The 61,998-nt window shown below is 39.9% G+C and overlaps 1 protein-coding gene and 1 long non-coding RNA gene across 2 annotated transcripts; one reads left to right on the top strand and one right to left on the bottom strand.

Moving 5' to 3' along the window:
* Positions 1–39,806: 39,806 nt before the first annotated feature.
* LOC149469224 (uncharacterized) lies at positions 39,807–50,036 on the top strand. Its single transcript, XR_016311619.1, has 2 exons — positions 39,807–40,005; positions 48,414–50,036. It is a non-coding gene; the product is annotated as an uncharacterized LOC149469224 (long non-coding RNA).
* Positions 49,192–60,896, bottom strand: RNF228 (ring finger protein 228). The gene is made up of 2 exons (XM_089669491.1): positions 60,269–60,896; positions 49,192–57,294 (listed from the first exon to the last, which is right to left on the bottom strand). Exon 2 carries the CDS (start codon positions 57,237–57,239, stop codon positions 56,427–56,429), a length of 813 nt encoding a protein of 270 aa, XP_089525617.1. The 5' UTR covers positions 57,240–57,294; positions 60,269–60,896; the 3' UTR covers positions 49,192–56,426.
* Between the last annotated feature and the right edge of the window lie 1,102 nt (positions 60,897–61,998).

Below are 61,998 nucleotides of genomic sequence, written 5' to 3'. Positions count from 1 at the left end.
GCCTGGGAGTGCAATGTGTCCTCTCCCATGATGGAACAATCCTATACAGGAAAGACCCAAAACCCCTGTGTGCTCACTGAATAAATACAGTTACTCGGCATGCCTTCAGAGCCCCTCTCTCTGGGATGGGCCGAGGTTGTATCAATACTCATGCTACCATCTGCATAACTCCACATCTATCATCTAGAAAAGTCTCCAGTTTCCTGGATACAGAGGAAGCTAGGCAGACTAGCAGCAGCTGAGCACACAGAGCTAACTAAATGATCACAGCTCAGTACAGTGAGCTAACTATGCTTTTACCTAACAAATAATTGACTACAAAGTGACAACTAAATTCACCTCTCAAAAGCATATCTAATTCTAACTAAATCTAACCCTAGCACCCACACAATCTACACAAAACTCATAACACAGGTCTAGCCTTCTTCATTTATACATAAATGAAAAGCAGGACTGGAAAGTCACACTGATAGTACTGCAGGTAGCTATGGGAGGACAGCTCTCCAGTGAAAGCAGCAGAACTCCCCTGTCACTATGACAGCTGGTGCACTGTGCATTTAAAAAAAAACAGTGTCTGCACTTTTTACACAGATAAAGGCTGTCACGCTAAAATCTAATAATTACAGTGGGAGAGCTGCTTTCCAATTCTAAACTGCAGGACTGAGTTGTCAGTTTGACAGATTAGTCCTGCACAGTGCAGGAGACAGCAGAGCTCCTGCTTCAACAGCAGCCCCCAGGACAGGTCAGCATTAAAAAGTGAACGGGTAACATAGATCTTTGCCATGTTTGGTGAACAGGTCAGAGAAGACTGAGTTTTCTGAAGAGGTTTATACCAGTGCATCAGCTAATTGTTATAATTGCCTAAATATTGGTATGAGCCTTATCTAATGCCCACACAAGTTCACTTTTAAGCAGAAAGTCACGCCATGTTCTTTGTGACTCCATCCCTTGCCTGTGCTGCCATTTTATCGCATGTAGAGATATGTTGAACAGCTCAGCCATCGAATTCTGGCAGAGCCCTTTGGCACATCTGCACATGTGAAGGGTATGTCCTGTTGGTCATTTCCATGCTACCATCTTTGCTTGTGCACGGGGAAACCCCACGCATGCGCAGATGTACGGGGAAAACCAGCACGTGTGCATGTGTACCTTTCGGGACCCCAAGCCCTGTGGCACATCTGCACACATGCAGAACTTGGAATGGGGGGGGGGGAGGCAGACATCATTCTCAATTGAGCATGAATTGTGCAAGTGCTCCTTTGCAGCACAATTAAAAAAATTGAACAATTATATATATATATATATATATGTGCATAATTTAAAGATAGGAAGGGGGTAGGGAGGCAGGGCAAGAGAAGACTTTAGGGAGAGGGTTCATTTCAGTTATGTCTTCTCCATCAGTATACTTGCCTTCCTTTCACTCCCCCCACAACAACATTCCTGTGTAAGCTATAAATCACAACGTCTAGCTTACTCTGTGTGTGATTAGTCCAGTGCTGTCACATGATGTAGGTCACATGCTCCTCCATACTCTAAAGTACCAGGTATTCCCTTTAGTTTCAGTAGTTGAACGGAGTGGCAGAGGAGCTAAGTAGAAGTAAGTATATACTCTCAATGGGCAAAGCACAGGATTACTTTAAATATATATTACAAAGTGTGCAGTTGAAAGACGTATTTACTTATGTACATTGGTATTATGGTCCTCGCTGCCTCTGAACCAAATCTGTACTATTCCGATACATTTTCCTATACATTTTCAAAGAACCACAAGACAGTCACGAGTCTCCAGTCTCCCCAAACCCCTCTGCTCACATTCCCCAGGACTGAAGAAGCCTTAACAAAAGCCACTTTATCTGCGTTGTCCTATTAGTCAATACACGCAAAGACTCTGTGGAGCTTTATGGCAGTGTTTTTCTGTCAGATTTACTTATGCGAAGAAAAAGCAGGCCTTAAAGGAACAAAATATAATCCTTTTGTGGCAAAGCTCTGCATATTTCATAACCCAACAGTTTTTATTATTGCTAATGAGATACAGTAAATGAGGCTAAGTCTACTCTTAACTTTGTGTTTCCTGGACAAAAAAAAGCTAAATTTGTGAGTTTAAAAGAACCAATCCAAATACAAACTGAACATGTTCCTTGGCGTAAAATTGATATCTGGAAGGAGAAAGGAGTAGTTTGGGAGAGGATTGTAAAATGAGACACAGGGATGATAACCAGTGAACATTTCATAATGGACTGTATCAAATTCTACATCTGGATAGGTCATTTTCTTGCAGTTTTGCTCTTTACTGTAAAGATTACCAGCAGGGATAACTGGGTGTTAATGCACACAATTTATCATCTGTATCAAATATAAAGCAGCTGATTAATCAAACTCATGTCAGTTTCCCAAAGCAATACAGGAGGTAGATTTATCACACGGCAGATAGCTTTGACGGGTAAAGTTACACAAATATTTTCATAGGAAAGTCACTCATAAATGTACATCTTTGTAAAAAGCATACAGGACTGATCCAACAACGTAGAGAGGGCACTAAATGGGAAAATGAATTGGGCAATTGTCAAATTAAAAAGTGTGCTGTAGTCCATGGCAATCAATCTGATGTCAGTTATTGAAGATGATCTGTGATTGGATACTAGAGTTATACCATTGAATTGCTTTTTGTAATGCGTTATTTAAAAGTCTAAGGGCTGGTTCACACTACATGCAGTCCAATGTCTTTTTATCTGCATCCAAAATGCACAAAAAGTAGGTTACATGGTTGTCAATGGCATGGTTCAAATCAGTGCTTGCAGTTCCAGTGCATTCTGGTTCCAGAAAAAAAGTAGAACATGCTGCATTTTTTCTGCACAGAACTGTTCTGGAACATGGTAAAATGTATCGAAAACACACTTGAACACACCGAAACACATTAAAAATGCATGGGACCCCAAAATGACCCAAATGGGAGGGGAAAAAAAGCATCTAGAAAGAGTCACAAAAACATGCATGTAGAAACGCATCCAGACTGCGTTTCTGTAGTGTGAACCAGCCCTAAGGACCCATTTAAGCTGGCCATAGATGGATCAAAACTCATCCAGTTCAGCAGTGACTGGCCAAATTTTGATCCATGTGTGGACGCTCCCACTTGACAGAAGTCAAATAAATGATCATCGGCTATTGTCAAACAGGCTTCTTGGAAAATTTTTCTCGATCAACAGCTACAGCCAATTGTCTGCAAACACTGATCAATGTATTCTGAGAGAGGAGAGTCAGAATAGTGGGATTGATTTACTAAAGCTGAAGAGTGCAAAATATGGTGCAGCTCTGCATGGTAGCCAAGCAGCTTCTAACTTCAGGTTGTTCAATTGAGCTTTGACAAAAAAAAAACTGGAAGTTGACTGGTTTCTATGCAGAGTTGCACCAAATTTTGCACTCTACAGTTTTACTAAATCTACCCCACAATGTCTCAGCAGAGAGAATTCCTCCATCCATTTCGATTATCTGGATGGAGGAATATATTTGGTTTTGTTTATCATTAAGCCTGCTGGCTGAACAAAACAAAAATCCATCTATGGCAAGCCTTTCCCTACTGCTAAAATACATGTGTCCAACTTCCTATCCTTCCTGTTTTTGCCATAGGACAGGAAGTGAAGGGAAACTCTCCCACAGGACACAGATGACAAAACAAAAACCTGATAGGGGTTACAAATCTCTCTTACGTTATCCAAAAGGGAAAAAAATGTTGCCTTTAGTTCTACTTTAACATTCTGTAACTGAGTTTGGAAACCCAATTGGCTGCATATCATTTTCATCATTCAATCGTAAAACAAAGTGCAGCTTCTAAAAATTCTCAATCAATTTTAGTAAAAATGTAAATTTTTATCATTTACTTTAAGTACACTCATTGGGTTTAATTCACTAAAGAAGTAGAAGCTGTTCGCCTAGCAAAGTGAATTTTGATGAATAAGATGAAGCTGTATTCACCATGAATATCCAATCATGTGCTTGAAAATATTATTCCCTTGCACATGATTGGGTAATTAAAGTGAACACAGATTCACCTTTTTTTAAACTAACATTTACTTTTCAAAGTGAACAATTGAGAACTGTCCATGATACTTTTTTTATTTGCACTAACATACAATTTTGAGGACAAGCTTTCGGGGAATGTCCCCTTCTTCAGGTCTAAGCAGTACTCTAATTGTTCCTACAATTGTTCAATTGTTCCTGACGCAAATGCACTAATATGGCTACAATCACCTCAAGCACTTTTCAAAGTGAACATGCAATTTGAAAAGAACTATTCACTTTGTTAGGTGAACAGCCTCCTTACTCTAGTACAGGGGTCTCCAAACCTTCTGAACAAAGGGCCGGTTTACTGTCCTTCAGACTTTGAAGGGGCCAGACTGTGGCCAGTCTGAGTAGAAAATGCCCCAGCATCAATGGAAATAAACAACACCTCATCAATTGGAATTGATGGGAGGAATAGTGATCCACTGTTGGCAGTAGGGGAAAAAATAGTGCCCTATCATTGGGATCAGGTAAAGAATTATTGCCCCATTGTTGGTATCAGGGAAAGGAATAGTGCCCCATCATTGGTGTCAGTGGGAAGAATAGTTCCATACCACTGGCATCAGTGAGAGGAATTGTTCAATAACAATGGTGTCAGTGAGAGGAATAGTTCTATCACTTTGGTTTTAGTGGTAGGAATAGTGCCCCATCATTGGTGTCAGTGGAAAAAATAGTTCCATAACACTAGTGTCAGTGGTAGGAATAGTGCCCCATCATTGGTGTCAGTTGTAGGAATAGTGCCCTATCATTGGTGTCATTGGTAGGAATAGTAGCCTATTGTTGGTATCAGTAATGATAATTATACCCCATTATTGGTGTCATTAGAAGGAATAGTGCCTTGTATCAGTGGGTGGAATAGTGCCCCAAGGGCCTGATAAAGCAAAAGCAAGCAAAGGGACACATCCGACCCCTGGGCCACAGTTTGGAGACCACTGCTCTAGTAAATAAAACTCCCTGATTCAGTGAAAACAAATAATCCTTTAGAAATCACACATACATCAGCAAGTGTCTTGTAGAAGTTCAAAAGAAAACTGCACCACTCCAAGCTCTGTGCATATTTCTAAGGACTTTCATTACACCAGATGCCGGTTTCTAGGAGCCTGTCCTACTGAACATAAGAGCAACACAAGTCGCACTCTATGGATGTCACACCATAAAATTTGTTCAATGAAGCAGGCTTCCAGCACAGTCCCTGCCCTAAGCCATGCTCTCTGATGCATTTCACCTAAACTGGGTTTATTCATAGAGGTATTATGCTAATATGCTGAGTAACAAGTGTCTTGTGTCACTCTTTCAAAGTTCATACAGTATATCATTAGCAGTGTCCTTATCCTGAAAAGATTCAGTTTTATTTTTTATTTCTGACTCTTAGGTCACATTCCAGTACCAATGTAAGTTTTTTTTATTATGGCACGAGTATGCATTCTGGACCTCAGAAATTGATTTAATTATGTCTCTGGGTAGAAAATAACTCCAACAGCCATGGTACCACCCGGAGCCATAGACAGGCAGATGTTTAACCAAAGCTGACAAACATCTGCCAATCATCAACTGGTCAAATACAACTTTCAACTCCATTAATAAACAGAAGTGGCATATGCATAGTTAACACCTCATGTCGTTTTTTCCAAAGAAAATTGTAGGATCTGCAACTATTTTAAAAAAGTTGGAAATTTTCTCTGGCCACAACATGAGCTTCCAACCATCACACCCCAAACATAGCCTGACCTTGTCCAATCATTCCAAGCAGTGCTCAGACCTTGAGATTTGGTTGCAGTGGAGGTACAAGTTAATTCAATTTACTTGAGGCAGGGTCAGATAAATAATGAATCAATGTAAACTAATATCCCTTTAGACACCCACCTCCTTTTTGCCTCTGTAGATCTGATACCACAAAGCTCTAAATAATATGCACTATAAGAAATAGTAAATATTCCAAAGTTTGTCATAAATTTGGCAGTATATAGATGATGACACAATAGAAAGTAACAATACTGCAAATCACTCCTTGTGTACTTGTGGCAGCTTCTGGCATTCCCAGGTTATGGAAACTTCTATGCATTTACTCTTTAAGCCAGTGGCGTGTATGTCTGCGCCCAATTCACCGGCATCCAACTTGATAAAAGCAGGAATGCATATCAAGAATATTAACCATAATCTGACGCTTTCCCAGACAGACATTGTATTCATTAATCTGTATTTTGCCTTAAGCCATCATGATTTCACCACTTACTCTTCCAAAGCTTTAAAATCAGTTTCCTTAGAGAAGACAGCTTCGGTCAAGGGGAATTTACACAACCTTCCTACATCAAACAGTTCCACTGGCTGCATCCAGTTGTAGACAAAGAGTGCAAAGATGTTTTCTTTATATACAGATGCTGCTTCCAGCGTAGAGCGGAACCGCAGTTTTCTACTTTTTAAAGGGGCAGCCTTGCCCTAGACAGAAGCAATCCAAGGACAGTGACTAGAAAAAAATGGTTCAAGTAATATGCAGCTTCCGTTTTAATATTTACATAAGCCTTAGAATATTCATTTGTAGATTATTTCAATATCGAACTATTAATGAAAATGTATTATTTGATTTCTTTTAGAAGGAGTGAGAATGAGAAATCCAAGTTTATGTTAACATAATTTATCATTTGACATATTTAATTTATAGATTTAAATTTAATAGATATTATTAATTTCATTTCATTTATAGATTTAAATTTAATAGATATTATTAAAAAAAATACCAAAAACAACAACAATTTTATATATATATATATATATATATATATATATATATATACACACTATATGACCAAAAGTTTGTGGACACCTGATAATCTCACATACTACGGTATTTGACAACAATTATGTGACACCCCCTCCTAACTATTGAGTGCAGTTGTTTCCAATGAAGGTTATTGTTAATGTTACAGCATACAAAGAAATATTAAACAACTGTGTGCTTCCAACCTTGTGATGACAGCTTTAGGACGTGACTGTGCCCAAAAGTCAGGTCTGAAATTATATGGTATGATGAGATTGGTGTAGAGGAACCTGAGTTGCCTTCACAGAGTCTTGACCTCAACCCTACTGAAAATCTTTGGGATATACTTAAATGCCTATTGAGTGCCAGACATTCTCGTTCAACATCAGTACTAGACCTCACAAGTGTTCTTTTTACTAAATGGACCAAATTCCCAAAGACATGCTTTCCAGTGGAACCTGTTATAGCACCAAAGTGTTGTTCAGTTCTGTATCAATGCTCATGGTTTTGGAATGGCATATTTAACAAACTCCTATATTGTAGGTGTGATGGTCAGGTGTCCACAAGCTTTTCATCATATAGTGTATATACATTAATTTTACAAATTGAAATGACTCTGACAGAGATAGTAAATAGAAATGTTTCTTCCCCATAAAGTTTGGTCATGTTCACCAGTTCATGTTCACCATCATATTTTTGGTATCTCTATCGTTTTGTACTGTTAACCATGTATATATGGTTTCCATATACCTTACTTTAAAATGCAACAAATAAATATATACAGAAGATAACTGATAATAGATCATACAAAAAATTAGCACTGTGATTGGTTTGAGAAGGCAGCATGCACTGACAATAAAAACATACGTAATTACCAGAGGTCGTTCCTCTGTAACTTTAAGAACCCTGTAGAACCACATGATCCAGGTGCTGTCAATCTAATCTTACGTACCAAAGGTCAGTGAGCGGTGCCGGAGGGACCAAAAGTCTCAGAACTATATGTCAGTGTAATTGTGCATACTAGGAAAAATAAAGTCATACCATTGGTTGTCTTCTTACTGTTTAGTAAAGACAATTTTCATTATTGACAGAGTAAGGGAGGATTATTAATCCTTTAATTTTTTTTTTTTTGCCATCTGCACACTATTGGGGAGACATATTTTCATTTCCTGTCCCATAGCCAAACCATAGCCAAAGCAGTAAGTGAGAGGAAATCTCTTTAAAGTAAGGGAACCCCTGGTTGTCACCTGCATCACCAGAACTTGTATGAAAATGGGTGAAAACACAATTTTGGGATTTTATTTAACTTGTCCTTTTTATAACAGTAAACAGGACAAATAAAAAGGGTGAATTTCTTTAACAGGGTTACAGACAGAAATAAAAACCTGACAGGTGTTCTGATCCCTCGCTACTCTTCGCAAAATCACCACCCCCCAACAAAAAATGCTGCTTCAAGTATACTTTAAGTGGAACCCTTTTTGTTATTATTCCAATAGTGATAATATTTTTATAGTTTTATGTTGTATATATGTCCCTATTACAGAGATTGGTCTTGGGCACAATATGTTGGTAGAATATTTCCAACAGGGGCACAAACAGCAATAAAAGTACTTTTTGTAAGAAGGCCTGGAAAGGATTAGAATTTCGGTCCTCCAGTCACCACAGAGGAAGCACTGCTATATTCTCCAGTGGGGACATGGACGGTAGTGGAGGTCTGCCAGAGGTTCACACCTTTCACTGCTCTTTACAAAAAAAAACCAAACAAATCTTTAGACTTTGTCTCCACTTGTAGTTGTCAATTTTCTTTGACCAATTTTGTAATGCTCTGCCCCTGTTTACATTTCCACAAAACATTTGTACATTTGGATTGCATTTTTTTTTCTTTCATTTTTAGTTTGTGCTTTCTAAAGAAAAAGGCAGCATACTGCTGATTAAGAATTGCAGACATTATTTAGAAAAGCCTAAGATGCAGAGAACAAATGGTTGGAATTCTGCATGGCGGGTAAAGCGTTAAGACATCAGGCAGCCGATTATGCATGGTACTCGCAGCAAATCTGCTGGAATCTATGACCAATAAACCAAGATAACTGTTAAACAATGATGCTGCTGTTTACCTTGTTATAAAGATAATTGATTTGGGAATGTAAAAATTTGTGCTTTTTAGGCAAAATTAACTGAACAATGTCTGGAGGGTGTTTTCTGAGTAAATGAAGTCTAGGAAACTAACATTAAGTAACGTATGATGTGTTATAAAAGCTGATAAGGCATTCTAACCTATACTGGGTTACAGGGGTGACATTTTAGCTATATTTCGTTTTTACTCTGATTTGTGCAACTGTGTCTTTAAAGTGGTTCTAAAGGCTGAAGGGTTTTTACCTTAATGTATGGTGGTAAAAAACCTTCTGTGTTCAGTCCCCTCTCAGCCCCCCTAATACTTATCTTAGTATCCTCCCAATTTAGCAATGTGCATGGGAGCTTCGGCTATCCTGGGTCTCACTCTCCTCATTTGCTGAGACACAGCAGCAGTATCATTGGCTCCCACTACGTTCAATCACATCCCGTGAGCCAATGAGGAGTTAGCAGGGTGCAGGGCTGATCCGTGGTTTTATGTGTCTTATGGACACATAGAGCAGGGTTTGGGAGCAGGCATGCACCAGTGCCTCCATACTAAGCAGACCAGGAGCACGGGGGACCTAAAAAGAAGAGGATCGGGGCCGCTCTGTGCAAAACAATTTCATACAGCAGATAAGTATAACATGTTTGTTATTTTTTTTTAAATAAACAAACCTTTATTATCCCTTTAATAATAAAGTGAAACTCCATTTTTGTTAAAAAAAATAGTCTTTAGAAGAAGTTATACTGTATGCGTTGCACTTTAGCAGGCTTTAGAGCAGATTTATATCTGCTACAGAGATGGAAAAGGGAGAATGGGGCCCTAGGCAAGGTAGCAACATTGCCTCCCTCCATTCTATAGTTTGACCTTGGTAATGCTTGTATTAGGCAAACAGAAGTCACCCCATTTACATTGTCTGTACTGGCATGACCCTATTAAGCACCGACTGCCAACAATTGAACTTTTGAAGGAACAGGCAGGCATATTGTGCTATGTGGCTGGTTTACTGCAGAAGCAAAAAAGGTGTATCTGGACCTCCAAGACACCCACCTGATACTAAGCTCCTGCATAGGCTGCCTTATGATGATCCATCTCTGAATTGCTTCTGTACAAAGACGATATTGCAGTAACTTCCTCAATCAAACTGCTAGAGTGTGCCATAATAATAATACGTTCAGTCCTAGTGTTGTCCAAACAGAAAAACAGAATGTCAGCATCCCTTTAGATGCCTCTTCACCAAAGGTGAAAGGCTCACTATAGCAAACCTTAGAGCGGAACTGTACTCACCTTCAGTCCACTGATGCGGCTTCCTGGAGCTCCCCACTGGCCACTGACATCTTAAATATGTTAAAAATACAAATTACCTTATTTCATAATTACAGGATATATAGCAACTTTTTAGCAAATGTTAAAGTATATGTGAACTCTTACCTTGTAAAATGACTTATTTGGTTTAAAATAGAATTGCAAGACAAAACATTTGTATATAGATATAATAAGATATTACAAATCCCTTTTTTATCTTTTTTTCATAAGGGAACACATAATCTCTGTTCTCAGCTGCATAAGGGACTTAGAGAGGTGGTGGTGGAGACTGCAGGAGGTCAGCAGAAGGCACAGAAACAGCAGTACACTGATGTTACAATTATCATAAAAGTGTTGTGCTATTATAACAGTGCAGAATATAATAAAGCCAGTGCATCCGTAGCAAAAGTGTTCACTAAAAATTATAGAATGTGGTTGTGTTATTCACAACAAATGGCAAAGTTCACATCGCAACATGGTGTGTGCAATCTTCACGCTGAAAGACCTCCACTGTGAATCCTAAGTGCAAAGAAAGGGAAGCTCCTCCACCAGATTGACAGAAGATAGCTGCTCACCTTTTCTGATGGACCTTTGGATTACCAAGGTCTAAACATTCTTGTTCCCCTTTAAGAGTCAGGATCAGCCCAAGGTGACTGGCACTCTGTTGATCTTAATCAAGATAAGGCAGCTCCAGTATTCAAAATTCAAATGTTGCCCATAAAGCATATAAAAAGGAAACACGGATAGTGCTTTCAGTATTCATTACAAAATACTTTATATACAACTTCCTTAAGCACTTATAGACCATCCGCCCATAATGTACTTCAGATGGGCGGTCTGCACAGGCAAAGTGTTGCACTCTTACATTGCTGACGGATTCTGGGTTTTGGGTGTGCATGTGGCCCTGCCCGCCTACTGTTGCTGTGATTGTACACAGCGAGGGCCAGTCAGCAAGTCTCAGCCAATAATTCACAGGCAGGATCTGCTGATCAGCTGTGTACAATCACAGCCCAGAACTCTGTGTTGACAATCAATACAGAACTCTGTACAGTGGGAATGATCTCTCTGGTTCTCATCCCTGCAAAGCAGGGGTGAGAAACTAAGAGATCTATTAGTAAAAGTCAGCACAATTTACACATATCACACATAGTTAGGCACACATTTAACCCCTTGATCGCCCTAGATGTTAACCCCTTCTTAGTCAGTGTAATTAGTATAGTCACAGTGTATAGTATTATGATTGACGACTGTATTAATATCACTGGGGATGTCAGTGGCAGTTAGTCAGTTCCCCCCAGCATCAGTTAGTGTCAGATTGCCCGCCGCACTATCACAGTCCCATTATAAGTTGCTGATCACCACCATTAGTAGTTTAAAAAAAAATCCAGTATATATACAATAGTTTGCAGGTGCTATACCTTTCATGCAAACCAATCAATATAAACTTATTGCGATTTTTTTTTACATCAAAGACATGTAGCAGAATACATTTTGGCCAAAATTTATGAAGAAATTTGATTATTTTTTTTATTTTTTATTGGATATGTTTTGTAGCAGAAAGTAAAAAATACTGAGTTTTTTTTTTAAATGTAGAGTTTTTTTTAATTTATGTCGCAAAAAATATAAAACCCAGTGGTGATCAAATACCACCAAAAGAAAGCTCTATTTGAGTGAAAAAAATTATCTAAATTTTGTTTGCGTACAGCATTGCATGGCCGTGTAGTTACCAGTTAAGTTAGCCCAGTGCCAAACAGTAACAAATGGCCTGGTCATGAAGGGGGTAAGATCTTTCAGAGCTCAGGTGGTTAAAATGATAATTTATTATATTATTAATTTGTTAGGGATTCACAGTGAAGGTCTTTTGGAGTGAAGATTACACACACTGTGTTGTGATGTAGACTGTGATGTGAACACCACAATCACATTCTATCATTTTACCGATCACTTTTATTACAGATGCACTGGTTTTATTGTATTCTGCACTGTTGTAATAGCGCAACACTTTGTGGAAAGTTGGTAGCTTTCAGTCCTGTGGCTGTTTGTTTCTAAGCATATTTTTCATATATATTTGTGTTACTATTTCACACATACAGTCATCGTTTTTTTATCACGTTTTACGTTTACCACACACATAGGTGAGTGCAAAAAGTTTTTTGATTTGTTGTTTAAGGAAACTAATCTTCCCAGTAAAGAGCTGTGCAGGGGGCATGTCATCAGTCTGATCGCTGGATTACAGGCAGGCAGCATGTAAAGTAGAGAACTGACCACACTGGGATAGATGCGCTGCCATGACTGGCATGGTCAGCTTGAAATACAAAAGCAGGGGGACTGGCAGGATCACCAGGTATTTCACACACATGAAGCAATGAATAAAGAACAGGATACATCTTCATACAAGTAATGGTAACACAAACACACATCAGAAATATAAAATGTTGGGGTAACATATACTTTAAGCTCTTTCCATTAACTGTATTTTAAAACGTGATGGCAGAACTTTGTTAGAGTTCTTCCTCAAATGTTAAAGTGACAGTAGACTAGACTAGGTTTAAAAAAAAAAGAATTCTATTCAAGTACTGTATGTACTGCTTCCCTAATACAAAAAAGGCCTTCTATTACTCTTAGCCACCTTCAAATCTCCAAATACCCTTGTTTACTGCTGTGATCCAACTTCCTGTTAAGAGTGTGGCTATATTCCCCTGCCATGGACAGCCAAAGATACAAAGACATACTAAGGAGCTGAGCCATAACAGAAGGAGCTGAGGCAGAGAAAGTCCCCAAAACAGCAAGAGCATGGATTAATTATTCTCCTGAATGTGTGCCATATTCAATTCTGGAACTGTAACCAAATATGTCAGATTTATTATTTTGCACTTGGGTATGTTATGTTGCCATATGTTTGGAATCTTATCTGTAAAATCAAGTCTGTTCACCTTGTAACTCAAAGTTCCCTCTAGTAAAGAAGTAGAAAAATGAGAATGCCTCCGAGTGGTGTATATGGAAGTTAGTAGTATGTATGGTGGATGCACCTGCTTTACGACTGCAGGTAGTGGGTCACAGTAGTAAAGCTTTACAATATGCAGGGTAAAATCAGACCTGTTTTTACTTCATGTTCAGCCTATTCCTGGAAAAATCATGGGGAGCAGTTGGTTCAGGGCAGGAGTGGTGGTGGTTTGGCAGCAGAGAGTCAATCAGTGGTGGTAACCAGATAGGTCCCTCCTGGTGCTCCTGCTATGTCACCTCGGCACCTGTGTCTCACAGGCCCTGGTGTGGGATGCAGCCTCTGGGTGACTAAACTTGATACCCCAGAAGTAATATACAGTGGGGAAAATAATTATTTGATCCCCTGCAGATTTTGTATGTTTGCCCACTGACGAAGAAATGAAGGGTCTATAATTTCATAAAAAAAATATTCTAAAATAAAAAATCACAAAAATTCATAAAAACATAATACACATGTTATAAATTGAGTTGCAGTTCAGTGAGTAAAAGTATTTGATCCCCTACTCAACTACCAGTCGTTATGTATATAAAAGAGACCTATCCACAGAATGTCTTTCTTTCCTTCAAACCTCACCATCATTATGGGCAAGACAAAAGAGCTATCAAAGGATGTCAGGGACAAGATTGTAGACCTGCACAAGACTGGAATGGGCTACAAGACCAGTAGCAAGAAGTTTGGTGAGAAGGAAACAACTGTTGGAGTGATTATTTGCAAATGGAAGAAATACAAAATAACCATCAATCACCTTTGGTCTGGAGTTCCATGCAAGATTTCACCTCATGGGGTAAGGATGATCATGAGAAAAGTGAGGGATCAGCCCAGAACTACATGGAAGGAGCTTGTGAACGATCTCAAGGCAGTTGGGACCACAGTCACCAAACCATTGGTAGCACAAAACGCCGCCATGGATTGAAATCCTGCAGCGTCCGCAAGGTCCCCCTCCTCAAGAAGGCACATGTGCAGGCCCGTCTGAAGTTTGCCAATGAACATCTATATGATTCAGAGAAGGATTGGGAGAAAGTGCTGCGGTCAGATGAGACCAACATTGAGCTCTTTGGCAATAACTTGACTCGCCATGTTTTGAGAAGAAAAATGCTGACTAGCACCCTAAGAACACCATCCCTACAGTCAAGCATGGAGGTGGAAACATTATGCTTAGGGGCCATTTCTCTGCTAAAGGTACATGCTGACTTTGCTGCATTAAGGGGCCAATGGACTGGGCAATGTATTTTACATCTTGAATGAGAACCTTCTTCCCTCTGCAAGAACACTGAAGATGGGTTGTGGATGGGTCTTCCAGCATGACAATGACCCAATGCTAAGGCAACAAAGGAGTGGCTCAAGAAGAAGCACATTAAGGTCATGAAGTGACCTAGCCAGTCTCCAGACCTTAATCCTATAGAAAATGTATGGAGGGAGCAGAAACTTCTAGTTGCCAAGCGACAGCCAAGAAACCTTAAGGATTTAGAGAAGATCTGTAAAGAAGAGTGGACCAAAATCCCTCCTGAGATGTGTGGAAACCTGGTAACCAACTAGAAACGTCTTACCTCTGTGCTTGCCAACAAGGATTTCTCCACCAAGTACTAAGTCATGTTTTGCTTGGAGATCAAATACTTATTTTACTCACTAAGCTTAAACTCAATTCATAACATTTGTATCATGTGTTTTTAGTGGATTTTGGTCTCTATCATTTAAAATACACATATGATAAAAATTACAGTTCCTTCATTTCTTTGTAAGTGGGCAAACTTACAAAATCTGCAGGGGATCAAATAAATATTTTCCCCACTGTAGGTCTCAAGGAAAAAGATACATGTGTAAATCCTGCACATGCTTAAAGGGGAACTTCACTCTCTCAATCAACATTGACTATTTTTAATCCTTATGCTGCTAGCATTAGTAAATAGATAGGAAAGTATATCATATTTACTTGTTTTACACTGTTTTTTAGATTTCCTTAGTTAATTCCTAGTTTCCATGCCTAGGCAAATGATGTCATATATCCCAGGAGACTTGAGGAGGGGAGGAGGGGTTTTCTTAGCTAAGCACACCCTCCTGCCTGCATGCCTGAGTTAAGGGCAAATGGATTCCAGGAAGTAATTGCTATATGAATCATCTACCCTTACTCAAGATGGTCATGGCCAAAAATGCTAGGGGGTGTTTTGCGAAGTGGTTTCTCTGCAACATTAAGCATGGAGACATGGATGAATGGGTGAGTTTGCTTTCAATATTAATAATAAATGAAATAGTGCCTTTGGTTTATGGTGCTCAGAAACAATGTAGTTATTCTTTAAGGCCAGAAAAGAGAATCTGTGACTGATGTGCGGAAATGACAGGGCTGGTGGACTTTCGTTTGGATGCTGACTTCCCATGTGACTCTGTCAGCCACCTTGGGTCAGGCAGAGTCTATTTAAGACCCTGGCTGCTTGACTTGGCAGGCATTTTGCAAGTGGACAGTGCAAGGACAGGTTACCCATCTTCCAGGGAAAGTGAATAGTGGTAGGTAAATGTTCTGGACAAGTAGGGACAGGATGGGGACACGCTATCTTTTCCAGGAATCCCCTGAACCTGCTCAGCTCTGTACTACTGTTCTGAACTGTAAGTTGTCCCAGTCTGGTATCCCTCCTGTGTTTGTATTTTTGGGCTGTGACTTCAATACAGGTTCTGTTATTTGCAATTGGACTTTATGGGGTTTATTTACTAAAGCTGGAGAGTCCAAAATCAGACTCCCTTCTGCATAGAAACCAATCATCTTCCAGGTTTCATTGCCAAAGCTTCATTGAACAAGCTGAGGTTAGAAGCTGATTGGTTTCTATGCAGAAGGGAGTCTGATTTTGGACTCTCCAGCTTTAGTAAATAAACCCCACGTGTTTACTGCTGCTGTACCTCGCTGCACCCACCCACATGTACGTAGTTGTGAACAGGACCTAAAAGAGGTTCTAACCTTTCCCCACTCTGCTAAATATTGCAGTGTGTGACTCAGTTAGGGAAATTTCAGCTCACTTTTTGACTAGGTGACAAGAAAATGGAAGGATGAGAAATTCCCCAAAGAGGGAAACAAACAGCAATAAGAAATCAGACAAAGATTCTTACCCTTTCACACACTGCTAAACTAAAAAAGGCCAGAGCTGGGCTTTAATCTTTTTCTTATTATTAACTGTTTTAATAAATTGTGCTGTCTAAGCTTTCAGGGACAAAGTTGTTCATGGTGCCCAGTTATAAATAGGATAATTGACCACAGCTATATTTCTGTTTAATTTTGTACATTTATGAAGTTGTGTGTTTTTAAAATGCAGGTAGCACTTTGTTTGCTTTGGGGTACCAAATCAAGAAAAACCTTATTCAAGTTAATGAATAAGAAAAAATAAAGTGCCAGGAAGAGGAGAACCGAATTTCATGACCTGTCACATTTATGTGACTGGTTTCTTCCCCAATCACGGAATGTCCTCTGCATTGGTAAGCAGTAAATATTCTGTGGGACCCCATAGGCGCCATACCCAGGCCTGCATTTTATGAATGAAACATAAAATGCAGGGCGCAGAGCAAAATAGGCACTGTGGTGTTTAACTAAGAGCAGAAAGCAATATCCACTTTCTGTTATGAATGGGCCCCATAGTGATAAAATAGTGATATGCTGTTGCCTGGAGGATTAGCTGCCTTTTATGAAAAAGCACATAACAGCACATCATATATTAGCTTTATAATTCCAACCGGAACTGCACCATTGAGCATTTATTGTTGTTTGCTTGCAAAGGAAACTGTTGTAGAACACAATACTTCCTTCCTGCTGATATACTGTAAAATGTGCCTTATGTTACTTTATCTACAGTTAAACGTAATCACTACATAGGCAGCACTTTACATGAGGGAGCATCTTTAAAGTAATGGCAGGTGGCAAACATGAGCCTACACGGCTGTAGAAGTTCTGAAATATGTTCCAGACAGATATCAGGGAGTGTCAGTGTGGAGCCACAACAGGCGGCGAGAACTGATACGGCACACACTCACTAACAGGATTATCAATTTTCCCCTTGTTTACATCATATTTCTTTGCCTTTGTTGTCATCAGTTCTAAGGCCAGGTGTGGACTTGCGTTTGCCTCCTGCGGCTGGATCACATGACTTCAACTATAATAACAATAATGGAATTGACCATAATGTAGGATGGATACGCTATACATTGGAGCAATAACTTTAAAAGAAACATTTATCTTTAAACCAAATTACCATAATCTTCCTCCTAAAAATTTGAAAAAATCACTTACCATGACCATAGTGAACACAGGATGGGCAAGAACAATCTGGCTGCCCTCCAATTGTTTTGGCTCCAAGCTCCCTTCTAAACATGTACACTCAAATCTCCCAGATGTGGATGCCAAATGAATTGAGGAGGGAGAATGGAGGACTTGGGAGGAGCGGGCAGACAGCTCTTGAACTGCTTATCATGGCAGGGGGGACAATAGTTCTCTGACAAGGATTACTAACAAGTTCAAACACAATTTCCCCTAGCTATTGGTAAAGATTTATAACCCACCCAGACACTATTTTCTTATGGGACCTCTCAGCTAAAGATGATTGGTTTTGTCCAGACAAACCTGGCCATAAACTGATAATTATCATTCGATCTGGGAGTTTTTTTTTCCTCTGTGTACTATCTAGCAAAGGCAATTTTTTTGTGGCATCACAATAGTCCTTGCCTACCCAATTGGAAATGCTTTGTGGATTTCCCACAGTGGATACCACTATAGTGTTATACTAATACAGGGACTTCTAACAAGAAAAAAACCTTGCACTCTGTACAACTTAAAACTGGGGACAAGAAACTCCTATATAAATCATTAGTCTCATGAACCTTGCCAATATAGGAATGTTGGAATATACCACACAGTGCCCAGGTAACCACGTAAAGTCCCATCACTAAATCATCAAGAATCTTTTTTGTTGCAACATTGTGTACAATAGCCAAATGTTATATACACTTGATAAACAGGATGGTCACAGATGTTTTACAGATTTACTCATTTACTAATTACTAATGTGTATGCTGTGCAGATGAGAAAAAAATATGCTCAGGAATTTATCAGTTTGCACTGTGCATAAATGCGTGCTCACAGGCTACAGCAAACATGGGAATGTATTCATAAGTGCTCTTTGCCATACCCACTTGCTGCCTGGGCAAATTCACACTGTTTATTTACTTGCACTGTGTCTCCTTGAAACATGTACCTGCACATGCCCAAGGACATACAGTCATGGCCGAAATTGTTGGCACCCTTGATATTTTTCCTGAAAATCAAGTATTTCACACAAAAAAGGTATTGCATTAACACATGTTTTGCTATACACATGTTTATTCCCTTTGTATGTATTGGAACAAATATAAAACAGAGGCAGAAAAGCAAATATGACATAATGTCACACAAAACCCCAAAAATGGGCTGGACAAAAGTATTGGCACCCTTAACTTAATATTTGGTTGCACACCCTTTGGAAAACATAACTGAAATCAGTCGCTTCCTATAACCATCAATAAGCTTCTGACACCTCTCACCCGGAATTTTGGACCACTCTTCCTTTGCAAACAGCTCCAGGTCTCTCTTATTGGAAGGACACCTTTTCCCAACAGCAATTTTAAGATCTCTCCACAGGTGTTCAATGGGATTTAGATCTGGGCTCATTGCTGGCCACTTCAGAACTCTCCAGCGCTTCTTTGCCATCCATTTCTGAGTGCTTTTTGACGTATGTTTGGGGTCATTGTCCTGCTGGAAGACCCAGGATCTTGGACGCAAACCCAGCTTTCTGACACTGGGCCCTACAGTGCGACCCAAAATCCTTTGGTAATCCTCAGATTTCATGATGCCTTGCACACAGTCAAGGCACCCAGTGCCAGAGGCAGCAAAAAAACCACAAAACATCATTGAACCTCCACCATATTTTACCGTAGGTACTGTGTTTTGTTCTTTGTAGGCCTCATTCCGTTTTCGGTAAACAGTAGAATGATGTGCTTTACCGAAAAGCTCTATCTTGGTCTCATCTGTCCACAAGACGTTTTCCCAGAAGGCTTTTGGCTTACTCAAGTACATTTTGGCAAACTGTAGTCTTGCTTTTTTATGTCTCTGTGTCAGCAGTGGGGTCCTCCTGGGTCTCCTGCCATAGCGTTTCATTTCATTTAAATGTCGACGGATAGTTCGCGCTGACACTGATGCTCCCTGAGCCTGCAGGACAGCTTGAATGTCTTTGGAACATGTTTGGGGCTGCTTATCCACCATCCGGACTATTCTGCGTTGCAATCTTTCATCAATTTTCCTCATCCGTCCACGACCAGGGAGATTAGCTACAGTGCCATGGGTTGCAAACTTCTTGATAATGTTGCGCACTGTGGACAAAGGCAAATCTAGTTCTCTGGAGATGGACTTGTAACCTTGAGATTGTTGATATTTTGCCACAATTTTGGTTCTCAGGTCCTCAGACAGTTCTCGTCTCCTCTTTCTGTTGTCCATGCTTAGTGTGGCACAGACAGACACACAATGCAAAGGTTAAGTGAACGTCTCTCCTTTTTATCTGCTTTCAGGTGTGATTTCTATATTGCCCACACCTGTTACTTGCCCCAGGTGAGTTTACAGGAGCATCACATGCTTGTAACATTCTTATTTATCCGCAGTTGTGAAAGGGTGCCAATACTTTTGTCCAGCCCATTTTTGGAGGTTTGTGTGACATTATGTCGAATTTGCTTTCTTTCCTCCCTTTTTTTGTTTTGTCCCAATACACACAAAGGGAATAAACATGTGTATAGCAAAACATGTGTTAATGCAATACGTTTCGTGAGAAATACATGATTTCCTGGAGAAATATCAAGGGTGCCAACAATTTCGGCCATGACTGTATGTCAGTGGAGGCCAGTCCCCACAGCACAGAGTGATGACTGTTCTTCCAGGATGGTGCCTCCTCTCCATGGTTTGGACAGCGGCGCTTGTGGTTCCAGGTTTGGCTGATGCCCCTTGCCAAGACTCTGTGAAGGTTCACAGATGATGGCTCCAGCCTGCTCAAGGTACCTTTCCTGTTGCCCGGCTGCCTGGTACACATTGTCCTTGTGAGTGTATTTTATGTTGTTATGAAATTTCTACAATTATGTGTAAAATATTATTCTGTGCAACAGTTTTCAAAACTAAGCTGCATGCAAAAAGTGACAAACATTCACCCCAAAATTAGTGTATACATATTTACTGTGTTAACCAATCAAAACTAAATTGGTATGTGAAAATCAAATATTCAAACAACATACAATGATTCAAAATAGTGCAACTTGATGAAATAACATATATTCAATCAAAATATAAAGCAAATGTAAAAAAATTGAACATAAATAAACAATGCAAGTCCGTGATAAAGTCCACATCTAAAGCTGTATTGAATGAAGAATTGTGCAGTAGCAGAAAAAAACGTGTTTCGTTACTATGACGCCATAGTGACGAAACACTTTGGAAGTGGTTTGGAGCAATCCTGGAGATGGTTACCAGCGGACTTGCTGGACAGAATGAGCAAGTGGACAGAGGCAGTGACTCATACCAGTAGCAGTGCCACTTTGTTTTTAAAACTATACATGTGGTTTTTTTTTTATGTGAGTATAATTCATATTAGATTTTAATATAGCATTATGATGAGAATTATATTTGTTCTGTCTCCCTTAAGAATTGATAAGTGAACAGTATCCAGTTCTTTAGTAAATCAACCCTAAGGGGTCAAAGCCATCAACCAAAAACAAGCAGAGGTAGAGATATAAGTAGGTATAGCAAAGGTCCATCAGAGAGTACGAAGGAATAAATAAGTATTGGGCAATGAGTGAGAAGAAACAAAATAATAGGTCAGTAGAGTAGTGCTGAACTGAACACTAGAGTTGAGCTTTTCTCTTCAAAGAATTGTAGAGAGAAGCTGATCATGTTACTCACTAATGTGTTGATTGCTCGTAGAGGTGTATAGCTAACACATTTCAGGGAAATAAAAGTGCCCCCTTCACCAATATTGTTTGCATAAAACTAGTGTCCTGAAGGCAGGATAAAAAGGTTTATGATCTCTGCAGCTAAAATATTGAAACTCTCCCTGGTTTAAGTCTATTGTGCAAATCTGTTAGCTATACAAATTGATTTTTTTTATATATGATGGATTCTGACTAATTTCTCTTGCCTCGGGAACACTAGTCCCATAGAAAAAGCCCCAAAGAAGAGACACTGGAATTGCCTAGAAATATGTTGGCTATACATCTCTGCAAACAATAAACACATCAATCATCAAGACCAAACTGCTTCTGTTTGTCATTAAGGTTCACCACTGTGGTGCAGAGTTGAACTCATGGCTGGGGTTGGCCTTTAATCTTGTACGGGCTTGTGAAGTTTCTTTTCTGCCCCAAAGTGGTTATATTTTGCTTGGTGCCAAGTTGGAACTGTAGACTCCTGTGTAGAAACCCACTCTACTTTCACCATTGGAAGAAAATGCATGACTGTTTGAGAAATATGAACATGTAACTTGTACAGGAAATTGTACCAGAAAAGTCGGCCATCAGATACTATTTACAAAACAGGTTCTTTCATTACCCTCCATTACTATATTGAAATTTCACAAAGGTGGCTTTAAAGTTGGGCTCCTTCTCTAGAGCACATGGTGTCCTCATGTTTAGCTGTACTGTCATTATTGTCGATGAAAGCCTGTTGCCACCTCTCTAAAAATCTTTTAACAGTTGAAGCGGAAGAATCTGTGAGCTATGAGGACTCGTCTCCCCTTCTGGTCTTTGTTATGTCGGACAGATTTAGTATAACTTAGCAAATATCTCTCTAAAGGTTCTTCAAATAGAAAAGCAGCTCCACCAGAAATCTAATCCTACAATTATATAATCTACAGGCACATTTTGCCTTTTCCCCCTGCTAGACATTCTCACGACATCACTCCTGCACAATGCAACGTCTGCAAACACAGCTCAGATAGTGTTCCATGTTTACATAAACACGCAATTGGAGCCAACATGTGAGTGAATGAAGCTCTATGGGGCTGGATGGAGTCACTTCAAGCATTATTGGCCTTTTACAATGGCCTTTTAACTCGTTCATCCCTATAGCAGCCTATTAATTTCACAAATCCAATTCTAACTATTCAACAGTCATAAAATATTTTCTATTGTTGGATTCTTAGTAGAATGGTTACAAGATACCCCAAGGAGAGTCAGGTCCCTGGAAAGTACGGATAGTGTATTCATTTTTTTAGTCCCATTGTAGAAAACAATGCTTTATATGACTGTGCAGCTTAGCTTAGTGCTAGTTGGTTTATTAATATATAATTAAACCTAACCAACCTGTAGGACCTGGGACCATCGTATTTTACAAATTGAAACTAGATGGATTTATCAGTTCCGAGCAACTGTAGTACCAGGATTGAATGATGCTATTAGCTAAAAACCTTTTTTGTGACTATAGGATTATCATCGCTTTGGTTTGAATAAATTAGGAATGTGCTGTATATTAGATAGGGATTTCAATCTGTCTAATTATATACTGTATACTGCATATTGAACTAAACACTACTAATATTTCATCTTGGGATTTCCTGTGTGGTTTTATGTTTATGCATAGAAGAAGTTATGTTGACTGACATACTTATTATCTGTTAAAATTAATCTAAGATTGCTTGTGATTGTTTTCTGTATAATGATAAGACAATGATAAATGTATATGAAGCATATACAGTTGTGCTTAAAAGTTTGCATACCCTTGAAGGATTGGTATGTACAATTTTTAACAAAAATATGAGAGAGCAGGCAAAACACATTTCTTTTATTTCTTATGGGATTCATATTCAACTGTAGGTCATAACAGAATGGCACAATCATAAAACAAAACATGGCAACAAGTAAATGAATTAAATGACCCCTGTTCAAAAGTCTGCATAGCCTTAGTTATTAATATTGTGTATTGCCCTCTTTAGCATCAATGACAGCGTGCAGTCTTGGCTAATTTCTGCAGGTAGTATAGATGCCCATTCATCTTGGCAAAGATGTTTGAGATCTCCCCAGAGCAGCTTGATGATATTAAGGCCAGGAAACTGTGATGGCTAAGTCCAAGAATGTCCCATGCGCAGCTTTTGTGCAGAAGGATGCAAATTGTTTTCCAGTATATTCTGATAACATGCTGCATTCATCTTCTGATAACATGCTGCATTCATCTTCTCAGCTCCTTTAGTAAATCATCCTAATGGCTCATTGTTGTGTCATGATGTTGCCCCACATTCGTGCACGGTGATGTCATTGTGCAGCAACATATTATCACCAAAAGTGTGGAATTGGGAGGGGTCCCAGCCAGAGACTGAGGCCATGGCTCCTCTCTGTCTTTGGACATTATGATGAACTGGCCTGTGACCTTCATAACACTCAGTCAGAAGAGGTTTGGTATTACTCCAAAGATTTTTTAAGTAATTCCTGTACTCACTTGGAAGATGGCTTTTATAATTTAATATACTATAATGATGGTTGCATTTTGGGCCAATATACTTTTAGAAATTAGGAAGAACTATAGTCTGGGCTAATTTGCATGAAATAGATCCCCTATGATAAATTTAGAATAACATGACTGCTTTTTTTGATGACTATATTATATATATTTCTTTATCTGATCATATTGATGTACTGTAGGTTTCATAGGTGAGTCTATGTCTAACTCATGCTCGCCTGTCACTTCCCCCCTTTCTGGAAATCATGATTCCCCTCCTCCCTGTATTATAGCTGGATACTTGGATCCATTCATCACTAGTGATGTTCTCTCTGTCTCTTTTTATTGTAAAAATGAATATGTTGCTGTATAATGATTGAGACTATAGTTGGTTGTGTTTTATGTTACAGATAAGAGCTCCCCAACTTTTCCTGAAGAAGCAGATATTGGCCCAAGAAACGTTTTGAAAGTTGATACCCCATTTCATCTCTTCTATTTGAAACATCGAAACATCTAATGTTGTCTATATTCATAGTTATTTGGGGTATCTCAGTTATATGTATCGAAAATTGTATACACACATCTTCAGCTACATAGGTGTAACACGGCTTTTCAATGTATTGTTTTAATGCATATAATAAACATTTATGGAGTTTTTGCATTTGGTTATACTTTTGGTATGTTAAAAGTTCTATAAGTCGGTTAGGTTTTGTTATATTTCTGTCTAATTTTGAGGATGTTGTACCAGTGAGGCTTGAACTAAATAGTATTACTACCCCTTCTTATCTAGTCAACTATTATTTTGCTAGTTGTTTTACCCAAACTAACATACATGATGGTAACTGCAGGAGATCATGGTGGTGACAGTGGAGTAGCTGAAGAAATGTGGAATACTTAAAGTAGTTGCAAAGTCTGAAGGTAAAAAAAAACAGGGGTCAACCGTCTGCAGAATCAATAGCTAAGACCTCCAAACTTCCTGTGGCCTTCAGATTAGCATAACAACAGTGTGTAGAGAGCTCCATTGAATAGGTTTCCATGACCGAGCAGCTGCATCCAAGCCTTTGACCACCAAGTGCAGTGCAAAGCGTCAGATGCAGTGGTGTAAAGCAAGCCGCCACTGGACTCTAGAGCAGTGGAGATGTGTTCTCTGGAGCGAGAACTTTACTTGCCTGACTGCATTGTGTGTAAAGTTCTGTGGAGGGGGGGGATTATGGTGTGGGGTTGTTTTCCAGGGATTGGGCTTGGTCCCTTAGTTCCAGTGAAGGGAACTCTTAAGGCAACAGCATACGAAGACATTTTGGACAATTTCATGCTCCCAACTTTGTGGGAAGAGTTTGGGGATGACTCCTTCCTGCACCAGTGCACAAAGCAAGGTCCATAAAGACATGGATGAGCAATCTTGGGGTGGAGAAACTTGACAGGCCTGCACAGAGTCCTGACCTCATCCTGATAGAACACCATTGGGATGAATTAGAGTGCAGACTGTGAGCCAGGGCTTCTCATCCAACATCAGTGCCTAACCTCACAAATGCGCTTCTGGAAGAATGGTCAATCATTCCCATAGACACACTCCTAAACCTTTTGGACAGCCATCCCAGAAGAGTTGAAGCTGTTATAGCTGCAAAGAGTGGGCCAACTCAGTATTGAACCCTATGGACTAAGACTGGGATGCCATTAAACTGCGTGTAAAGGCAGGCGACCCAATGCTTTTGGCAATATAATATATATATATATATATACTTTTTTTTTTTTTTTTTCAATTAGGAAGTCTCAGTTTAATTATTATATTATTTTTATACAGGATTTATATAGCGCCAACAGTTTGCGCAAAATGAAGGTAGTTATTATAGTTACAATACAATCTGGTACAAGAGGAAACAGAGGGCCCTCCTCATTAGAGCTTACAGTGTGAGAGGAAGAGTTGAATGATACGAAAGGTAATAGCTGTGGGGGATGAGCTTATGGAGGAAATAAAAGGCAGTTTACTAGTTAGAAGCAGGATAGGCTTCTTTAAAGAGAAAGGTTTTCAGGGATCGTCTAGAGGTGGGTAGATTAGGATGTAGCCGGGGTAGGGAGTTTCATAGGATGAGAGAAGCTCGGGAAAAGTTCTGGAGGTGAGCATGGGAGGAGGTTACACGGGAACTAGAGAGCAGGAGGTCTTGGGAGGATCAAAGAGAGAGGTTTGGTTGATATTTTGAGACCAGGTTGGTGATGTAGCTGGGGGCAGAGTGGTGGATGGTTGTGGAGAGTTGTTGTTAGTATTTTGAATTTTATGTGTTGGGCCAGTGGAAGCCAGTGGGGGGACAGGCAGAGAGAGGTAGCAGACACTGAATGGTTGGTAAGGTGGATGAGCCTGGAGGGCTCCTCCTGGATGAGCAGTATTCATGATGGACTGGAGGGGGGATAGCCTATGTCAAGGTAAGCCAATGAGAAGGTAGTTGCAGTAGTCGAGACGAGAAATAACCAGGGAATGAATTAGGAGCTTTATGGTATCATTGGTTAAAAAGGGGCATATTCTGGAGATGTTGCGGAGGTTGAGGTGGCATGATTTGGACAGGGATTGGATGTGGGCCTGAAAGGATAGTTCATAATCCAGAGTTATCCCTAGCACACTGGCATGCAGGGATGGGTTGATAGTGGTGCTATTGATCCTGACCGAGAAATCAGGGGAAGAGGCACGTGGGGGAGGAAATATTATGAGCTCAGTTTTGGATAGATTGAGTTTTAGGAAGTAGTGTGTCATCCAGTCTGATATGTCTGTTAGTAAATTGGTGATACGTGAGGAAACTGATGGGGTGAGCTGAGGAGTAGAGATAGATTTGTATGTCATCAGCATAGAAATGGTATTGGAAACCATGGGAAGCTATCAGCTGAACCAAGAAAGAGGTGTAGATCGAGAATAGGAGAGGTCCAAGGACAGAACCTTGGGAGATCCGGACAGTAAGAGGAGTTGGAGAGGACGTAGAGTTGTAAGTGACACTGAAGGTGCAGTGAGATAGGTAAGATTCGAATCAACAGAGAGTAGTAGGAGACACCTAAACAACCAATTCAGTTTGTATCAAATTATGCAGGTCTTTAGCCTACATAGTTGAAAATAGATCCTAAGCTAGCCCTACACTATACTAGCTGCTTCTCCAATTTCTGTACAATCTCTGTTAGACGTAAGTCTCAAGAGTAATATGAGAGCAAACCTAAATATTTTATTGCAGTTTTATCAAATCAGGTAGGCATTTGCCCTACATAATTGATGGTGTTTCTAAAGTAGATTGCACAATCAGATTCTATAGTGAATGGTCACATTAGGGTTCTGACTGCTCCAAAATAGAGATAATAGAAAGCCTAAATTGAATTGATTTTTATTTGCTACTTTACATTGGAGCTCTTTGAGCTCTTTAAGGGTCTGATCACACCATATGTCTTGAGAAAAATTGCAGTCCCATCACATAGACAAGGCAATTTGACTTATGTTCTATTGCTTCAGTTCACACCGACATGTGTAAAGTGGCCCAAACCTGAATTAAAAAAAATGTCTTGAGTCCCTCATTCACATATTTGAGGTGGATGGGGGAATCCCCATCCCCTGAGCTATTGTATTCTGACAGTGGGAAGACGTCCTCGCCATCAGAATACACTAATCAGCACTGCCAGCTATAGCCGCTGGTGCTGATCAAGTGGCAAAATCTGACAGAGCGGTTGTATAGAAGTCAATTCAGTAAGGCTAGAGTGTTCAACCTCTGTCCATTCATGGATTGAAATTTGTCCACTCCCCTTTGAACCAGCCAAATTTCAATCCATGTGTAATCGGCTTAAGCAGAGTGCATTTTTACTCAGCCTGGTATTCTACAGCACACTGTACCACATTACCACAAGCTGCAGTGCATAACACTGAATGAAATGTAATTTTGTGACATTTCAATAAAGTTAAAGAAGTAAACAATGTGACATGTCGTAAACATGCTTTGTACTGCTCCTGCACAACACATTCCAGCAGGCGCATGTTATACAAAGCATTACAATGGTACAAAAGCCTAATTTTTTTACATTCTTTGCGTTAAGGTAACGCCTGTCTAGTTTCCTCTTCCTAATGCCACTTGGGCCCACCTGGTTCACCCCCTGCAGTGCTGCCAGCTTCTCCTTGTTTCCCTCCCACTGGCTGCTATGGGGCACAGTGTATTGTTTCAAGATGGAGAGAAGAGTGGGACTGGTACAGATGTCATATTTATCAGCCCCTTCCTTTTCTGAGTGAACACTACTGATCACTCACTGTGTTCATTCATAACTAAAGTATAACAAAGTATAATAAACTGTGTTTACTATGCTTCAGGTTGTGAATGAATAGGAAGCCTTTGTACAGAGCACTTCCTGTTCATTCATTCTGTGCAGCTGAGGCTGCAGAGATAAAGATTGAGGACTGTGTCCTCTGTCACACCTCTGTCACATCCTCTGTCTCAAATATGTGATATCAGGGATTTATTTAGATCCCTGATATTTCACCAAAACCCCCAATAGGGCTTTTTTTTTTACAAATTATGACTTGCTGCTGTGTTTGTATAGCTGCTATGTATCCAAAAACTAACAGGTGGCTCCAGCTGCACAAACAAAAAAAAACTGAACCTCCTCTTCTTGGGTACCCCGCCGCCAATCTTGGCTCCTCCTCTTCTGCGCTTGTCCTCATAGCAAGCAGCTATGGGAGCACATCTGCAGACTCGATCCTTAGCCAGCCTGAGTGCGTCGATAGACACACACAGCATGGCTCTGCCAAGCCCCCCCGCTCCCTCCTCACAGGATTTGATTGACAGATGGCTCTTGCTGCTCTCAGCCAAACTTATAAGAGCACAGAGAGAGGAGAGAAGACCAGCAGCTGGGCACAGCAGGAATTTTATACACTTTGTTATGTTTGTTTCGTTAATAGTTATTTTAGCGTAATTTTAGTGAAAATATTGTCTTGAAGTTTGGGGGCGGGCCTGGTCAGGTAGGCTGTACAGGGCCCTGTGAGTTTTAATTGACTTTAATTAACTGTTGGGACCCCACAGGATTGCACATGCATGTGTACCTTCTTAGCACCCGGTCTGCTAAAGAAGGCACCCAGAGGAGAAGGACAGCATCGGTGAATACTGCCAGAAGAGGAGGAAAGCAACCTTTCTGTGGGACAGAGCATAGAAGTAATACCTATTTTTGTTCCCTTTTTTTGCCCTTAGTGTCACTTTAAGTGTGCCAACTGATGAGAATGGGTCCTAAGTCACATTTTTTTTAATTATTCAGCTTAATATTCTTATAAAATCATATCATAAAAATGAAGGTTTTTTCCCCCCTTTACTTCCTTGTAATGTATCTATTCATTTATTTACTATTATGATTTTATTTTCTGTCGCAGAATGGCCAAGCTCTTTCTGTTCTAAGTTACAATAAAGAATTTTCCACTCCATTAATTCCATGTCATTCATGGCTTCCAACAACACAGTAGGAGGTTTACTCTAAAGAGCAAATCAAATATTATTGCATCAATTAACAAGCATTGAATTTTCTATGAATTGATGCAATATTGTGTATCCTGACAGCAGATTCAATTATGATGCTGTGTGTCAGTGAGAAGAATCTATTAAACAAGTCAGTGTGGTTTCATTTTGGGAAGACGTAAAAGTGTTATATGAAGAGCCATGGTGAGACGGTGAACACAGCTGTAGAGAATATCTCTGAAAAGTAAATGAAAAAAAATAAAAATTAAACATTTTTCATTTCTTTTATCTTATGGGAATAAAATAGGTTACCTACATTCATTTTCTGTATTTGAAAAAATGTTTGTCAATAATCTCGTTATCTGTGTTCAAACATTATATTCATGCAATTTATATCATTTTAGTTTTCAAAATTTAATTTTAAAAAGCAAAAAAAAAAATAAAAATGTGATCCTAGATCCAATATTACATTTAAAACAGTAGTTTGTAAAATGCTGGTAAATGATTTGTGGACAAAGGCAAATGAGAAATGCATCTGATATACTGTACACTAACTGTTCAAGATTGTTTGTAATGTATTTTTTATATTCAATAAATATATATACAATTAAAGCAATTATAGTTGCTGTAATTTGCACTGTGATGTGGTGTTTGCACTGCAATGTGGTTTGTAATTTGACGGAAGGCACATGTCTTAAACCCAAGTGTAGAAACAGAATTATCAATGGGGCCTATCTTTGTCACAGTGCATTGTAAGAATTTCATTGCTGATCATCTGTGATTTCATCTCTGATTTCAGTGTGTCAATTATATCTCCAAATATAAAGCAAATTGTAATTTATAAGCATATGACACAGAAGAGTTAAGGCTACATTCACACTTGAGCTATTGCCTTTGGTCATTCTGCAGGTTTTTTTTTTTTACATTTGTACAGGAATTTTGAGGCTTAAGCATTTTTTGTAAATTATTTTTAGCCAATGGAAAGCTAGTTAGTAGGGAATAAAAACTTGCTGTAAGATTGTTTTGCATGTTTTTCACTTATGCTTTTTTTCAGGCACTCCACTTGTAGTATCAGGCCTAACACTTGAAGCTTGTAGCTTAAATGAAGCTCATGTTCAAGTGCCACTATATACAGGTGTGAAAAGGAACATTTGAATACCATAGTATCTGTATAGTAGGTTGAAAATTTGGAGCTTTGAGCTTCAAGCCACAAAATGTATCATGTATGAAAGGTGGCCTAAATAAAGTTTGTTATTATTATTTTTAATACTATTATTTAACCATTTGTACATTTACTGTGAGCAGGATAAAGCTACAGGCTTCAATGAAAAAACTGACTACAAAATTATTTTATTTTATTTATTTATTTTACATACTGTCATCAGTCAGTATCTCTGATACCAGTCATATGATGACACTGTACCTCACTAGTACTGTAAGAATAAATGTGAAAAAAATATAAAATTTTATTTGATTACTCCTTCCGCCCAGCCTATTGTAATACGATGGCCAACCGGGAACTCTATTATCCTGAGAGGATGTTGTTTGACATCCTTTCAGGATCACACCTCATGTGCGCCCCATGGGCTGCCCTCCGACGCGATCTGTCACTGGCCGTGTCCACGACCACCGGACACAGACGATGACAGATCACTACTCCAGCCCGCTGCCAGTGTCATGTGATCACTGTGACCAATCACAGCAGATCACATGCGAGTTGTAAACAAGGAATGGCTTCCTTTCATGCATTTCATTGCTTACAACTGTGCTGCTAGCTGTTATTGGTCACAGTGATCACATGTACAGACTGTGCCAATTACAGCCCATCTGTAGCATGTGGTCAGCTATGGCCAATCACAGCTGATCACAACAAAAACTACTGAATTAATCAGTTATATTCAGTAAAAATGCTTGCTTATACCAATGAAATTTGTTAGTATAAGCAATCATAATGTGTAAAAAAAATAAAAACCTGATCACTTGCCCAGAGTAGTACAATGTTACTAACATTGTATTGCGCTGGTCACAGGAGTAGAAAAAAAATCATACTTTTTTTTTTATAATAATAAAAACTTTTTAAAAAATGCAAAAAGTTAAAAAAATTATTAACTTTTTTTTTACATACTGTCGCCAGTCAGTGTCCCTGATCATCGCCATACCAGTTGTATGGTGACGCTGTACTGCATTGGTGACATGCAAAAATGACAACTTCAAAACAATAAAAACTCACCTTGCCTCTTACTAAACACCTCAGTCTAATTTCCGAAAAGTGGTCATTTGGGGGTATTTGTACCGTCCTGGCATTTTTGGGCCTCAAGAAATGAGATTGGCCGTCAGTACATCAGGATTTATCAATTTTTAGATATTTACCATAGTTTGTGGACTCTATAACTTTCCTACCAATTAAATAATAAACACTAATTTGGGATATTTTCATCAATAACATGTAGCAGAATACATTCTGGCCTATATTTATGTAGAAAGATTATTTCCAAATTGTTATAACAGAAATGAAGAAAAACACATTTTTTCAAAATTTGATATTTTTTGTTTATAGCACAAAAAATAAAAAACCCAGGGGTGATTAATAACCACCAAAAGAAATCTCTGTAAGTGTGAAAAAAATTATAACAAATTTCATAAAGGTACAGTGTTGCATGACCACGCAATTGTCATTCAAAGTGAGACAGCGCTGAAAGTTGGCCTGGGCAAGAAGGGGGTAAAAGTGTCTAGTATGCAAGTGGTTAATTCCTTCATTTTAAAAAAAAACCCGTGACAAAAAATTACAACTTCAAAAAAACTTGCCATGTCATTTATTAAATACCCTGAACTATCTATTTTCCAAAAAGGGGTTATTTGGGGGGTATTTGTACTGTCCTAGCATTTTGGGACCTCAAGAAATGTGATTGGCTGTCAGTACATCAGGATTGATCAATTTTCAAATATACAGTATATACTGGATATCATAGTTAAATAATATATACTGATTTGGGTTATTTTTACCAAAAAAATTAAACAGACAACATTTTGGCCTAAATGTAAAAAAAAAGATTATTTGTTTGCAAAACTTTTTAACATAACCTAAGAAAAATTTTGGTGTTTTCAACATTTTCGGTATGTTTTCATTTTTATAACAAAAAAAACAGTGGTGACTAAATACTACCAAACGAGAGCTTTATCTGGATGAAAAAAAATGGTAAAAATTTAATTTGAGTGCAGTATTTCATGACTGAGCAATTGCCAGTTAAAGTAGCACAGTGCTGAATTGCAAATAAATGAAGGTTATGAATGGGATAAAACGTTCCTGAGATCAAGTAGTTAAATCTCTGCCTAGTTGATTTTTTTTCATAGTGTTTGTTGAATGTATACTTCCATGAAGAAGTATGCACTTTTTCCTGAAAATTAGTGCAAAAGGTGATAATAATATTCAGACAGCCAATTTTTCAAAACTCCAAAAAAATTTAATGGTATGAAATATTCATCTAATAGTAATATTCTTTAATATATATATACTGATTTTATATATTTGATAGATGGATAGATAAATAAATGGAGAGATAGATACTGTATTAATAAAAACTACTAGTACTCTAATTTTTATTAAAAAAATGACTGGACAGAGGAATATAGGTGTGTGGTGTTTATATTGTTTACCTTTGTGCTGTTTTTTGAGCTTAAGCTCTCCGAAAACCATGTAGAGTGCTGCTGTACTTGCTGCGTCTGGCCCATGTGCTTTCTATATCCCGAATGCAGTGAGCATGGCCTGTAAACATTCAGCCAAAAGTCCCACAGCGTAGTTTTTGGAGAGCCAGTAATAACAGTTTATAAATATATAGGATGAAACCAGCCTATATTCCCGCTCTCAAGAAAAGGTAAAAATATTGGTATATGAAAATAAAATAAAAATTGTTAAACCAGTAATTAAATATTTAAACCAAGTTGCCGTTTTAGATAACCAAAAAATCTATAAACAGTGACTAAAAAAACTTTTTTTAGTCACTAATAACAGTTTATAATTACCTTCTTCAGTCCCTTCTATTTATATTTCCTGGAGATGTCCTTTAAATCACTGAGTTTGTATGCATTAAAAAATTCAAGGAAATGTTAAAAAATATACAATGTGGTAGAAGTGAACATATCCACTGAGTTTTTTTCTCTGTGTTCTAAATCATTTTCCATGTGATAATTAGCACATGACAAGTACTGTATATCCGCAAAGGACAGGTGTAAACAAAGCCACGATAAACTCCAGTTCAGAAAAACTCTTCCCTTCAGCTGAACTGCATATATTGTAATGATTCTAGCAAATCTTTTTCTCAGGCATTACCTGCTTCTATATTGTAGATATTGATTTAGACCATTTTCAAAAACAGACTAAGTGTGAGCGCCTGCCTATACTTTAAGAGGAATTTCAACTTGATTTTTTTAAGTCAGCAGCTACAAAAACTGTAACTGCTGACTTTTAAAAATCAGGTACTTACCAGTGCCTGGTGTCTAGCACTGTCTTCCAGCAGCCAGTTCTTCTTACCACTATGGGTTACCAGTACCACCATCTTGGAGGCTGTAGCTACCTTCCAGCCAGCAAATCTTTCAAAATTGACGGACTTTTTTGTTTATAGCGCAAAAAATAAAAAACCCAGTGGAGATCAAATATCACCAAAATAAAGCTCTATTTGTGTGAAAACAATTACATAATTTCATCTATGTACAGCACTGCATGACCTCGCAGTTGTCATTTAAAGTAACACAGCGCCGTATCATCAATAATAGCCTGGTTATGCACAGGGTAAATCTTCCTGAAGGCAAGTGGTTAATGGCTCTGTAATCTACGTGAGCTCCTAACATCTTCTTTTCTTCGCTTCCCTTTTTGAAACAAGCAGTGCAGGTTAGTTGCAGTCATGTGTACTGCTCTATACACACTGCACATCCCATAGTCCATAGTCTAAAGTCCATCTCAGGAGTAAGCAAGAGAGGGTGGCTATGTTCCTGCATCCAGTGGGACCATGAAGAACAAATGTAGCCACCCGAGAACAGGAAGTCAGATCACTACAGTAAAAAAAAAAGGAATTTGGAGATTTGGAGGAGGCTTGGAGCAACAGAAGGTACTTTTGGAGTTAAGAATGCATACTTTAATAGAATGAAAAACATTTTTTACTTTAAATTACATATCCAAGCTTTGCCATTCTTTTTTAAATGGTTACATGGTAGAGGCTTCAAATGTATCTCACCATACTGGTATTCAAAGGTTGTCGTTTCCTCAAGAGTTGACAGCTCAGACCTGATCTCCATCTCTAACTGCTCACCCTGGCACTGAAGGATGTATCCTGAAGACTGTCACAGGAATGATGGAGGTGCCTGTGATGTGACTGACTTTTCCTTTTCCTTCACTATAGTGTGCAAATAGCAAGATGGCAGTGCCCAATCGGGGAAAAACTGGGTCTCAGGGCACAGATGGCAACAGCATTTTTCTCCATGGATAATGCACCGGTAAATTGTTTATGGTCTGAATACTTCAAATTTGGCTGCTGTTTATGTACACATTGGCAAAAGAAAGAGTTGCTACAACCGAACCTGAAATATCTCACCCCCTCAGTTGATTCTCTCAGCTCTCTTTCTTAACCCATACCACCTCCTAGGCAGCGACTGCTGTGGTACCCCTCAGCAATTAAGTGGAATGTTCAGTGAGTTGCCACATATGTTTACATAAAACATCTGCTGGGTGCTGAAATTCACAGAGGTTAATATCAGTATAATTAGGAGAACCAATGCTAACAGGCCTCCAACCACAGAAACTAGCTTATATACAGTTGTGGCCAAAATTATTCAACCCCCACTGAAATTGAGTGTTTTGGCCAGTTTGACATTGCTTTTGATCATTCAGTCATCTTGCTTACATTTACATTAAAGAGGCACTTGTAGGTCAGACAAATATAACATAACAGTTATAATGAAATAACCACAAATGTCTTTTCTGTGCTCACAGCATTATCAGTTTTATTCAACCCCCAAGTGACATTCAATCTTAGTACTTAGTACAGCATCCTTTTACAGTTATAACAGCTTTTAAACGTGAAGCATAGCTTGACACAAGTGTCTTGCAGCGATCTACGGGTATCTTCGCCCATTCTTCATGGGCAAAGGCCTCCAGTTCAGTCACATTCTTAGGCTTGCGCACTGCAACTGCTTTCTTTAAGTCCCACCAGAGGTTCTCAATCGGATTTAAGTCTGGTGACTGCGATGGCCACTCCAAAATGTTCCAGCCTTTCCTCTGCAACCATGCTCTAGTGGACTTGGAGGTATGCTTGGGATCATTGTCCTGTTGAAAGGTCCAACGTCTCCCAAGCCTCAGGTGTGTGACGGACTGCATCACGTTTCCATCCAATATCTCCTGGTACTGAAGAGAATTCATGGTACCTTGCACACGCTGAAGCTTCCCTGTACCTGCAGAAGCAAAACAGCCCCAAAGCATGATTGACCCTCCACCATGCTTCACAGTAGGCAAGGTGTTCTTTTCATCATAGGCCTTGTTCTTCCTCCTCCAAACATAGCGTTGATCCATGGGCCCAAACAGTTCTAATTTTGTTTCATCAGTCCACAGAACACTATCCCACAACTTTTGTGGTTTGTCCACATGGCTTTTGGCATACTGCAGTCGACTCTTCTTATTCTTTGGAGACAGCAAGGGGGTACGCCTGGGAGTTCTGGCACGGAGGCCTTCATTACGCAGTGTGCGTCTTATTGTCTGGGCTGAAACTTCTGTACCCACATCTGACAAATCTTTTCTCAGTTCCTCAGCAGTCACACGGGGACTTCTCTCCACTCTACGCTTCAGGTAGCGCACAGCAGTCGAAGTCAGCATCTTCTTTCTGCCACGACCAGGTAGCGTTTCAACAGTGCCCTTTGCCTTGAATTTGCGAATGATGCTTCCTAAGGTGTCTCTTGGTATGTTTAACATCTTTGCAATCTTCTTATAGCCATTGCCCTTCCTGTGAAGAGAAATCACCTCTTCTCTTGTCTTCCTGGACCATTCTCTTGCCTTCACCATGTTTGTAACCACACCAGTAAATGTCTAGAAGGAGCTGAGTATCACAGTCATTTTAAAGCTGCCTAATTGGTGCTTATTATGCTTGATTGCTGCTCGGTGACATCCACAGGTGTTTTCAATACCTGATGGAAAGCACCTGTATGAACCTCTGTTCTTCAGAGTGGTAGTCTTTAAGGGGTTGAATAATTGTGGCAATGAAGAAACCACATAAGAACCATTTACTACTGTATTACATAAACAATTGATGTCATTTTAGTTGCATTTGGGTAGTTACAACGTCCTTGTAGGATTTGATTCTGAATACAATTCCAAATGTACACTATAGTCCCTAAACCCCTTTACAGCATTGGGGGTTGAATAATTTTGGCCACAACTGTATGTAGTACACCAGGATATCTTTTAGGAGAGACATATCTAATTTTTTCCTCAATACTTGTAAAATATAAATCCAAACGTATGTAAAACAAAATAATTGCATTAAATGTAAATTCTGTCATTGCTTTCTGCCCTTTTTCAACAGTTTTATTTTCTACTGGATTTCATTTTAGCACGTGAAATTGAGTGAAGAAAGCACTGGCAATATTATTTTTTGACATTTTTTTAAACAAACCCCCAGAGTTTGACAAGAACATTGTTTGAGAGTTGCCCAGTATTGCTGTTTTTGATCAGACATCCACTAGTCAATTCTCTGATGGACAGATTATGATCATGGAAGAATGTCCAGCCTAATGGCCCCATTCAATTCTATGAGTGGGCATACTAAGCCAGTGCTAATAAGAATATCAGAGGTAAGTGTAGTTTAGCTCATGAGTGATTAGCATTAGTTTTGATAAACATAAACATGCCCTTTAAAGCAGAGCTCCAAGTACAAAAATGTTTTGGAAGACAACGCAAATCAAATAAGTTACCTCTGTTAATGACCATCCTGAGTCCAGATCACTGCTGTACAAATTATACCTTCATTGATGTTGGATATTACACACAGTGCTCTTGTTTTGGTGCTGCAGCTGAGAAGTCCAACTCTCATACTGTGAAGGGATCCTGTCGTTCACCCTCCCTCTCCTATACCTCCATCTATTCACAAAATACATTGTATTCAGTTCACAAATGAAAAGGCTTATTGTTACTGGCAGAGGTAGAGGAAAGACAGATAAACAACAGGATCTCTCCTTGTCTGTTCACAGAATGCCCTATGAACAGATTATACACATGGGAATTTACCAAAACTTGAGCAGCCAAGAATTGAAGCAGCTGTGTATGGCAACCAATCAGCTTGCAGCTTTCATTTTCAAAGCTTAGCTGAACAAGCTGAAGATAGAAGCTGATTGGTTGCCATGCAGAGTTGTGTCAGATTCTGGCTGCCCAACGTTTGATAAATTCCCCCCCAAGATGTTTTGAATGGGTTAAGAGAGAGGAAAGGGAGAATGAACAACATGGATCCCTTCACTGTATGAGAGATGGAACTGTCAGAGCCAGAAGAACAGTGATATGTGTAATATCTAGAGTCAATGTAGTTGTTATTTGTACAGTAAATAGCAGCAATTCGGACCTAGGATATTCATCAGAGGTAACTTATTTCACTTACGGTGCTTCAAAAGAAAAACAATTCTGCACAGTTCTATTAAATCTATGAACACGGAGCACCCTCTTTTGTACATAGTTGGTCTGAGTAGTTAGAGGCTTGATAGAAGCCTGGATTTAGATAGAGGGTTACTTCATTCAGGCTGGAGGGCTCTACAGGTCAGTCCTCTGGTACCTCCCCTGCTCTAGAAACTTGCAGAAGCTTCTAGAAGCCAATAGGCAGAGGTGAGGAGGGGCTGATCTGCATATTTATGGGAGTCTGACCAATCCCAGGTAGAGGGGCCTGGCAGTGTGGCAGACCAGTCCATAAATATGACAGAGCCTGGCCAGCAGAGAAGTGGAAAATGGAGTGCTGAGAGGTGCTACTGTGTAGCCTGGGAGGGAGCCCCAGAGAAAGGCAGTTCTGGCTTCAAACTGGAGGCTGGAAGCTGAAGGAGGAAAGAGGAGAGCTGAAGGAGGGAGCACCAATGACCTGCAGTCCACCAGGGAAGGACAACCTGCAAAGCTTGGCGAGGAACCAGCCCAGCTAGGAAGGATTGAAAGAAGTTCTATCCACAGCTGCAGGAGAAGGATAGTGTGAGTACCTACACCCCCAGTGCCTATAAGGGAGAAGTCTAAAATTTAATTAAATCGATCCACACTACCGCCATTGTTCTAAAATTTTTGTTTTATTAAATCGCCCGCAGTACATCATCACAGGTACAAAGGTTGACGCATTTCAGCTTAACAAGCCTTATTCATAACTCATACAGTGACATGGAACATAAAAAATGCATATATATGGTGGGTAGGACAAGGCTCCACCCATTAATTAGCCAATCAAGCACAAGATGATGGAAAATGACAACAGCAGAAGTGGACTCAGAATCTGTCACAACCATATAAGTAATAACATAAATGAGTCCAAATGTAGAAATGAATAGTCTCAGTGTTATGAACCATATAGCAGATCACCACGTATCTTCAATATAATTAGTGCTCCACCACCAGAAAATGGTAGGACTCTTGCCAGAACATGTGGACTCTTATAAAAGAGTCACAAACGCATGAGAATATATCCACCGAATCCCTCAGAATTGGAAGATGTTATATCATGGTACTGGATGGAAGTATCACCTTCAATTCCTCCCCATTCTTAATCACATGATAATACCTCTCAGCATGGCCATGCAAACAAAGACAAAGGGGCGACCATCACATAAAACCATAAAACACGTCTATTATCATAAAGTATTGCACTCACATTCTAGTGGGCAAATCAGCGCTGTGTAAAGAGTATTCTCCTGTCCCGGGAACAGGTACACTTTCTGGTGTTAGAGAGCAGCGTGTAGACACACAAGCTCCACCCAACACGTTTCGTAACATATGGCGTCGTTTGGGGCGTGGAAACTATGTGTGACCATCACCACTGCTTTTTATAGCTATCCAGAGAGGGAATGAGCCCCCTTAGATCAATTATTGAAATTCAAAATGGCCACCGTGTCACCAGACCTCGATATGGATTTAAAATGGCCACCGCTTGGGTAAACCAAGCCTTGGTCTGGATGTCACAATGGTTATAATTCTACCAAGCCTCAGTCTGGGGGTTACCAGACCTCGATGTGAATTCAAAATAGCTGCTGCTTGGCTAAACCAAGCCTCAGTCTGGAAGTCACACTGGATATAATTCCACCAAACCTCAGTCTGGGGATCATACTTCAACATGGCTGCCGTCATTACTTATCTTATGTGGAATGCATATTGTATTATGTCTCTTCCACAGGGATTAATCAAATAACAAACCGCCTCACATAAATCTAAGCGAATTGTAAATAGATTTATAATTAGTTAACTAAAAGCATAATTATATTTTAAGACCATAACATAAAAGTTTTAATTCAAACCCTCTATGGATGGATATGTAGATCCATTGTGACATCCAGACTGAGGCTTGGTTTAGCCAAGCGGTGGCCATTTTAAATTCATATTGAGGTCTGGTAACACGGTGGCCATTTTTAATTTCAATAATTGACCTAAGGGGGCTCATTCCCTCTCTATATAGCTATAAAAAGCAGCAGTAACAGTTGCACATGGTTTCCACGTCCCAGGTGACGTCATATGTGATGAAATGCATCGGGTGGAGGTTGTGTGTCTGACGTCTACACGCTGCTAACACCAGGAAGTGTACTTGTTCCCCAGACAGGAGAATACTCTGTACACAGCGCTGATTTGCCCACCTGAATGTGAGTGCAATACTTTATGATAATAAATGTGTTTTATGGTTTTATGCGATGGTCACCTATTTGTCTTTGTTTGCATAGCCATACTGAGAGGTATTATCATGTGATTAAGAATGGGGAGGAATTGAAGGTGATACTTCCATCCAGTACCATGATATACCATGATATAACATCTTCCAATTCTGAGGGATTCGGTGGATGTATTCTCACGCGTGTGTGACTCTTTTATAAGGGCTCACATGTTCTGGCAAGAGTCCTACCATTTTCTGGTGGTGGAGCACTAATTATATTGAAGACATGTGGTGATCTACTACGGTATATGGTTCATAACACTGGGACTATTCATTTCTACATTTGGATTCATTTATGATATTACTTATACTGTATGGTTGTGACAGATTCTGAGTTGCGACATTTGAGCGTGGCAATTTATTTATAATATTTGTATACAATTGACCTGATTGTCTTGCCAGCAGCTATTTTTCCACGTTTTCACTATTTGCACAGCTTTTTTTGTTTCTAGTACACAACCCATATTATGTCTGCACCACCATAATAAACAAACACAGAACAGAAAAGTTCATACGTATCAATACATTTAAAGAGAAAAAAGGAAAATTTGACATGGGGAGATGTCTGCTGGATGCAAGCTATGGCAAGTCTTCAGAGGACAAGTTTATCGGATCGGATACTATAGCCAGGTGGGCTGTTACTTAGTTCACTTAGGGAACTCAGAGCTTCTACAAGTTGGGACTTTGATAAAAATCCATTTAAGCAGATTTAGGGCTCCTGCACACTGCTTACCTTGCAAAAGACTGTCAGGTTTTTGGCTGGAACACAGTCAATTATCAGCCATTTTTGTAGTATTTTTGAGTAGCAAATTGTCCTCAATTTGTTATTCTGCAATCAATTTGTACATCCCTAACCCCTTAACCCTATCCCGGTTAAATTCCCTAATAAAACTAAAAGAACAAGCCCATGGACTGTGTCTTTGTTTTTTTTATACAAGTTGGAAAATATATGATGCCTGGCTGTGCAAGAAGTAAAGGGGGATCCAAAGTCAGCATTCAAGGGGGTAGTGCTACAAACACTTTGGTTTACTGTTAGGCTGTTTTCACACCTAAGCAGAGAGATTTTCAAGTGTTTTTATTTGAGTGTTTTTGTGTTTGTATACAAGTGTTTTAGAAGTGTATTTGAATGGTAGTAGTATGTGTATTCAAATTTCAAGGCTGGTTCACACCAGATGCAGTCCAATGCATTTTTTTCTGCATCAAAAATGCATGCACAGTAGATGATATGGGTTCCAATTGTATAGTTCACCCCAGAGCAGTCTATTCCAGTGTGTTCCACTGCAGAAAAAAATTAGAACGTGCTGTCAAGCATTTTGTTTTTGCAATGGAAGGCACTGGGGGAGACGACCAGTTCTTAAAGGCTCAAAATTGCCTGAAATATGACAAGAAATAAAACCAGGAAGAAGCACTTGAAAAACTCAATTTTCAAGTATTCCTACTGAAGTCTACGGGGCCAAGAATGCCCAAATCTGCATCTAAAGTAGCCCATTAAGCTTTCCCAGCTTCAGGCTTTGAGCTACAGACATCTGAGCACATATATGCAAACAGTAACCATTGAAATACATTGAATTTTGAATGTTGAGCATTTTGGATCTTCGAGCTACAAAATGCTCAGGTGTGAATGTGGCCTAAGAGGTTGATTTACTAAAACTGGAGAGAGCAAAATATGGTGCAGCTGGGCATAGTAGCCAGTCAGCTTCTAACTTCAGCTTTTTCAATTAAGCTTTGGCAAAACAACATGGAAGCCGATTGTTTTCTATGCGGAGCTCCACCAGAAGTTACACTCTTCAATTTTAGTAAATAAACCTGGTTTCTATTGAACCATGCTGTTCAAACTTCAGCCAGCAGAGGGAGATCCAGTGCAACAGCTGTAATACTGGTAATCTATGGACCACAATGAAGTAGACATGCTTATTAAGTAGAAATAGATTTTAGTAAATAAAGATCCTGTTTTATATTATACCGCACTGTGAATAGTTACAGAACTGATAACAATAAATTATAACTAAGTTCACAAAAGGATAGGGATTAAAGGCTTTGTTCAACACAATTGTGGTGATTCACAAATGCACACATAAAGGTTTCCAATAGTTGGTAATATTTTAAAATGACCCCCAGAGAAGGTAATAAAGTGTTTCTACGCTTGTCATGAACAATACAATTTTGGAGCACTAAGAAACACTGTCTACACACATGACATGTTTAGTAAACTGAAACATAAAACTTTCTTGCATTATAAATGCAGTTCCTAAATGTATAATATATGCTGTGAACGTTACAATAAAATCTATTGTCCTGAGACAAGGTTTCACCAGCACATTTACTAAACTTTATTAATCACACGGGTAGCTGAACCCACAACAGCACTCTTGGGGTAATACAGACCCTAATGAATGACGTGAATCAATAGCTAATTACCTTTTTTTTTTTCTATCTGTGGATTTAAGTTGAAATATGCAAATTTTACTCTTTAAAAACTAATAATAGCTAATTACTCCCAGCATTGCAGGGTCATTAAAATAAATATAAGTGTTCCCTCTTAAAGGTGCAACACTGTTTTAATACAGCAAAAAAAATCACATTCAGTTAAATGGAAACAATTAACGCAACCTTTTCCTCAATATTTCAGGAAACTTAGAGAAATTTGAGAACTGCAGTGGCTAAACTTTGATATATTTCTCACAGTACAGGTAATAGGAACCAAATCTAATATTCAGGGACAAATCTTATAAACCCGAGTCTGTCCCTGAAAATCTAGAACACAAATCGATTCACTTTCTTGTATAACCAGTCACAGAAGTTAAACCCTCTCTTGAGATTCTCTTCTTCTGAATATAGATAATCTTTGTATAAAATGATCTGATAATGATCTGACAATTTGATATTTTGCTTCTTTTTTTTTTTTGCTGCTAAAATGGGGAGTCACATTGAATCCTTTTTAGTAAAACATACAGAAAATCATTATTGGACTTCCTTACAAATAATGATTTACTTGCAAGCTTCCTTGGCTCAGATTTTACTTCTGTGCCTCGTAGGAAAAAATGTATAATTTAAACTCTCTCCTTCACCCCTTTTCTCCACCCCACAGCTTATATACTCTATATTGCCAAAAGTATTGGGACACCTTCCTATACACGAACATGAACTTTAATGGCATCCCAGTCTTAGTCCATAGGGTTCAATATTGCGTTGGCCCACCCTTTGCACATATATTAGCTTCAACTCTTCTGGGAAGGCTGTTCACAAGGTTTAGGAGTGTGTTGATGAGAATGTTTGACCATTCTTCTAGAAGAGCATTTGTGAGGTCAGGCACTGATGTCGGACAAGAAGGCCTTGCTTGCAGTCTTCCAAAGGTGTTCTATCAGGTTAACGTCAGGACTCTGAGCAGGTCAGTCAAGTTCTTCCACCACAAACTCGCTCATCCATGTATTTATGGACCTTGCTTTGTGCACTGGTGCGCAGTCATATTTGAACAGGAAGGGCCCATCCCCAAAATGTTCTCCCAAAGTTAGGAGCATGAAATTGTGCAAAATGTCTTGGTATGCTGATGCCAGGGGCGGACTGACTATTCAAGCACTTGGGCAATGCCTGAGGGCCCGGGGTCAGTAGGGGCCGCCATGAAATGCCCCTGTTACCTTTTCTTATAGACTTTTTAGGGTGTGCTTTGACACAGGGGCTCCATGATCCCCTATTGCCCAGGGGCCCCATGAGTTGTCAGTCCACCCCTGGCTGACGCCTTAAGAGTTCCCTTCACTGGAACTAATGCCCGCCATATATGGGTCGAATTCCGAAATAATTTTTGTTTTGAAAACCTTTTCCAAGAATTTTCGTTCGAAATTCACACCATTAGTGGGCCAAATCAATGGGCAATTTTTAAGCTACCATCGAATTTGAGTGATCAGGTATGTTGGAAATTTTTTGAAAAAAGAACAAATTTCTAATCAATGATGGAAGAATCATGACAGAAATGTAGTTCAAAAAGAAATGAGCATGAGCTGTGACCTGGAAAGAAACGAAAATTCTTTGCCACAAAAATTATTTTCTGTAGCAAAATGAAGTGAAAATAATGCAGACCATACATGGGTCGAATTCCGAATTAATTTTCTTTAGAAAACATTGTACATTTTGTTAATCTGATGGTGCCCCCATTGATTTCGAAATTCGACCAACCAAGACTTTAATTTTACCTCATGTTGCTACAAAAAAGAATTTTTCATGGCCAAGAATTTTCTTTTCAGGTCACAGCTCATGCTCATTTCTTTTTCATTTACATTTCTCACACGATTCTTCCATCACTGATTAGAAATTCATTCGTTTTTCACAAAATTTCTGACATGCCCGATCACTCAAATTCGATGGTTGCTCGCAAATTGGCCATTGCTGTAGCTCACTAATGGTGCAAATTTCGAATGAAAATTCTTAGAAAAGATTTAAAAAAAAAATGATTTTGGAATTCGACCCATGTTGGTCGAATTTCAAAATCAATGGTGGTACCATCGGATTACAAAATGCACGAAATGTCCGATTTTCTAAAGAAAATTTGTTTGGAATTCGACCCATGTATGGCCTGCATAATGGGTCAAGCCCTGATTTTATACACGTGTGGCCATGGAGGCGATTGGAAAACCTGTATTCAATGATTTGGAGGGGTGTCCCAATACTTTTGGCAATATAGTGTATTTTATTCTGATGGTGGAGATACTTCCTCACCATCAGAATACACTGATCAGTGCTGCTGGCTTTAGACTGCAGTGCTGATTGAGATGGGAAAATCCAATAAGTTGGTTGTACCGAGGTCAATCAGTAGACATCAGCATACATCTGTTTTTTCATATGTCTGATTTCATATGATTTTTACCTAAACATGAATGTACTCAGAACTAATGTAAACAGACATCTGTTAACATCCGCTTATGTCTGACACAGCCTTTTTCAGTTTTTTTCTATGGACATAAAGAGTTTCAAATATAAGAAGATATAAATGAACATTCTCCTCTTTACACCTTATATGCCTCTGCAAAACTGACAGATCCAGAGTTAAAACCCATGTGAAAGGTCTGCAAACCTAAATTGCACCAGTGTGCATGGGCCAATAGAATACAATACTGCTGTGTTCATAATAGTATAAATATAGGTATCAAGCCAGGAAATTGTATGCCCCTGTGCATAAGCCCTCATCTGTCTATATTCCTGCCGGATCCATGCTGTGCATCCCACAGGGAACTATATATCCACTGCTTCAAACTATCACAGACGATACCTTATTTCTGAGCATGCACAGAAAAATAGCATTAATTGAATGCATGCCAGTGGATGGACAAATGCCCCTGCCACAGCACCACAACGCACAGCATGTGCACTGCAATGCACTTCAATGCAGGTATATTGCCATCCAAATATATGACATTGCAAGTGAAGATGGGCTAAAAACGCAGTTACACTCCAAACTTACCTCATTCAGCCTTTCAAAACAATGCTTGGGACTGATTGCTCATCATTGCCCTAAAGAAATTCACTCTTGCAAACAGTATACCTGTTGTTTTAAAGGACTGACCCCTCAAAAGTGTTCTTTGCACTTGGTGTAAAAATGCAACGTTTGTAAGGGGGTGTACTTCCAGTGTTGGCTACTAGGTGGTGCCTTCTCTTTGAATATATATATATATATATACAGGGTGGGAGGAGTTTGGGTGGAAAGTGCATAGATGGCCCCCATGGGACTTGGTGGGGCTCTTCCTGTAAAGATGTAATCTCCCAACTGTTTGTATTCCCTAGCTGGGGAATACCTAGTGAAGTCCAGACACCCTGAGAGAGACTGCAGTTAGGGACAGGACAGGCAGAGTGCTTGACTGGGAGAAGTGCCAACCACAGTCAACCAACAGAGTGAGAAGCCAAGTAGGAAAGATGCTTTGTTCTGAAATTTGACCAACGTTTACTCTGGAATTGGATGCCCTGAATTTGTAAATGCTATTATTGTGTGCCATGAAGATGTCCACCTTGAAGTTGGGAAGTAAAGTTTTATAGGCATCTTTGGACTTGCCTCAATTATTACTTCTGGCCTATCTGAGGAATGGTTGACCAGTTAGTCCAGCAAGCATGCGCAGAAGAGTGTGAAGCGAGGAACTGTATATGTACTGGTAGGGGCAAATCTGTTAGCTTCCTGAAGGAGCGGGGACACACCAACCTAGAGAAGGACAGTGAGACCTGTTAGTTATACCTGTGTATGGAATGTATTGCCTACATTGGAATGGGCCTGCCTACATGCTGTCCGCTTGTGGGCAGGGGCGTATCTACTGCGAGGCAAACAAGGCATTTGCCTAGGGCGGCAATTTTTAGGGGGGCGGAAGAAGGGACCTTGTGAGCAGCGGCGGACAGAGCCATGCAGGGCTTCCATCAGAGGGGTACCTTCGGTACTCTTGCAGTGGCCCGGACAGCAGGAGGATCGATGTGCGGGAGGGCAGTTGCAGAGCGATGCTCCTGTACCTCTCCCTCCAGCAGCTGACGAGCCAGGACCAGTGGACAGCCTGGAGCAGGGAGAATAGAGCCCGGAGGAGGTGAGCTGTGCTCTGTTCTGTGGGATTTCCCTGCCTCCATCCCTACACTGACAGATCGTATGGGGCTGCACACAACTCCCCTCCCCCCCCTTCCTGCTGCACGGAGATCAGCAGCCCATGGAGGAGGTGTGTGTATGCAACCCCATACGATGTGAGAAATGAAGAGAGAGGAAGGTAAGAGAGAGGAAGGGGGGGGAGAGGGAAGAGAGGGGGGAGGAGAGAGAGAGGGGGGAAGAGAGAGGGGGGGGAGAGAGAAGAGGAGAGAGAGAGGGAAGAGAGGGGGGGAGAGAGAGAGAGAAGAGAGAGCGGGGGAAGAGAGAGATGGGAGAGAGAGGAAAGAGAGAGGGGGGAAGAGAGAGATAGAGAAGAGAGAGAGGGAAGAGAGAGAGGGAAGAGAGAGAAGAAAGTGAGGGAAGAAATAGAGAGGGAGGAAGAGGGAAAAGAGAGGGAGGAGAGAGATAGGGGGAGAGAGATAAGGGGGGAGATATAGGAGAGAGAGGGAAGAGAGAGGGGGGGGGAAGAGAGGGAGGGGGGAAGAGAGAGGGAAGAGAGAGAGATGGGGAAGAGAGAGGGGAAGAGAGAGGGGAAGAGAGAGAGATGGGGAAGAGAGAGGGAAGAGAGAGGGGAAGAGAGAGGGATGGGGAAGAGAGAGGGAAGAGAGAGGGGAAGAGAGAGAGGGAAGAGATAGGGGAATAGAGAGAGGGAAGAGACAGAAGAGAGGGAAGAGAGAGAGAGGAGAGGGAAGAGAGAGAAAAGAGTGAGGGAAGAGAGAGAAGAGGGAGAGAGAAAAGAGAGGGGGGAGAGAGAGAGAGGGAAGAGAGAGAGAAAGAAAGAGAGGAGGATAAAGAGAGAGGGAAGAGACAGAGGGGGGAGAGAGAGAAGGAGAGAGAAGAGAGAGAAAAGGAAGAGAGAGGGGGAAGAGAAAGAGGGAGAAGAGAGGAGAGAGAGAGAGAGAAGAGAGAGGGAAGAGAGATAAAGAGGGGGAAGAGAGAGAAAGAGGGGGAAGAGAGAGAGAGAAAGAGGGAGGGAGGGAAGAGAGAGGGGGTAAGAGAGAGAGAGAGGGAAGAGAGGGAATGAAGAGATAGAGAGGGAAGAGAAAGAGGGGGGAGAGTGAAGAGAGAGGGAAGAGAGAGAGAGAGAGGAGAGGGGGGAGAGAGGGAAGAGAGAGAGGGGTGTGAGAGAGAGGAGGGATGGAGAAGAGAGAGAGAGGAGAGAGGGGGAGAGGGGGGGGGGAGATAGAGGGGAGAGAGAGTGGGGTGAGAGTGAGGGGAGAGATAGGGGGAAGAGAGAGAGAGAAGGAAGAGAGGGGGGGGGGGAGAGAGGGAGAAAGAGAGAGGGAAGAGAGAGAGAATTATACTGTATATATATATATATATATATAACACACACACACACTTATTGATCTCTCGCTCTCTCATTGGGGGGGGGGGGGGACTTTGTGCCGCCCTAGGCAAAATGTTTGTGTTGCCTAGGGCAGCACAAAGTCTAAATACACCACTGCTCGTGAGTTTTGCTATATCATGTTCCAGTAACAGCGATTTCAGTGTCTCTGGGGATATCACTCTTCTCTGTAATACTGCATAATTATTTGGCTGCTGGGAGCCTGCATGCAGTGCTTCTCTATGTATCGCAATCCTGCCATGTGAGCACTAAAAGTCACATGATGACATTTGTTACATACAGTACATGTTGCATAGTGAAATTTTATCTGAAGGAAAGTACAAAAATATAATATATTGCAGCATACCAGTTCTAAGTTGTGGTGGCTTCATTTGTTTTTTTATTGCAGGTTAAGAACATTTGCAGCAAATACAGAAAGTACCTGTTGATCTTGCAAAAAATTCAGCGCCTTTGTCACGTCCTGTGAATCGAACTGAAAACTCCAACAATGTTATCTCCCTTTTGTAAACTACGAATTCCCCCACTCCCATGTAGAGGAAGACATGTTTTAAATCCAGTCTGGGTGACAGCCATATAAAGTCCAAACAAAATCTGCACTCCTCAGTACTCAAAGTTTTAATGATGGTGCTCGAAACGAGTGCCACAGATGGTGCCATGCCAGAACCAGAGGTAAAGATGCAAAGTCAACAGTCAACAGCACTCCAAAGAAATGTGTTTCACATGTTTATTATGAAGACAGTATCACATAAGGCATACGAAATTGATGTTTTAGGGCCTTACAGGATCCCTGTATCCTTTTCCCAGAAAGGGACCCTGCAAGGCCCCAAAACATTAATTTCTTATGCCTTATGTTACTGTATTGGGAAGTACTGTACTTACACATTATGAAGATGTAATGGGGGAGGGGGGGCTGCAGTGAGGCAACCGAATCAACATGCACACCAAGTGTGTTTTAAATGAATAATATATTTTCAGTTTTCACATACACACAGCATTGCATGTGTCTATATTTTTTACAAACCAGCAACATGTGAACATTTCCTGTAATAAAGAGAGGAGTGCTGCATGCTGTGAAGATTGGGTGAACATGGGGGCATGTAGGCTCTCCCTATCTCTATGAGATTTCAAGCATTCCTGTTTCATCATTTGCACATAACAAGACAACATAACAGTTGTACAAGAAAATTTTTAATGTAAGATAAATTAACTTAAAATATTGACCAAAAAAGTTTGCCCATAAAAAGTAATAACATCATTACAATTCAGTATAATAAAATACCATACATGTATATAAACTGAGACATAGATTATCTTTTTGCACTTATAATCATTATTACAAATCAATGTTACTGTAACTATGTAACACACTTATAAATGTATCAATGACTGTGTATTGTGCTCGTGACATTTTCAATGAGAACACGGTCATGTTTTTTTAGAGTATGCAAAGGACAACTCAGTTTAAAACTAATATTTCAGTTATGGGTGGCCAAGAGAGGGTCTGGTCACTTGCAGCTTTTTATATTTCAAACAAGACCCCAACAAGATTGAGATTTTCATGCAGTAGTTTTTGTCCGTGTCCCCTTTAACATGGCCAGAACAAAGTGTCACTCTTCTCCACCATGTCTCCCTTATTATCTTTTATCCTACTAGATATACAATGTACACTCCATCAAGGATGTATGCCACCAACATCTGGCTTTGTGATGGCTGTTGCAATTAGGAGCTACAAGACCATCCTAGAGAAATGTCCCACCACTGATGGTCCAGAGAAATATACAAAGCTACTATGAAACAAAAACTGAAATATTAGGATTTACTTGAGCTGACCATTCATTCTTATATTTTTCCTTTCACATTATTTAATGTCAACAGTTTGCACTATGTTTATGAGTGTCTTTTGTTTACCAATGTCAGGTATAATCCCTCTTAATTCATACATCTTTAGCATTACAATCCATTATGTTTAAATCATACCTAAAACTGTAATTACTTATACATGACGGTAAATTGTATACATTCACAAATATATTCTCTACAATTTGACACATTTTTATATTCACATTGCTTTGTTTGCTTGTCTTCTGCTGCTCAAAAAATTAAATAACACAATTTCAAGAGCAAAGATGGGTTTAGGGGACAATCTTAATGTACTGTATGTAACCAGAACCATGTAGCAGATTAGACCATAAACTCCAACAAACTGGCCCAATCACTAGGGAAAAGAAGACATAGAAACTACATGTACTGTATGGGAATCCGCTGATTATTACAAATTCCTGGATTATTTGGTTGGGCAGTGCTAAGTGAAGCAATGAGGTAAACCATAGCACCCAATGATCAATCAGGAATGAGGTTATGGTACTGTAGTCAGATCATCAAATAATTCATTCTGATTGGCTTCAGTGGGTTTCTTTGTCTGCTTATGATACCATCTGTTGCCTTAATAGATTGCTACTTTAGTAAGGTTTGGTATGTTTGATATCTGACCAACACTCCTACCTTGACTTCAGAAACCCAATTAAAGTGTATTAAACCAAACCTTTTTTCTTCTTATTAGAGTAGGTGATGACTAGAGTCCATATATATATATATATATATATATATATATATATATACATATATATACATATATATGATTTTTTCGTTTGTTTTCTAGTTGGGAACATTTCTGCTCACTTACGGTCCTGGAGATGTAACAACAAATGAGAAAAAGTCTTTATCAAGTCAAACTACAAGTCACATGAGGCATTGCAAGATTGACAGTTAAAAACATGACTCCCAAAGGCAGAGGCATGATGGGACTTGTAGTTTCACAACTGCTTGAGGGCTGCCAGTGTGACACCCCTGGTCTATACAAACTGAGTGTTGCAATGTTAAAGTGGATGGTGCAACTAGTGGAAATCTTCAGTAATGGAAATTTACTGGCACATTGAATGCTCAGATAGGAGCTGTTATATTAATGACTAAAGATGCAATGTTTGAGAACCCCTTGATTTGTCTGATTGATGAAGGGGCTGCTGTATGACTCTGAAACATTGCATATTTTGTGATAAATAAAAGACTTCCTATTTGAGCATTCAGAGTGTCTGTGATGTTCCACTACTGGACATGTTGGATTTGCCATCACATTCAGTTGCAGTAACAACAGTTCCCAGGGGAAATGTGCAGTGGATCTCCCCAGTGGGAACAGTCAGGAGACAGACAGCAGTAAATACATCATTGAGGTTCTATCCCTTCCTAACTCCTTACAAAATTAACCAAACATTAGATATACTTTAGGCTAAAGTATTCTTTTGACAAAGAAAGCTGGCCTGCCTACCAGAAAAACAGATAGTCTATTACACTCTATGGAAGAGAGCCGAGATGCCTCCATGTAGGCTGCAGCACTATATGAACATCCAATATGAAGTCTGTGTTTGGGTATATGCTTTAAGTCAGAAGGATGGGGGGCAACTGGGGCTTTCTTACTTGAAAATACAGCTTATATAATAACTGAACAAACTATGCTGCTAGGCAGGGGTCCAAATGGAGCTAAGAATTTGTGGGGCCAGATGGCCTGGACAGAGGAATACCCTATCCGATAATGCAACTGATTATGATCATGACTTGGGCCCTCTGATTTGGGTTTCTCAAGGCAAAACCATTGTTCTTCTTTAGTTTTGGACACAGTGATTATGGGTTAGCCTTTTGTCAAGTTTTTATTGCTGTCTCAGCTCCCATATAGAATATAGAATAATCATTCTATTTGTAGAAAAGAATGTGAGGGAAATCCAGTATTTTAGAGCTGTTCCCAACACAAGTGGTGAGGGGAAATCTTCTAATGGGGACACCTGTTCAAGGGACAATTGTCTACAACCTTGGAAGAGTTCTGCTAACATCCTGTTGAGTCTAGAAGTTTGACATGAAGAGCCGACAACTCGTCCTCCCAATAAATATGTTTTATTAATAAAGGGTACAGTGTGAAATCTACAGCAGCTTGCACGTTTCGGTAAGAAACCTTATTCATGGCCATTCATACCTTTTATTAATATAATTTCTATGCTGTTAAAAGTTCCAGGAAGACACCGTGAGCTTTGGAGCACCGCTGACCTGCCTCCAGGGGGAATTAATCTAGCCGTATATCTTTTTCTGTGGACTTTTTTTATCCTGTTGAGTCTCTGGGGAAAGAAGTGAAGGGAAATTTTCCCAGTGGTACATGGACAGCAAATAAAAAATAATTTGGCAAAGGTTTTAACCCTTCTCTACTCTATCAAAAACTAAAAAAATACATGTCTTGGTTGTACATATACATTAAGTCATACAATTTGCTAAGGAGTGCACAGATTTAGCAAGCTGGGTAATGAACCTCGAGCTGAGACAGTAAAGTACAGTAAAAAAAGCTCAACTATGTTTGTACATACTGCATATATATTATTAAAGAAATCCTCTGAGGTCCTGACTCATTGCAAGAGGGCAAACATACATAAAGAGCAACAATCATAAGTATCAAAGGAGAACCAAAGAGTTTTTTGCACAGGTGCTCCCTGCAGCCTATGTCCTTCACTAACTGAGCATATTGATGGTGGCACCCACTTTTCTCCTATCTATAACTTAAACATTTATTTCCTGTACATATACAGAACAATGCATGGGGCCACACAAATCCCTGCCCTTCTACCAGACACGTGCATGCTTTAACATTACACGTGCAGAGCAGTAAGTAGCACCATCAACATCCTTAAGCCTGTTGAATGGAATTGAGGTTCCTGCAAGAGAACTGTGTTCTGCTTATGCTGTTACATAAAATGCATGGTAAAAGCCATGGCTGCCAACTGACAGAATTTTTAGCAAACACCATGGGAGCAGGTCTGCATGGTCAGCAAACTGACATCAGTCCACTTGGGAGCAGCATCATTCAGCATATAAATACATTTATACCCCAACATGTTTCAGTCACTGCCTTTAGTCATATACAGTATGCTGTACCACCAATGAGAATTAATAAAGTGCTGCGTGTGAAGGTAAAGTTATATTTAAATTTAGATTTCAGCTCCAGGCAAAATATATTTTTTTGCTTTGGCTAGAGTGGGTGAGCGTTAGTGCCTTTGTCAGGTTTTTATTGCCATTCATGTCCTCACTGGATATATTTCTCCTTACTTCCTGTAAGGACAGCACCAGATGTGAAATCTCTCCAATCTGAACTTCTGACAATGTTTCTTATTGCTGTCTCTGTCTTTTTGTTTAGTGAGAACCCATTTTTTTTAGGTGTCATATGGACAGGAAGTGAGGAAAAATCTCTTCAACTGGGTTACATACAGAACTAAAAACCTGACAGATAATGATAGTTCCAGGCATCAGCATGATATGCATACTTACATTGATCCAGCTTGGGCTAATGTAACTATGTACAGTATATACCATACCTGGCCCTAGAAGCTGGAAATCACTGACGTAGACATTGTGGCTCCAGTGATCTCCACTTGCTTCCGGGTCCTGTGCCAAGTGGCTGCTCTCTGCATTGTGAGTACAGAAGGTCAGTCACTTGGCATGGGAGTCATTCAGATAATTCTTTGCATTTTCTGAATGAATGCAAAGCATTATGTTATTGGATGAGATGGAGAGGCGAGAAGCTAACATCACGCTTTCCACCTCGTCCAATCAGAGAAGGCTTTGCATATATTCAGAAAATGAAAAGAATTCTCTGAACGGTACCCCTGCTGAGTGGCTGACCTCCTGTGTTCACAATGCATCAGACCATCTGCTCAGCATGGGACCTGGAAGCAAGAGGAGATCACTGGAGTAGCGATATCAATATCAGTGATTTCCAGCTTCCAGCAACATCGGCCAGGTGTCTCATATACACCAAGTTGAACCAGTGTAACTATATATAGCACCCCGATACCTCAAATTATTCTTTAACTCTTCTACACAATAGCAAGGTATATCAGGTTTTTTTTTCAAATGTTTTTAAGGCTTACATGCAAGAAATAAACTTGACACTCCTAATAGTTAAATATGTGTTAATTAAAACCTTATTTCACTGTATACTCTGAATTTTCTGTATATATATTAACATGGGAACGTTCTTTTCATTTAATGATCCTTTTCACAATGGAAGCCTTTACATTACTCGGCGTATTCAAATCTGAACTCCAGGTAAGTACAGCGTGTCTAAAAGTAAGAGGCATGTGTATTTTTCTAGATCTTTGCACGCCTGTCCTCTCTCCCTGTGCAGGGTGACTGGTCTTGTATCTGCCCCCTCCTGTAGTTTTCTGCAGGTAGCCTGTGTTGGATGGGACTGCTGGGCACCTCCTACTGCTTTGCTCTCTGCACAGGTTATATGCAGAACAGTGTTGACATCTGTTACTTTTTCAAGGTAATAGCTGAATTTGCAAAGGCATTCGGTGCACACAAAGTGGATTTATATACTTTGTGGATATCGAAAATAAATTTTTGTACTTGGAGTTCACCTTTCAGATAATACACTCTCTATGAGGACAATATCTTATCTACTCTGGTGGCTTAAAGACAAATCTCTACATATAAAGCTGAACTCCAGGAATTAGTAAAAATGTATCCTTGTGATGGGGCTCCCCCATACTGCAAAGGTTAAACACTTGTTTAGTCTAAGTATGTATAAATAAAGTGCAATACTTAATCCTGGCTGTGGTAGGATCCCTCAAGGTTTGAGAGCAGTCCAACACTGCTGTTTCTCTAAAACCTGCCATAGATAGATCAAATGTTGGCTGGTTCAGCAGGGACCGGCTGAGATTTGATCCATCTATGGGAAGGCTGATTGTACCCAAGTTAATTCATCGATTGACTTGGGTTAAACCAACATTTTGGATTTTTAGCATGCGATTATTGCCAGTGGTTATAGCTGCTAGCAGTAATCATTGTGCTTTCCCAACAAGGACAGCTCCCTGTGCCCCACTTCTGGGAGAACACAATAGCTCCGTGGGAGGTATTCCTCCATCAACACTAACTGTGTTGATGGAGGAATCAAGCGATTTTCTTTCCTGCAATCCATTGTTGCAGGAAAGAAAATTGCACAATCTGTGGCTTGCCTAAGACTCACTTTGGGCCCAGGTCTCATGCTCACATTTTTACTTAGTTATTTGTTAAGTGCACATCATGATGCCAATGGACTGCTAGCAGTCCTGAGCTTTGGCCAGAAGAGAACAGTGCTAGCATGAGGGATAGGATAAGTAATACACCTTATTCCTGAACCCCTAGACGAAATGAGCATTTAACCCTTGCAGTACTGAGGAAGAGGGGGTACCGCAAGGGTAGATTTTATGTAATTACTAGAGTTCAGATTTTATAAAGTAACAAAATATGGAATACCAATCATGCACAAATGTAACTGTCACATTAGAAATGACTTTAGGAAAAAACAACACAATAACTCAAAATTTGTGTTCACTGCAAATACACTATACTTTTCCTTTAAAGGACATGGGAACTGTTATTTCTGATATTTTCTCTTTCTGGAAATTCTATTTACTTGGCTCTTTCAAACCCAAGGGTGGGATAACACAAAAGGGTGTTAGCGGGCCCTGGGTATGTAATACTGGTTCTGGTTGGATGATAATGGTGCTGAGTGTGTGATACAAGTGATGGATGTGTAAAACCAATGCTGGGTGTGTGACAACAGTGCTGGGTGGATGATACCAGTGCTGGGTGTGTGATACTGATGCTCGATGTTTGATATCGGTGCTGGGTGGGTGATACCAGTGCTGAGTGAATTATATCAGTGCCAGATGGTTGACATCAGTACTGGGTGGGTGATACTTATGCTTGGTGTTTGATATCATGCTGGGTGTTGGATACCAGTTCTGGTTGGATGATACTGGCGTTGGGTGGATGGTACTGATGCTGGATGGGTGATACCGGTGCTGGATGGGTGATAATGGCTCACAGTGTGTGATACCAGTGCTGGGTATGTGACAACAATGTTTTGTGGGTGACACCTGTGCTGAATGGGCAATATTGGCTTGGGTGTTTGATACCAATGTGAGTGTGTGGGGGGGTGATACCGGGGTGATACCCAGCTATCGTATCTATTAACTTCAGTCAAAACAGCATGGCAATGTTCTTAAAAGGATGCTCCATTTATAAAAATAAAAAGGCCAAAATTTTATTATGTTCAAAAACATGGGCAACCTAACTGAAAGCCCTTGTGTATGAGCAGAATTGGAAGGATCTCTTATTCTCTGTTCATATCAGCCTAATAGGTTATGGCAGGATATATGTGTGAGTCATATAAGACAGTGTTCTACCTACAGGTCACATGGTACATCAATTAACAACGACCTAATATTGCTAATAATTCATCCAAAGGCTGGGTATAAAATACATAGGGTGACAATGTGAGCAGTGGAGATTGTCAGATCAGTCGCAGTTTTATTTTTATATTTCATGTGTCCCTCCTGCTGGATGGGCCCCTGCTGCCTTCCCCGGGCTCCGGCCTGTACTTCAGCCAGCAAATGACCCAGGTGACCACCACTGAGAAGAGGGCCAGTACACTGGCCACTGATAGGCAGATAGGCCCTGCAGGGGAAGGAGCTGGGGCCCCACTGTATCTGTTCACAAAAACCAAGCCAGCAAACAAAAGAACCACCATGGCTATGAAGGAGAACACCACACAAACGCAGCCTGCGGTCAGCACTGCCCTCTTACAGCTTTGACATCTCTCATAGCCCCTTCGGGGTGAGGGGGCACTGGCTGCCTGGGCTTGGCCTAAGGCTGAAAATGTTTCCCGGTCTCTGTTAGCTGCAGCAGCCGCCAAAGTAGCCTCCGATCCAGGCTGCAGAGCATAGCGAAGCTCGGCGGCTCCATGAAGCACAGCAGCACCCTGAGTGCCATGGTGGTATGGCAGGCCACGCTGATGATAAGTGATGGGTGGAAGGATGTCCTGGGGAAATGGGTCATCATGCCTTACATACAATGGGAAGGCTTCAGCCACCTTAGTGTTCACAGGCAATGCGTCCACCCTGGAATCTGGGACCACGGTGCGATGACGGCATATCGGACAGGAGAGACGCCATGGCCGATCCTCTCTGCGGTGCAGGGTGTTCAGGCACTCTTGGCAAAAGGTGTGCAGACACTCCAGCAGCTTTGGGGCTCTCCTGTCCAAGTCAAAGTAGTTGTAGCAGATCTTACACTCATACTCCTCATAGGACAGGGTGAGATCTGAGCCTGAGCTGCCACTGGTCTGGTTAATAGCCATGTCCAAACTTCACTCCAAGGCCCATAGCCCAGTCATGGATCAATCGTACATCTCCCTGGAAGAAAGCAGCACAAAGGACAGCAACCCAAATAAATGTCACTGTTCAGCAATCAGACAGCCAAATGCATTCATAATATTCTTATATAGAGCACAGTGAGTTTTAGGACAGGTCACTGGTCATCTACTGTCGGACATAAAATATTAGTAGATTGTAATTAGTCCTGTAATTAGTCCTGTGATCTGGCCCTATGTCATTAGTGTTTTACTGTCTGACATTTTCTAATAGTGGATTTTATTTCTGATCTTTGATCTAATCCTGTGATTGTGACATGTCACTGCTCATCTATTATTTTCTATTAGTGGATTGCAATCAGTCCTCTGATTACTGGTGATCCAATGTCTGATATTTTCTATTGGTTGATTGTGATCTGCATCTGTGGTTGTAGTACATGCCACTGGTGACCTACTGTCTGACATTTTCTATCAGTGGATTTTAATTAGCCTGCAGTCTGATCCTTTGATTGTGACATGTCTCTGATGACCTACCATCTGACATATTCTATTACTGGATTGTAGCCAATCCTGTGATCTGTTTCTATAATGGATCATAGTCAGTTCTGTGACTTGGCCCTAAAATGGTGACGTGTCTCAGGTAATCTACTGCCTGACATACACTATTAGTAGATTGTAATCTGTTCTGTGAATGTGCCATGCAATGGTAACTCATTGTCTGACATTTTCTGTAAGTGTAATGTAATTAGGATCTGTGATCTGGTCCTATGACAGTGACGTGTCTCTGGTGATTTATTATTTTCTATTAGTGGATTGTAATCAGTCTTGTGATCACTGATCACTAGTGACCACTGTCTGGCCTTTTATATTAGTGGATTGTAATCAGTCTTGTGATCACTAGTGATCCATTGTCTAGCATTTTCTATTGGTAGATTGCAATCAGGATCCGTGATCTGGTTCTATGATTGTGACACGTCACTGGTGATCTGTTATTTTCTATTAGTGGATTGTAATTGTGATCCATTGTCTAGCATTTTCTATTGGTAGATTGCAATCAGGATCTTTGATCTAGATATATGATTATGACATTTCACTGGTGATCTATTGCCTGACATGTTCTAATAGTAGATAATAACCAGCCTGTGACTTGGCCATATGATTGTGACATGTCTCTGTAATCCATTATCTGGTATTTTCTATTAATGGATTGTAATCAGTCCTGTGGCTTGGCCCTCTGATTGTGACACGTCTCTGATAATCTATTGGCTGACATTTTCTGTTAGTGGATTGTAATCAGTCTTGTGATCTGGCCCCTATGGTGGTAACAAGTCAATGACCATCTACTATCTAACATCATGTCTCAATTGTGGATCCTAATTAGGAGCTGTGACCTGGCAATATAGCTGGCCATACATTTTACAATTTTCTTATTCAATTTCCTTTAGATTTACCTTCAACTATGTAGTGCCTGATTGTATACAAATTGAAAGTGTTTAGGTTTGACCTCACTTTATGTGGTTTTGGTCAATTTTGGGAAATTGTACAAGAAAATTGTATAATGTATGGCCAGTCCATGATTGTGACAAGTCTCAGGTAATCTATAGTCTGATCTTTTCTATTAGTGCATTGTAATCAGGTAATTGACTTGGCCCTGGGATTGTAGTATGTCTCTGGCCTATTGTCCTATATGTTCTATTCATGCATTGTAATCAGTCCTATATGTTCTATTCATGCATTGTAATCAGTCCTATGGTTGTGACATGTCTCTGTAATCTATTTTCTCATATTTTCTATTAGTGGATTGTAAACAGTGCTGTGACTTGGCCCTCTGATTGTAACATGTCTCTGGTAATCTATTGGTTGACATTTTCTACTAGTAGATTGTAATCATTCTTGTGATCTGGCCCCTATAATGGTAACAAGTCAATGGCCATCTACTATCTGACATCATGTTAGATGATGTTAGATCCTAATTAGGAGTTTTGGCCTGGCCCTATGATTGCCACAAGTCTCTGGTAGTCTATTGTCTGATATTTTCTATTAGTGAATTGCAATCAGCCATGTAATCTGGCCCTATGATTGTGACATGTCTCTGGTCTATTGTCTGATATTTTCTATTGTTGGATTGTACTCATTTCTGCGATCTGGCCCTTTGATTGTGATATGTCTCTGGTAATCTACTGTCTGATATTTTCTATTGTTGGATTGTACTCATTTCTGCGATCTGGCCCTTTGATTGTGATATGTCTCTGGTAATCTACTGTCTGATATTTTCTATTGTTGGATTGTACTCAGTTCTGCGATCTGGCCCTATGATTGTGATAAGTCTCTGGTAATCTACTGTCTATTATTTTCTATTAGTGGATTGTACTCAGTTCTGCGATCTGGCCTTACGATTGTGATATGTCTCTGGTAGTCTACTGTCTGATATTTTCTATTAGTGGATTGTACTCAGTTCTGCGATCTGGCTTTACGATTGTGATATGTCTCTGGTAGTCTACTGTCTGATATTTTCTATTAGTGGGTTGTAATCAGTTATGCGATCTGGCCCTATGATTGTGACATGTCTTTGGTAATCTACTGTCTGATATTTTCTATTAGTGGGTTGTAATCAGTTCTGTGACTTGGCCTAACATTGTGACATATCAATGGTAATTCATTGCCTGTCATTTTCTGTTATGTATGGTAATCAGTCCTGTGACCTGGCCCTATGATGGTGACATGTCATTGGTTATCTACTGTATGATATTTTCTATTAGTGGATTGTAATCAGTCCTGTGATCTGGTCCTAAGATGATGACATGTCACTGGTGATCTATTATCTGACATTTTCTACTAATAAATTATAATCAGCACTATGAATGTGACATGTCACTGATAAGCCTAGGTGAGATTGGCTATATCATTTACCTGGAATGACCTTACTTTCCAGGTAAATGTACATGTTTTCAGTATCAGGCATGATTTCAGCACATGGAACAACAGATTATTGCTGTTTAGAAGGTAGTTTTACTCACAGGAGCTGCAATTCCCAGGAGGAAATAAATGTCACTTATTGGAATGTATTGGCAGCCTTGTCCAGCTTTAGTGAACACGCTGATCTGAGTGATGTCTCATGCTTTAGGATGTATTCAGAAAATCAGGATTTCAGCATCCACGGTCCTTGACAGTTCTGCTCTCCATCCTCCTCCTGTGCTTTCCTTTGTCTCCTCCTTGTGATGCTGCCTTGAAAAGATGTGATCCTCTCTTCTATTCACTATATTCTCTGTGCCATCTCAAGCCTTTGTTGGTGTAATAAAGTCAAAAGCAGGCAATATTTTCTCCACAGGTCCGACATGACTCTGTATTCCATTCCTCCAGTGCCCAATGTCTTTCCAATATTGGAACAAAGACAGCAGCTGCTCTCCTTGTCTCTTTCTGAGCTTCCTGCTTGCTCCCCAGTAATGTGATGTAACGCAGATTCTTTGTATGCAGGATTCCTCCTGCTAATGTGCAGGATCTGACTGGTCTGGAGGACAAACACATAGCAGCATCTTTCACCTTTTCTTCTCCTTCTTTTCAGTTGATTTGGTGTGCAAAAGGCAAAGCTTCCCCTTGCTATGATTTTCTGTATCCTGTGCTTTCACTGTACACACACTGTGTCACCCAACACCTAGAAGCACAGTGAGAGTGAAATCACAAGGTAGAAATTACAAATTTTACAAGGTGGGGAGTCAAACCATGCAAAAGGCTGACTTTCAACCCTGACACTAACATTGTAGTGGTGGTAGACTATTTTATTTGTATATAAAAGGAGCATAATAAAGCTTTGTACATTTAGAATGCCTTCACAGGTTTATTCTGTATGGTGGTCAGAATAGTCATGGTATGTGCCAAATTCAGTTCAATTTACTCTGTGGAGTTGAAAGGTGATAGATTTCTGATTGGTTGCCATAGCTTATTCTACTTAGCATACCATCATTGCTCTTTGCATTATTTTACAAATGTACATCTTCTATTATACAGCAACCTCCCCTTTTTAGAATAAAATAAATGTTCTTTTGGAAAGTGATTTACAAAGCCAAAGAAGAATATGCGATCTTTTGCAAAAAATTGTGTTCCTATCAGTTTACAGGTGAAAAAATGAAGAAGGCCGTTTAATAACTTTATAAATATGGATAAAGAAGTATCTGGCAGTCACAGTATACAGCAAGAGCAAGAAAGTTCTGTGTCTTGCCATTTTTTTTAGTCTCTTCGAGCTGGGTTTGGCAAACTTCAAAGAAAGTCAATGTGAACCTAATCTGTCCAATTAAAAATGCTAATCTTCAGGGCTAATAGGCAAGAGGGTGTGAAAAAAAACAGCACAGGGGTGGGCACTTCCCCAGGAAACTTGTACCAATGTTTGTGGGGAAAAAAACAAAGTAAAATTTCCATTTGGCCAGGAGCAGTGATTTTTTTTTTAAATGCCTAAAGTGAAGCATGAAATTGCCCAAATCCTTTAAAGTGGTTCTAAAGCCAAGACATTTTTTACCTTAAAGTAGAGTTCCGGCCCTCGCCGTCTCCCAGAAAAAATGAAAAGTCAGCAGCTACAAATACTGTGGCTGCTGACTTTTAATAGTAGGACACTTACCTGTCCATGCATCCAGCGTTGTCCTCACCTCGAGTCGATTCTTCAAGCAGCCGTCAGGTGCTGGCACTGCCATCTTGATTAAGGAAGACCAGAAGTAAAGCTACAAGGCTTCACTGCCAGTTTCCTAATGCGCATGCA

Source organism: Staurois parvus, unplaced genomic scaffold (assembly GCF_062004578.1).
Source record: "Staurois parvus isolate SC_StPar_1 unplaced genomic scaffold, SC_StPar_1.0 ptg000078l, whole genome shotgun sequence".
NCBI classification, from domain to species: domain Eukaryota; kingdom Metazoa; phylum Chordata; class Amphibia; order Anura; family Ranidae; genus Staurois; species Staurois parvus.
This window is presented reverse-complemented; position numbering and strand designations above follow the sequence as displayed.

Coding starts and splice junctions, on each gene's coding strand:
- RNF228 (XM_089669491.1), bottom strand. CDS start 57,239: ATGGCTATTAACCAGACCAGTGGCAGCTCAGGCTCAGATCTCACCCTG.